This window comes from Somniosus microcephalus, chromosome 11 (assembly GCF_052327205.1).
Source record: "Somniosus microcephalus isolate GS21.2 chromosome 11, FLI_Smic_1.0, whole genome shotgun sequence".
Taxonomy (NCBI): Eukaryota; Metazoa; Chordata; class Chondrichthyes; order Squaliformes; family Somniosidae; genus Somniosus; species Somniosus microcephalus.
The window spans coordinates 48,940,800-49,012,888 of NC_140997.1; positions in this window are offsets into that span (position 1 = coordinate 48,940,800).

The window sequence follows — 72,089 nt, forward strand, 5'->3', positions numbered from 1 at the left end:
GGGCAGGAGGTGGTCCTCTCGTAAGTGCCAGTGGGCGGGAAGTGGTCATCTCGTTAGTGCCAGTGGGTGGGAGGTGGTCCTCTCGTTAATGTCAGTAGGCAGGAGGTGATCCTCTCGTTCATGCCAGTGGGCAGGAGGTGGCCCTCTCCTCAGCGCCACCTCCCACTGGCACTACCGAGAGGCACACCTCCTGCCCACTGGCACTAACGAGAGGACAACCACCTGCCCACTGCCCAAGGAGAGGACATATTAATTGGCCAGATATGCAGTAATCCTGAGGATTGGGAGCAGTTTAGGATTCTACAAAGGGGGACAAAGGGATTAATAAAGAAAGGGAATATAGAGTATGAGAGTAAGCTTGCCGGGAACATATAAACTGACTGTAAAAGGTTTTACAGATATGTGAAGAGAAAAAGATTGGTGAAGTCAAGCATCGGTCCCTTGCAGTCAGAATCAGGGGAATTTATAATGGGGAACAAAGAAATGGCAGGCCAATTAAATACATATTTTGGTTCTGTCTTCACAAAGGATTACACAAATAACCTTCCAGAGATGTTGGGGAACATAGGGTCTGATGAAAGGGAGGAACTGAAAGAAATCAGTATTTGTAGGGAAATGGTGTTAGGGAAATTGATGGGATTGAAGGCCGATAAATCCCCAGGGCCTGATAATCTACATCCAAGGGTATTTAAGGAAGTGGCCCTAGAAATAGTAGATGCATTGCTGATCATCTTCCAACATTCGATGGAATCTGGAACAGTATCCATGGATTGGAGGGTAGCTAATGTTACCCCTGTAATGTATGTACCTTTGAGGGGGGGAACTACTTTTTACAGCTCATGTATACTGTAGTACCGGCACTGACCACACCTGTATATAACGTTGAGTAGTAATCTGTACAGATCAGTTGCAGTCTGAGCCACGTTGAGTAAACACCATTTGTACCGTTCTCCGCAGTCTGTGTCTGATTATACACGGACGTAACATTGGCGACGAGGCAGGTTCGAACCTACCTGCAACTCTGCATCACCTCCCGGGGATTCGTTCCTGGAGATCAGTGGATTGGAGGTCAAGGCCAGAGACTCGGGCGTCAACCACGGGCAACCGCCCAGTCATCCAGCAGAGACTCGAGAATTGCGGGGGAGGCTGTCGAGAGCCAGGCTTGGCTTTCCAGTCGAGGTGGTCCAGCGAAACGGGCTGGCAACAGGTAGTGCGCAGGCCCTTCCCGGACAGCGGCGGGCTAGAGCCCGACCGAGCGGCACAGCAAAGGGCCGAGCAGCGTCGACGGGGGAGAGAGAGAGAGGGCAGAGCGCACAGGGTGCAGCCGGTGTTCAGGGGCCGAGCAGCGTTGGAGAGAGGGAGAGAGAAGCACGCGAAACCTACAGGGCGCCGCCATTGCCACGAGGACCGCCGAGAGCGGCATTGGCAGCAGCACAGGAGAAGCGCGCGAAACCTACAAGGCGCCGCCATTGCCATGAGAACCGGCAGCAGCGGCGAGGAAGGAAAGCACAGGAGACGCCATTTTGAGCCATTGGGAGACGCCATTTTAAACCACACCCAAAATGCCGAAGAGTGGCAGTATCACCGCATTTGACAATGAAGTCGAAGATTGGACTACATATGTCGAACGAATAGAGGTGTACTGCAAGGCAAATGGGGTGTCAGATGACAAGAAAGCGTCGGTATTGTTGAATTTAATGGGTGCAAAGACATATGGGTTATTGCGAAATCTAGTAACCCCAATGAAGCCAATGGAAAAGAGTTTTGAAGACATAGTAACGATACTAAAGGAACATTTAAACCCCACACCGCTGCTGATAGCAGAAAGATTCAAGTTTCACAAATGGAACCAGCATAAGGATGAAAGCAATGCTGATAATTTAACAGAACTGCGCAAACTATCGAAACACTGCCAGTTTGGAGCGGGACTGGCAGATACCTTAAGGGACAAGTTTGTGTGTGGGCTTCAAAGTGAAGGAACCCAGAAATGGCTTTTATCTGAAAAGGACCTTACGCTGGAAAAGGCTTTCAGCATTGCGGTATCATATGAAGCAGCAGCACGGGGCGCTGCAGAGATACAACAGAGACCGCAAGAATATGGCACAAACGAAATGTCATATGGAACAGAGAAGTGCTATCACTGCGACAGAACAACACACGACCAGAATGATTGCTGGTTCAAAGACAAAGTGTGCAGACAGTGTGGAAAAGTAGGACACATAGCACGAGTCTGCAGGTCGGGAAAGAAAACCAGCAATAAAGAAATGACCAAAGGAAAGTACAAGAAGGTACATAAGATAACGGAGAATAGTTCAGACGAACAAAAGAGTGATAACGACTCCGAAAGCAGGGAACTGAGTTGTCTGAAACTACATAATGTGATCACAACAGAGGATCACCGAACCATTTGGGTCACTCTCAAGATAGCAGAAGTCCAGGTAAAGATGGAATTGGACACAGGATCAGCCCTAACAGTCATAAACTGATGGGACTACGAGTGGCTATTCTCACACATACCCTTGAGAGACACAAAAATTATTTTGAAGACGTACACGGGGCAAAAAGTCTACCCCAAAGGAAAAATAAGGGTGACCGTTATATATAACGGTAAGGAAACACCAAAACTAGACCTGTATGTATTGCAAGATGGAGGACCACCATTACTGGGACGTGAATGGATCCGGAAAATACAACTGGATTGGCATTCCATACAGGCACTGACTGTGGCTGACAAAAAGGATGACGACGTCACACCTGGGTGACTGTCAAAGATCCTAACTGACGTGAAAGAAGTGTTCCAACAAGGACTCGGAACACTAAAAGGCATGACAGCGATGATTAAAATTGAAGAAAACGCAAGTCCAAAATTTTTTAAGGCCAGACCGGTACCTTATGCGATCCGCCCAGCCGTCGAAGCAGAGCTGGAGAGTCTGGAATGTTCAGTTGTACTGTCCAAGGTAGACTGGAGCGAGTGGGCTACACCCATCGTCCCTGTGATGAAAAAGTCATTGAGCAGCACGCCTGGGGAACCAAGGAAGGTTCGCATCTGTGGGGACTTTAAGGTAACAGTGAACACGGTCCTTCACACCGTACAATATCCACTTCCGCGGATTGAAGATATTTTAGCCTCGCTATCTGGAGGGAAACGCTTCACTAAGATTGATCTGGCCCAGGCGTATCTGCAAATGGAGGTAGAAGAAGCATCAAAAAAATACCTCACAATCAACACCCATAAAGGTCTCTACCAATAAAACCGGCTGGTATTCGGGGTAGCATCAGCTCCGGCTATTTGGCAGAGGGCAATGGAACAAGTCCTGCAAGGTATCCCAGGGACCCAGTGTTATTTGGACGACATCCTGGTCACGGGCGAAAATGACAGTGATCACCTTGCCAACCTGGAGCAGGTGCTCACTAGATTGCAGGAATATGGGCTCCGAGCTAACCGCACCAAATGCAAGTTTTTTAGAAAACAGATCTCGTATTGTGGCCACGTTATCGATAAAGAGGGGTTACATAAGTCCCCAGAGAAGATTGAGGCAGTAGTCAAGGCTCCAGCACCGGAAAATGTGTCACAACTGAGGTCGTTCCTCGGGCTGGTAAACTACTACCATAAGTTCTTGCCAAATTTGTCTACAATACTACACCCACTGAACACCCTATTGCAAACTGGGGTGCCATGGAAGTGGAGTGACGAATGTAGATGAGCTTTTAAGAAGAGCGAAACACTAATCACATCGAAAGAGGTATTGGCCCATTACAACCCAGCATTACCAATTCGGTTGGCATTGGAGCGGTGCTGTCGCACAAATTCTCGGATGGCTCAGAGAGGCCAATAGCCTTTGCGTCACGATCACTAACCTCAGCCGAGCGTAACTATGCCCAGATTGACAGGGAGGCCCTCAGCCTAGTGTGGTGAGTGAAAGTGTTCAATCACTATCTGCATGGGCAGAAATTCACCTTGCTGACTGATCACCAGCCTCTTGTCTCCATTTTTAATCCAAAGAAGGGCGTTCCGGTGATGACTGCGCAACGACTACAAAGATGGTCACTTTTTCTAGGGGCGCACCACTATGAGATTGAATATAAGGGCACAAAACAGCATGGAAATGCTGATGGGCTATCACGCCTGCCACTGCCTACTGCGGAGGAAGCACCAGCAGTGGATCCTGTCGAAATATTCCATTCGACTATAGTTGAATACCTACCGGTAACTAACGCTTGTATCGAAAAGGAAACCCAAAATGACCCGACACTGTCTCGGGTGTATGATTTGACGGTAAAGGGATGGCCAGCACATGGCGACTCACTGTTGCCAGCATTCTCGCCAAGGAGAGAACAGCTGTCAGTGTGCCGGGGGACCTTGATGTGTGGATCCCGAGTGGCAATTCCACCCGAGTTAAGGCATAGAGTGCTCAATGAGCTTCATGAAGCTCATCTGGGAGGGGCAAAAATGAAAAGCCTAGCCAGGGCTTATGTGTGATGGCTGGGAATCGATAAACAAATCGAGGACCTGACCAAGAGTTGCTCAGGATGCCAGAAAGTCCAAAATGCACCACCACAGGCCCCTCTACACCCATGGGAGTGGCCCTCATCTCCATGGCAATGGGTGCATATTGATTTTGCTGGTCCATTCATGGACTCAATGTTTTTAATAGCCGTGGATGCGCACTCGAAATGGCCTGAGGTCATCAAAATGTCCTCCACCACCACGGAGAAAACTATTGCAGTTCTATGGACCATTTTTGCCAGGAATGGCTTGCCAGAACAGATTTGCTCCGACAACGGACCACAGTTTGTGTCCGAAGAGTTCCGGAGGTTCTTGAAAAAGAATGGGGTAAGGCATTACACATCTGCCCCGTATCATCCAGCCACAAATGGATTGGCTGAGAAGTTTGTACAAACCTTTAAGAAGGCAATAAAGGCTATGTACAATGACAACATTCTGCTGCAGCACAAGGTGGACAATTTCCTGTTCGCCTACCGGAATGCGACACATGCAGTCACCAACCAGGCCCCAGCCATGATGTTCTTTAACCAAAGGTTAAGATCTCGGCTGGATTTGCTCAGACCAAACGTACGAAGAGATGTTGAGAGTAAGCAATTCCAGCACATCCATGAGAAGCCAACAAGGAGCTTCAATGTAGGGCAACCAGTCTTGGCCCGCGACTACCGAACAGAAAAATGGCAGCCAGGAACGATATGCACACGGCAGGGCCCACTAATGTACACAGTGGACGTTGGGGAGAGCATCATGAGACGCCATGCTGACCAGATCCTAGAGTCACAGGAACAAGCCAACCCCATGCCTCGCCCATACATACCTGGTGATGAACCCGACGTACAGGTAGCATCTACCCCAGAAGCAGTAGCTTCGGAAGCTGATGAACCAACCGATGACAGGGGGCCAGAATCGCCTCCGCACCAAGAGCAAGACACTCGGGAAAGGTGCTATCCAGAAAGGATCAGGAAGCCTCCCCAAAGACTGAATTTATAAATAGACTATTTTCAGCTAATGTTGCATGTTAAAAGTGTTAATTGTAATTAGTTTGATATTTAATTGTTAAATGAGTGTTATGGTACTGTTAATCTAAAAGGGGAGGAATTGTAATGTATGTATCTTTAAGGGGGGGAACTACTTTTTACAGCTCATGTATACTGTAGTACCGGCAGTGACCACACCTGTATATAACATTGAGTAGTAATCTGTACAGATCAGTTGCAGTCTGAGCCACGTTGAGTAAACACCGTTTGTACTGTTCTCCGCAGTCTGTGTCTGATTACACACGGATGTAACAACCCCACTATTCAAAAAAGGTGGCTGAGAGAAAACGGGGAATTACAGACCAGTAAGCCTGACACCGGTAGTGGGGAAAATGCTAGAGTCCATTATAAAAATGTAATAGCAGAGCACTTGGAAAACAGTGACAGGATTGGAAAAAGTCAACATGGATTTACAAAAGGTAAATCGTGCTTGCCTAATCTACTGTAATTTTTGAGGATGTAACTGGTAAAATAGATAAGGGAGAACCAGTGGATGTGGTGTATTTGGACTTTCAGAAGGCTTTCGATAAGGTCCCGCATAAGAGATTAGCATGTAACGTTAAGGCACATGGGATTGGGGGCAAGGCATTGACTTGGATAGAGAACTGGTTGGCAGACAGAAAGCAAAAAGTTGCAATAAATGGGTCTTTTTCAGAGTGGCAGGCAGTGACTAGTGGGGTACCGCAGGGATCGGTCCTTGGACCCCAGCTATTCACAATATATATTAATGATCTAGACAAGGGAACTAGATGTAATATCTCCAAATTTGCAGACGACACAAAGCATGTGTGCTGTGAGGAGGATGCCTAGAAACTCCAGGATGATTTGGACAGGTTGGGTGATTGGGCAAAAGCATGGCAGATGCAATATAACATGGATAAATGTGAGGTTATCCACTTTGGTGGCAAAAACAGGAAGGCAGATTATTATCTGAATGGCAATAGATTGGGAGATGGGGAAGCGCAATGAGACCTGGGTGTCCTTGCACCAGTCGCTGAAGGTAAGCATGCAGGTGCCGCAGGCGGTTAAGAAGGCAAATGGTATGTTGGCCTTCGTAGCGAGAGGGTTTGAGTACAGGAATAAGGATGTCTTGCTGCAGTTGTACAGGGCCTTGGTGAGACCACATCTTGAGTATTGTGTGCAGTTTTGGTCGCCTTATCTGAGGAAGGATGTTCTTGCCATGGAAGGAGTTCAGCGAAGATTCACCAGGCTGATACCTGGGATGGCAGGAATGACGTATGAGGAGAGATTGGGTCGATTGGGCTTCTACTCACTGGAGCTTAGAAGAATGAGAGGGGATCTCATTGAAACTTATAAAATTCTGACAGGACTGGACAGACTAGATGCAGGAAGGATGTTCCCGATGGTCGGGGAGTCCAGAACCAGAGGTTACAGTCTAAGGATAAGGGGTAGGCCATTTAGGACAGAAATTAGGAGGAATTTCTTTACTCAGAGAGTGGTGAACCTGTGGAATTCTCCTCCACAGAAGGCAGTAGAGGCCAATACATTAAATATATTCAAGAAGGAGTTGGATATATTTCTTAAGGCTAAAGGGATCAAGGGATATGGGGAGAAAGCAGGGACCAGGTACTGAATTTGGTTGATCAGCCATGATCGCATTAAATGGTGGAACAGGCTCGAGGGGCCGAATGGCCCACTCCTGCTCCTATGTTTCTATGTACCGTGGCTGCAGTGTGTACCATCTACAAGATGCACTGCAGCAACTCGCCAAGGCTTCTTCGGCTGCACCTCCCAAACCCGCGACCTCTTCCACCTAAAAGGACAAGAGCAGCAGGCACATGGGAACACCACCACCTCCAAGTTCCCCTCCAAGTCACACACCATCCTGACTTCGAAGTATATCGCCAATCGTTCATCGTCGCTGGGACAAAATCCTGGAACTCCCTACCTAACAGCACTGTGGGAGTACCTTCACCACACGGACTGCAGCGGTTCAAGAAGGCGGCTCACCACCAGCTTCTCAAGGGCAACTAGGGATGGGCAATAAATGCTGGCATTGCCAGCGACGCCCTGATCCCATAAACAAATTTTTTTTTAAAATTCCCACCAAACTGCTGACCACCCAACTTCCTTTCCTGGCTCCCATGTTTGCTGACATTGTTAACGGTTCTCTCTCCTCAGGTACTGTCCCTCTCTCCCTCAAATCTGCCGTCATCACCCCCTCCTCAAAAACCAACCCTTGACCCCTCCGTCCTTGCAAACTACCTCCCCATCTCCAACCCCTCTTTCCTATCCAAAGTCCTTGAACGTGTTTTCACCTCCCAAATCCGTGCCCATTCTTTCCCGCAATTCCATGTTTGATTCCCTCCAATCAGGTTTCTGCCCCACCACAGTACCAAAACGGCTCTCATCAAAGTCACAAATGACATCCTTTGTGACTGTGAGAAAGGTAAATTATCTCTCCTCGACCTTCTTGACTTGTCTGTAGCCTTTGACACAGTTGACCACTCCATCCTTCTCCAACGCCTCTCCACTGTCGTCCAGCTGGGTGGCACTGCACTCGCCTGGTTCCATTCTTATCTATCTAATTGTAGCCAGAGAATCACCTGCAACGGTTTCTCTTCCCACTCCCGCATCGTTACCTCTGGTGTCCCCCAAGGATCTATCCTTGGGCCTCTCCTATTTCTCATCTACATGTTGCCCCATGGCGACATCATCCGAAAACACAACATCAGTTTCCACATGTACGTTGATGACACCCAGCTCTACCTCCCTATCACTTCTCTCAACCCCTCCACGGTCTATAAATTGTCTGACTGCTTGTCCGACATCCAGTTCTGGATGAGCAGAAATTTTCTCCAATTAAATATTGGGAAGACCGAAGCCATTGTTTTTGGTCCCCGCCACAAACTCCATTCCCTAGCCATTGACTCCATCCCTCTCCCTAACATCTGTCTGAGGCTGAACCACACTTTTTGCAACCTTGGTGTCATATTTGACCCTGAAATGAGCTTCCGAGCACAATTCCGTCTATTTCCACCTCCGTTACATTGCCCATCTTCGTCCTTGCCTCAGCTCATCCACTGCTGAAACCCTCATCCATGCCTTTGTTACCTCTAGACTTGGCTATTCCAACGCACACCTGCATGGCCTCCCACATTCTACCCTACGTAAACTTGAGGTCCTCCAAAACTCAGCTGCCTATGTCCCATTCACCCATCACCCCTGTGCTCGCTGACCTACATTGACTTCCGTTTAAGCAACGTCTCAATTTCAAAATTCTCATCCTTGTTTTCAAATCCATTCATGGCCTCGCCCCTCCCTAGCTCTGTAATCTCCTTCAGCCCCACGACCCCCTGAGATACCTGTGCTCCTCTAATTCTGCCCTCTTGAGCATCCCTGATTATAATCGCTCAACCATTGGTGGCCGTGCCTTCTGTTGCCTAGGCCCTAAGCTCTGGAGTTCCCTGCCTAAACCTCTCTGCCTCGCTACCACTCTTTCATCCTTTAAGCCGCTCCTTAAAACCTACCTCTTTGACCAAGCATTTGGTTACCTGCCCTAATTTCTCCTTATGTGGCTTGGTGTCAACTTTTTTGTCTTTTAATACTCCTGTGAAGAGCCTTGGGATGTTTTACTACGTTAAAGGCGCTATATAAATACAAGTTGTTGTTGTTGTTGTTTCAGCGCATGTCTCAACTCGCCTACTCAAAAGAGCAGGTTTTTCTAGAAGAGATTCATCGGCTCCGGGGCTTCAGTTACAGACATCACATATCACAGTTGAATCCCCATGGTGGAAAATGAATGAGCCTTTGCTCCGTGCTTCTACCACAATGTGAGGGCACTGAGTGACTGCGAGTAGTGATAGTCATTTTTCTAACGTGTCACCTTCAACCATGCATGTCAGTACAGACAGCACATACCATTTAGTTCATTAATTCCTCAAGTCAGCTCTCTTGATTACATCATAAGCCCTCACTGTTCAACAGAAATTCATGTTAATTATAATTATACTTTATTTTAACAAATGGCAAGAGTCAAGACAATGGTAAGATTTTGCTTTTGATTAATTTCACTGATAACACATTTCGAATCTCTGGGGGAGGTGAGATTCGATTCCTGCAGTCGCACAGAACGGGCAGAAAAGAGAATCGGGCAGGGTGGAAAACAGGGCTGCCGATTTGTTATCACCCATTTTGTGCTGGCGTTGAAGTCAAATTTCCTCCTCGCCCCATGATCTTTATGGCGGATTAGTTTATTTTGTACTTTGCTTGAAATGAAACAGACATATGTTTCTGTTCACCTAAAGGTGCATATTATTCAGAACACAGCACATTAGGAAGAGTTACAGTATTAATAGAATATATAGATATCAGTTTTAAATCTTTTAAAGTCCACCATTTTACCTACAAGTGTTGATTAAATCAGCGGAATTCGGTTGTGATCCTGGTTCTATGGTAATGCTATGACAAACAGGGAATTTGGGGCAATGGTATTCAAGGATACCATAGCAGACTTTCAACAAAGTTTGGCAAATACAGGAAACTCTTTTTTATCTGGCACCGATGAGACCGGCGTGGTGCCGGTTTATCAAAAAGTCCAGATTACAGAGAGGTATACTTACAAGCTACGAGAGCCCCGTACACAGCCATAGGTGCAGGAGCCCCGGTTACACGGCACTTGTGCAGGAGTCCCGGTTACACGGCACTTGTGCAGGAGTCCCGGTTACACGGCCACAGGTGCAGGAACCCCGGTTACACGGCCACAGATCCAGGAACCCTGGTTACACGGCAACTAATACATAGTAAAACTTACCTGAACCTACTCCTGAATTTTGCTGGTTAAGAGAGATTTCTGGATATTTAGGTGCCAGTTAAAAGAGAGTTTCCTGTATCTTGCTGCACATTACACATTACGCTAAAGTGTGCCGTTTTGGGTTAAAATTGAATCTACAGCACAAAAGTGCCAACATATGTAATACTTAGCCTTAATTATCCTATTTTCTTTAATAGGACAGACGTAGAGTGCTTGGAGACAATGGAGCAATTTTAACCTAACCCGTCCATTGGGAATCTGATGGGATCAGGTGCAACGCTGATTTTACACCTCACTCGATTTTACTCTCCATTCAAGTCAACTGAGAGTGATATTGGGTGAGGAGTAAAACCGGTGTTCTACCCGATCCCATGAGTTTCCCAATGGACGGGTTCAGTTAAAATTACCCACAAAGTGTCACCCCTACAGAGCACTGTGTGTCCTAGGTTTGGAATGATTTTCAGTGACCAGGAATATTGATGGCATCACATTTCGTATGTGGTGATCCTTGTAAAGAAGGTTTTACTAGCAACAGAGAATGCTTCTAAGCAGAATGCTGTGTCTGGATTACAATGACAGTTGCCAACGAATGCCAAGTCTTAGGGGGGAGGAAGTTTTTAATCACATGAATGAATTTCCCCTTTGTGACAAGTTGCACTGAGCTGGTGACAGCTGGCAACAATGGAGAAGTTATGCTTAGCAGAGAAAGTTTCAACCACAGCTAAGACGTGTAAGAAAGTTGAAGGAATCTGGCAGATATTGGTTCATTGAAATAAAGTTGATCACAGGCAACATAAATTGTGGAAGCCTTGTAGAAGCTAGTGTAAGAAATGGAAATTAAGTAGAAACAGGGCAGCCAATAAAAGAACATAACACATCTGGAAGATTATTTTTTCCAAAACAACATATTACAGTAGATCCATCTTTACCCCTAAGACAGTATATGACCTGTAGAAAAGTACCCTGCTCTGAAATTATACTGAGCAAGTTTAGTAATGTATGTGTTTGCATGAAATTCTTCTTTTAGCTACTTTAACAAAGGGATTGGCCCATTTATAATAACAGACTCTGTTAAGAACAGTGGCCAAAAAAATGTCATGTTAACATGTTAATGCATTTGTTGCAGCGCAATTCCATCCAATCGCAGTGTAAAGGATGCCCACTGCAAAGGGTATTGGACATCTAATTTAAACAGTTATTCAAAAAAATAGTTAGCCCCAGGAACCTAGTGACTAACTGAAAACAATTAGTAAAATTCAATGAGGTATTACTTCTGAGGTACACTTGAAACTAGCAATGGATGAGGAATCCCTATGGAGCTCAATTGGTCATTTTCTTGCAGCTGATTTGTGCAAATCACAAAGCACCATTAGCAGGTCCCACTTACGATGGACTAATTGCTTGCTTGTCATCAAGTTCTTAGCAGCACTTAGAATGCATTGTATAATCCCATTGGCTATATAAGACAGCACAGCCAATTATCTGTTACAAGCAGAAGACTGAGTGGCAGAAACAATTTAAGACAAACCTGCAAATCTCCTATGGGACGAGGTAGATATTAGTTGTAGCCTGAGCAGTTATTCAGGAAGGCTAACAGCATAGCTTAAAGACAGGTATGAGGATGCTCACAAAAGTTTGCATCAGATCTCCATACCAATATAATTTAATTTGGGTGGTAGTTGGTTGAGATCCTCTTTCATTGGGTTTGTATGTGAAATATTAGCCTTTTTTCCCAAGACTACTCTAAATACTTTCCATCGAAACCAGCAAGGGCATGAGTGTTCTGGTCAAATCTCATTCTGTCTCCTTGTTTCGCTCAATGTTTTTATATCTTGACCTAGCTTTTTCTTGCTACTTTCTCCCCATTGTCAAAACTTAGTTTTGTTCTGCTCATTTCTTGCAGTCTTTTTTCTGGTCCATCTGCAGGTGAGTTAGAATTATATGGTGAGAAGCAAAATCATGCTCCTTAACACTTGTGAAACAGAAGATACCACATGTGTCATGGTGGGACACACCATGGTGTGTTGAAAGTTGCACGGGCAGGGATATGGTGAAGGGACGCACATAGCTCGTGAAAGAATTTGGAAGAAAGATCTCCCCAGCAACAGTGAAGTGTTTTCTTATTGGTTCCTGTAGTGTCCGAGTATAAATAATACACGGACTGCAGGAGAACAATAATAACAGGTATTTACTGAACAGAGGGTAACTTAAGACTGACGTACAGAAGCCTGCTATGGCTTTATATACAGGGGTGGTCACTGCCGGTACTGCAGTATAGAATCAGTTCTTCTCTTAAAGGTACATACACAACAATTCCTCCCCTTTTAGCTAAACAGTACATAACATTCATTTAACAACTAAATAATAACTAATTACAATTACAATTTTCTCTGTACTATATACATCAACTGAAATAATCATTTATAACTTCAGTCTTTGAGGAGGCTTCCTGATCCTGACTGGATAGCGCCTTTCTCGAGTATCCTGTTCTTGCGGCGGAGTTGATTCTGGCTCAATGTCATTGGTTGGTTCGTCAGCTTCCAATACCACTGCTTCTGAGGTAGACGCAATCTGTACTTCGGGTTGATTACCAGGTGCAGCTGCTCGTGGTATGGGTTTGGCTTGTTCCTGTGACTCTAGAATCTGGTCAGCATGGCGTCTCACGATGCTCTCTCCAACATCCACTGTGTACATTAGTGGTCCCTGCTGTGTGCATATCGTTCCTGGCTGCCATTTTTCTGTTCGGTAGTCGCGGGCCAAGACTAGTTGCCCTATCTTGAAGCTCCTGGTTGGCTTCTCATTTATGTGCTGGAATTGCTTATCCTCAACATCTCGTCTTATGTTTGGTTTGAGCAAATCCAGGCGACAACTTAGCCTTCGGTTGAAGAACATTACGGCTGGAGCTTGGTTGGTGACTGCATGTGTCGCATTCCAGTAAGCAAACAAGAAATTATCCACCTTGTGTTGTAGTGGTATGTCGTCATTATACATTGCCTTTATGGCCTTTTTAAAGGTCTGAACAAACCTCTCAGCCAATCCATTTGTGGCTGGATGATATGAGGCAGATGTGAAATGTTTCACCCCATTATTCCTCAGAAACCTCCGGAAATACTCGGACACAAACTGTGGCCCATTGTCGGAGCAAATCTGTTCTGGCAAGCCATTCCTGGCGAAGATGGTCCGTAGGACTGCAATAGTTTTCTCCGTGGTGGTGGAGGACATTTTGATGACCTCTGGCCATTTTGAATGGGCGTCCACAGCGATTAGAAACATTGAGTCCATAAATGGACCAACAAAATCAATGTGTACCCGTTGCCATGGAGATGAGGGCCACTCCCAAAGATGTAGCGGGGCCTGTGGTGGAGCGTTTTGGACCTTCTGGCATCCTGTGCATCTCTTGGTCATATCTTCGATTTCTTGATCGATTCCCGGCCACCACACAAACGCCCTGGCTAGGCTCTTCATTTTTACCCCTCCCAGATGACCCTCATGAAGCTCATTGAGCATTCTATCTCTCAACTTGGGTGGAATTACCACTCGGGATCCACACATCAAGGTCCCCCGGCACACTGACAGCTGTTCTCTCCTTGGCGAGAATGCTGGCAACAGTGAGTTGCCATGTGCTGGCCATCCCTTCACCGTCAAATCATAGACCTGAGAGAGTGTCGGGTCATTTTGGGTTTCCTTCTCTATACTTGAGTTTGGAACAGGTAGATATTCGACGATGGTTGCATGGAATATCTCAACAGGGTCCACTGCAGGTGCTTCCTCTACCGTAGGCGCGACAGCCCATCAGCGTTTCCATGCTGTTTCGTACCCTTGTACTCTATGTTGTACTGATGTGCCCCTAGAAAAAGTGACCATCTTTGCAGCCGTTGCGCCATCATCACCGGAATGCCCTTCTTTGGGTTAAAAATGGAGACCAGGGGCTGATGATCAGTCAGTAGGGTGAATTTCTGCCCATGCAGATAGTGATTGAACTTCTTCACCCCCCACACCAGGCTGAGGGCCTCCCTGTCAATCTGGGCGTAGTTACGCTCGGCTGAGGTTAACGAGCGCAACGCAAAGGCTATTGGCCTCTCTGAACCGTCAAGGAATTTGTGTGACAGCACCGCTCTGATGCCATAGGGAGATGCATCACATGCTAACCGAATCGGTAGTGTTGGATTGTAGTGGGCCAATACTTCTTTTGAAGTGATTAGGCATTTACATTTCTGAAAGGCACGCTTACACTCATCACTCCATTTCCATGTTACTCCAGTTTGCAGTAGGGCGTTCAGTGGGTGCAGAATTGTAGATAAATTTGGCAAGAACTTATGGTAGTAGTTCACCAACCCGAGGAATGACCTCAGTTGCGACACATTTTCCGGTGCTGGAGCCTTGACTACAGCCTCAATCTTGTCCGGCGACTTATGCAACCCTTCCTCATCAATCATGTGGCCACAATACGAGATTTGTCTCCTGAAGAACTCGCATTTGGGGCGGTTGGCTCATAGCCCATATTCCTGTAATCTCGTGAGCACCTGCTCCAGGTTGGCAAGGTGTTCACTGTCATTTTCGCCCGTAACCAGGATGTCGTCCAAATAACACTGGGTCCCCGGGATCCCTTGCAGGACTTGTTCCATCGCCCTCTGCCAAATAGCCGGGGCTGATGCTACCCCGAATACCAGTCGATTGTACTGGTAAAGACCTTTGTGAGTGTTTATCGTGAGGTATTTCCTAGATGCTTCTTCCACCTCCATTTGTAGATACGCTTGGGCCAGATCAATCTTTGTAAAGCGTTTCCCTCCAGATAGTGAGGCGAAAATATCTTCTATCCGTGGAAGGGGATATTGTATTGTGTACAGGACTGGGTTCACAGTTACCTTGAAGTCCCCACAGATGCCAACCTTCTTCGGCTCCCCAGGCGTGCTGCTCAATGATTTCTTCATTACAGGAACGATGCGTGTGGCCCACTCACTCCAGTCCACCTTGGACAGCACACCCGAACACTCCAGACTCTCCAGCTCTGCTTCAACGGCTGGGCGGATCGCGTAAGGTACCGGACTGGACTTAAAAAATTTTGGGTTTGCGTTATCTTTGATTTTTATCGTTGCCGTTACTCCTTTTAGAGTCCCAAGACCTTGTTGGAACACCTCTTTCGCGTCAGTTAGAATCTTTGACAGTCGTCCAGGTGTGATGTCATCATCCTTTTTATCAGTCACAGTTAGCGCCTGAATGGAATGCCAATCCAATTGTATTTTTCAGATCCATTCATGTCCCAATAATGGTGGTCCTCCATCTGGTAGTATATATAGATACAGTTTCTGTGTTTCCTTGCCGTTGTATTCAACTGGCACCCTTATTTTTCCTCTGGGGTAGACTTTTTGCCCCGTGTATGCCTTCAATACAATGGACGTCTCCTTCAAGGGTATGTGTGAGAATAGCCGTTCATAGTCTCGTCGATTCATGACAGTTAGGGCCGATCCTGTGTCCAATTCCATCTTTACTGGGGACCCTGCTATCATGAGGGTGACCCAAATGGTTCGGTGATCCTCCTTTGCGATCACATTGTGTAACTTTGGACAACTTAGTCTCCTGCTCCCGGAGTCCTTATCACTCTCCTGATCTTCCGAACTACTGTCTGTCAATTTCTTTACTTTCTTGTACTTTTCCTTAGTAGTTCTTGTAGTGTTGGTTTTCTTTCCCGACCTGCAGACTCTTGCTATGTGTCCCATTTTCCCACATTGCCTGCATACTTTGTCCTTAAACCAGCAGTCCTTCTGATCATGGGTTGTTCTGCAGCAGCGATAGCACTTTTCTGCTCCATACGCCATTTCATTAGCGCTGTATTCCTGTGGTTTCTGTTGTATTTCCGCAGCTCCCCGTGCTGCTGCTTCGTAGGATACTGCCACGCTGAAAGCCTGTTCTAGCGTCAGGTCCTTTTCCGAAAGTAGTCGTTTCTGGGTTCCTTCACTCTGGAGCCCACAGACAAACTTATCCCGTAAGGTGTCTGCCAGTCCTGCTCCGAACTGGCAGTGCTTCGATAACTTGCGTAGTTCCATAAGATAGTCAGCATTGCTCTCATCTTTGTGCTGGTTTCTTTTATGGAACTTGAATCTTTCTGCTATCAGCAGCGGTGTAGGGTTTAGGTGTTCCTGTAAGATATTAACAATCTCCTCAAAACTTTTCTCCATTGGTTTAGCTGGGGTAATTAAATTCCGCAATAGGCCGTACGTTCTCGCGCCCATCAAATTTAATAATACCGACGCCTTCTTTCCATCGGCCACCTCATTTGCCTTGCAGTACACTTCAATTCTTTCCACATACGTGGTCCAGTCTTCTACCTCGTTGTCGAAAGCAGTGATACTGCCACTTTTCAGCATCTTGTGTGATTTAAAATGGCGCCTCCCACGCTTTTTCTTCTTCACTAATGGATTAAAATGGCGCCTCCCGCGCTTTTCCTTCTTCCCCAATGGAATAAAATGGCGCCTCCCGCGCTTTTCCTTCTTCCCCTTGCTGCCATGCTGCTCCTAACATTCTGAAGGGTAATGGCAGCGACCCGTGGCTTCGGCGCATCTCACTTTTCCTTCCCCTTGTTTTATTTTCGCTACGCTTCCCGGCTCTTGAGCACCGACCGCGCCCTGTGCGCTCCACCCTCTCTCTCTCTCTTTTCCTCCCAACGACGCTGCATGGCCCCTTTGCAGAGCCGCTCAATCGAGCTCGAGCCCGCCGCAGTCCGGAAGTGTCAGCGCGCTACCTGCTACCTGCACGATTTGCTGGAACACCTTCACTGGGGAGCCAAGCCCAGCTTTCCACAGCCTCTCCTGCAACTCTCCGAACTCCGATGGATCCTTGGGCGGTTGCCCGCAGTCGACGCCTGTTGTTCTGACTTCGACCTCCAAAAGCTTCTTCTCAGGGAAAGATCCCCGTGAGGTGATGCAGTACTGCAGGTGAGTTCGAACCTGTTCGTCGCCAATGTAGTGTCCGAGTATAAATAATACATGGACTGCAGGAGAACAACAATAACAGGTATTTACTGAACAGAGGGTAACTTAAGACTGACGTACAGAAGCCTGCTATGGCTTTATAAACAGGGGTGGTCACTGCCGGTACTGCAGAATAGAATCAGTTCTTCTCTTAAAGGTACATACACAACAGTTCCTAAAAAATAAACAAATAGTATTTGGCTCACCATCTACATGTATATAGGAAAGGACCACTGCAGTCCATCTGGCTAGTCTCAGTCTCAGATAAATAAAAGTTGTTCCCTCACATACTGAACTTACGTAAATAAATATAGCTCTCATGTAATATGGGAGAGCAGCTTTTAACTTTTAATGTCCATCTGTTTAGGATGTGGCTTTTTATGGCAAAAGCAAAGCAATATGTAAACTTTCAGTTTAATCATTTCTTATTTACATTTCTCCTTTACCAGATATCTCTGCAACAGCATTTATTGTATTGAAGCAGAATATATTACATTCAGCATTTTTATTCCGAACCTCCCTCCAAATTTTTAGCACTTGCTGCTCCGAAACGGCCGTGGTTAATATAAACATAAATGAGAGATACAGCTTCTGAAATGATTTAGAATATATTACAAAATATAAAAAACCTGCTCTAAGTTATTCCCATTTGTTGGTTTTCTGCTTAGTTCTATCTGTGCTCAGCTTTTTTGCTGTGCTTGCTAATGGTAGTTGTGGACATCAGTTAATATATAGGGTGGCATTTTCTGAAGACGCTGTACCTTTGGGATGTTTATTGGAAGATCATGGGTCCACTGCTGGATTTTCCGGCCAAACGTTGGCTGGAGTGGTGCGAAAAGCCTGGGCTCCACCCATTTTTTATATAGACTAACAGATCTCCAGTGGCATTACTTATGCATTCTGCATTCAATAAGGTAACTTCCGATTGTCAGTTAATTTTTCTTAAAATTTGCAGTAAGGTGAGAAAGGAGAGATTCAAAATAAGATGGAAACTGAGCCATAATAGCAACAACAACAGCTTGAATTTGTAAAGGGCCTTTAAAATAGAACAAAATTGCCCTAAGGTGCTAGACAGAGGTGTACTTGATCAAAAATCAACAAGGAACTGTAGTGTATGTAACCTGTACCACCTTAAGAGGATACCTTAAGGTGATGGACTACTTTTTGATGGCTCCTGTACATTGTAGTACCGGTGGTGACCACACCGGTATATAAACCCTGCGGAGCAAAGTGTATCCCAGTTCAGCCCTGACCCTCAATCACTAAAGACCTGTTTAATTATTTCTGTAGTCTGTGTCCTGTTATTCAGCATAACTACATTTGAAAACACAGACTCAACAGTGGCGACGAGTCTGTTGCATCAAAGGAAGCTTCGTCCTCTGAAATGGGCGTCGAACAAGGACATCCACCCTCAACATCCTGCTGGGCACTGCATCGCACGGGAGGCCATCGGGAACCCGGGTTGGTTTCTGGCCACGAAGTCAAACATCAGTGAACATCCCTTCGACGACAGCGGCGGGTAAGCCCGATCGAGCAGCACGGGGGGGAAGTCGGCCGAGTTGTCAGTAAGAGAAGGGGAGGGAAACGACGAAAAGGGCGGAGAACACGACCGCAGCCGGTGTCAGGGGCCCGACTGCAATCGGGGCAGAGACGCGCAGCAGCCAGAAAAGCGTTTATGACCGCAAGGACCGCGGGAGCGGCGGGGAACAAGAGCAGCAGCATAGGGGAAAATAAAGGACCACTGGGAGGCGTGAATGGCAACAGCGTGGGAATCACCATTTTGAGTCGGCGGGGGAAGAAGACAAGCGCGGGAAAAGCAGCCAAGCATGGGAAGCCGCCATTTTGAAAAAAAATTAAAAAAAATAAAATAAAATAATAACCATATCCGAAGGAAAGGAAACTCAACAAGGATGCCAAAAATGGGTAACATCACTGCTTTTGATAACGATGTGGAAGATTGGGCCACTTATATGGAACGCATCGAAGTTTACTGTACAACGAATGAGGTACCGGAGGATAAGAAAGCACTAACCCTATTAAACTCGATGGGTGCGAAGACGTACGGGTTATTAAGGAACCTTGTAACACCAGATAAACCGGTAGGGAAGAGTTTCGCGGATATTGTTACTAACCTGCAAGAGCATTTAAACCCCACGCCGCTGCTGATAGCGGAACGATTTAAATTCTACAAAAGAATTCAACTTAAAGAAGAAAGCAACGCTGAATTCCTAACCGAACTGCACAAGTTATCAAAGTACTGTCAGTTCGGTACAGGGCTAGCAGACGCACTGTGAGATAAGTTTGTGTGTGGGCTCCTAAGGGAAGGAACCCAGAAGTGACTGCTAGAGGAAAAGGACCTTACGCTGGACAAAGCTTTCAGCATTGCAGCATCGCACGAGGTAGCAGCACGAGGCGCTGCAGAGGTACAGCAAAGGCCATTGGAATTCAGCACCAATGAAATGGCATTGGGCGCAGTAAAGTGCTATCGTTGCGGAAGGACAACGCATGACCAGAACCAGTGCTGGTTCAAAGATAAAGAATGCAGGCAATGTGGCAAACTTGGTCACATAGCGAGAGTATGCCGGTCAAGAAAGAAGACCAGCAGCAAAAAGTCGCCGCAGGAGAAGTACAAAAAAGTACACAAGGTGACAGAGAACAGTTCGGATGAACAGAAGATGGATTCAGACTCCAGCAGTAAGGAACTGGGTTGTCTAAAAATACATAATGTGGGTAACACAGCAGACCACCAAACTATCTGGGTTATGCTTCGGATAGCAGGAGTCCAAGTGAAGATGGAATTGGACACTGGATCGGCATTAACGGTCATGAATAAGCAAGATTACAAAAGGTTATTCTCGCACATTCCCCTGAGGGATACGGAGATTGTATTGAAAACATACACGGGGCAAATAGTATACCCCAAAGGAAAGATAAAAGTAAATGTGGTCTACAATGGTAAAGAAAGTCAGAAAATGGACTTGTATGTTACCTGATGGAGGTCTGCCACTACAGGGACTGGGAACACTGAAAGGAATTACGGCAAACATCAAAGTTGAAGAACATGCAAACCCAAAATTTTTCAAAGCCAGACCGGTACCTTATGCGATACGACCTGCTGTGGAAGCAGAGCTGGAAGGGCTAGAACGTTCAGGGGTACTGTCCAAGGTGGACTGGAGCGAGTGGGCCACACCCATTGTTCCTGTCATGAAGCGTTTGTTGAGCAACAAGCCGGGGGAACCTGGGAAGGTTCGCATCTGTGGCGATTTCAAGATCACTGTTAATCCAGTTCTTCACATGGTGCAATATCCGCTTCCGCGGATTGAAGATATCTTCGCTTCGCTGTCTGGCGGGAAACACTTCACCAAGATAGACCTGGCACAGGTGTACCTACAGATGGAAGTTGATGAAGCGTCACGCCAGTATCTCACGATCAACACACATAAGGGCTTATATCGGTATAATAGACTGGTTTTTGGAGTGGCATCGGCTCCAGTGATTTGGCAAAGGGCCATGGAGCAGGTATTGCAGGGAATCCCAGGCACACAATGCTACCTGGATGACATCCTGATTACAGGAGATGACGATAAGGATCACCTCGCGAATTTGGAGCAGGTGCTCATCAGATTGAAAGAATATGGGCTCAGAGTTAATCGCCAGAAATGTGAGTTCTTTCAAAAGCGAATCTCGTACTGCGGCCACGTCATTGACCAGGAGGGGCTCCATAAGTCACCTGACAAGATCGAAGCTGTTGTGAAAGTGCCTGCACCGGAAAATGTATCCCAGTTGAGGTCGTTCCTTGGGTTGGTTAACTATTACCACAAGTTTCTTCCAAATTTATCCACAGTGTTACACCCGCTAAACATTCTTTTGCAAATGGGAATACCATGGAAGTGGAGCGATGATTGTAAGCGGGCTTTTCAAAAGAGCAAGGCACTGATCGCCTCTAAGGAAGTGTTGGCTCACTTTAACCCAACGCTGCCTATTCGCTTAGCTTGTGATGCTTCTCCATATGGTATCGGGGCAGTGCTCTCACATAAGTTTCCAAATGGCTCGGAAAGGCCAGTCGCGTTCGCATCCAGATCATTGACCTCCGCTGAGCGCAACTATGCTCAGATAGATAGGGAGGCTCTCAGCCTCGTGTGGGGAGTTAAGAAATTTAACCATTACCTGCAAGGCCAAAAGTTTACGCTGCTGACAGATCTCCAGCCGTTGGTTTCCATCTTCAACCCTAAGAAGGGTGTTCCGGTAATGACGGCGCAGAGGCTTCAGAGATGGTCCCTTTTCCTAGGGGCACATTAATATGATATTGAATTCAAAGGTACAAAGCAACATGGTAATGCTGATGGGCTGTCGCACCTGCCACTACCTACAGCGGAAGAGGCACCGGCAGTTGACCCTGTTGAGATATTTCACTCGACCATCATCGAATGCTTACCAGTCACCAATGCGGGTATTGAGAGAGAGACCCGAAACGACCCGACACTGTCTCGGGTCTACGACTTGACAGTGAAGGGATGGCCAGCACATGGCGAACCACTGTTACCAGCATTCTCAGCCAGACGAGAACAGCTGTCCGTATGTCAAGGAACATTGATGTATGGAACAAGGGTGATTATTCCTCCTAAATTAAGGGAGAGAGTTCTGAAAGAATTGCATGAAGGTCATCTGGGGGGAGTCAAGATGAAAAGCCTTGCTAGAGCTTATGTGTGGTGGCCAGGTATCGACAAACAAATAGAGGATCTGACTAAAAGCTGCTCAGGGTGCCAGAAATTTCAAAATGCACCTCCAATTGCACCGCTGCATCCGTGGGAATGGCCTTCAACCCCATGGCAACGTGTGCATATCGACTTTGCAGGTCCATTCATGGATTCCATGTTTTTGATAGCAGTAGACGCACATTCTAAATGGCCAGAAGTGATTAAGATGTCGACCACTACCTCTGAGAAGACGATCGCAGTTCTAAGAACCATATTTGCAAGGAATGGGTTGCCGGAACAAATATGTTCAGACAACGGACCACAGTTCGTGTCAGAAGAATTCCAGAAATTCATGAAAAAGAATGGGGTGAAACACTATACATCTGCCCCATATCATCCGGCTACAAATGGGTTGGCCGAGAGATTTGTACAAACGTTCAAAAAGGCGATAAAGGCCATGAGTGAAGACCATATTCCACTACAACACAAGGTGGACAATTTCCTGATGGCGTATCGAAACGCCACGCATGCAGTGACAAATCAAAGCCCTGCCATAATGTTCTATAACAGGAGGTTGCGGTCCCGGTTGGATTTGTTAAAACCCAATGTGCGAAGGGAAGTCGAAAACAAGCAATTCCAGCATGTAAATAACAAGGCCACTCGTAGTTTCGAAATAGGACAACCAGTGTTGGCCAGGGACTATAAGGATGGTAAATGGCAATCCGGAACAATTCATGCCCAACAAGGACCCTTGATGTACACGGTAGACGTTGGAGAGAACGTAATACGACGTCATGCTGACCAACTTGTGGAATCGAGAACAAGGGTCGACCCCATGTCTACGGCAGAGACACCAGTTGAAGAATTTATTGAGCCTGTAGCATCTACCTCAGACTCGAACGTACATGATGATGTTCAATCCATAGGAGATCAAATGGATGAGTCATCCCAGCAACGAGAACCAGAGACCCCTGAAAGGCGTTATCCGGCCCGGATCAGGAGGCCTCCTCAGAGACAGTGGCCTAGAAATTCAGTTCGGACGCTATTGCGGCGCTAAAGTCGGGCGCTCGGCAAATTTAGCGGCCGCCGGAAAGTGCAGGCGAGCTCGCCGAAATTCAGTAGATTTGGCCAACTTTTTGGCCGAGTGCTGCAAAAGGCGTTGGAACCCTGTGTTCAGGCGCTAATCCGGCGATGCAGCCTGATAACGCCGATTCCGGGCACAGCGCAAGTGCGATCATGTGGTGAGTGTCAGCAGACACCCTGACGCCGGCCAGCTCTTAAAGGGGTAAGGGTCAACTTTGACTGCAGCCACGCCCTGCATGCTGTAGCCCTGCAACTAGGCCTCAGGACTGGTTGTGTACCAAATCAACGCCTGGAGGTCATGGAGAGGGCCCGTGAAAGAGCCCAGCGGTTCTCTGAGCATGCGCTGGGTGTGCTCCTTCATGGGGTACGCAAGAGAAGACGGGTCGTGTGCCCGGCTAGTGGCAGGAAGGCTCCCAGGAGCCAGTTCAGGGAGGCGTGGACCAAAATTGCCCGGAGGGTCTCCTCCAACTCCGATGTTCCCAGGAGTGCGGACCAGTGCCGCAAGAAATACAATGACCTATGTCGGCTGGTCAAGGTGAGTACCCTTTCCAGTGTCCCCCTCATCCTTGCATGTGCACCTCCCATTAGGGCCAAAGGGACATCAAAGGTCTAATGCCCAGCCCTCCTGCCGCTGCAATGGCACTTGCATGTTAATCAATAGCTCTATCTGCACTTATCACACTGTGCAAGCTATTCCACCATGGGAGGCCTCACACACAGCAACAGGGCACCACACTGTGCAAGCTATTCCACCATGGGAGGACTCACACACAACAACGGGGCACCACACTCTACTTAGACGCCCTCCTTTCTCTTGCAGGCCAAGCTGGCGAGGAACGCCAGGAGCCTGCGTGTCACTGGTGGAGGCCCTCGCGATTACCAGGAGCTAACGGTTCTGGAAGAGAGGGTGGCCCGACTCCTGCGTCACCCGGTGATTGGGCCTGTGGCGCTCGGCGACGCCGACCCTATACTGGAACCCACTGGTAAGGACAGGACCGGGTGCACCTCTCTCCTTGCCCTCGCGCATCAGATCTACATCCTTCCCCACTGGCCGAAAAATGCGCATAATGCACCAGTGCGGCCTCCCTCGCTGTCGGCCTGTCCTCACTCTAAAGCTACACTTGTGCCTTCCTGCTTTCAGCTGGTGAGGAGGAGGTGCTCCCTGAAGCCCAGACAGCCAGGCCCTCGGAGGAGGAGGACGTCGAGGAGCAGCAGGAAGGCGCCACCTCGGGGGAACCCTCCTCCGCTCCAGGAGATGGCAATGAAGGGGAGACGTCTGGCGTGCCGGAGAGCCAGGGGGAGGCGGGGGAGGGGAGCCCCGAACCTGGTCCCAGTGGCATGGACGCACGCGGCAAGGCTCCGGCGGCACGCCAGCCTTCTGCCCAGAGGGGGGAGGCGGTGGAGGGGAGGGCAGAACCTGGTCCCAGTGGCGTGGCCGCACGCGGCAAGGCTCCGGCGGCACGCCAGCCTTCTGGCCAGAGGGTGGAGGCGCCCTCCAGTCCAGACTCGGACGTCGCCCAGGAGGTGCGCCTCCTGGACGAGATGTCGGTGGCGTCGGAGCGGCGGCACGTCGAATTCATGGAGGTGGTGGCACAGATGCCTCACGCCATCGAAAGCCTCGCACAAAGTGTGGTGGCTTTCGGCCAATCCCAGGCCAGGGGCCTGGAGCAATTCGCAGCAGCGCACGCCAGGGGGGTGGAGCTCCTTGTGGCAGCGCATGAGAGGGGGGTGCAACAACTCGAGGCAGCGCAGCACGCCAGTCGCCAGCTGAGAGGTGCTGGGCAGACAATGGCACTGCAGATGCGGGCACATGCCGGCGCAGTTGGGGCACTGACTTCTGCCACCCTCGCACTGGCGCGGAGGCATCACCAGGCCAGCCGCCGCCCTGCTGCCGCACACCGGTCTGGCGACCAACAGTTTGGCGCGCTTGCTCCCCGGCCAGGCCGCCCGAGTGCACGTGTGTCTGGCGACCAGCGCGCGCCTGGCATCACCCACCTTGTCCCCATTGGTGCAGGCGAGCCTGCCACTCCCCCAGCCAGGGTGCAAGGAGCTGCTGCAGGCAGTGAAGAGGGCCACCCACAGCTGCAGCAGCCACCAGCCGGCCCCTCCCGGGCCCGCCCTCGTGTAGGCCGACCCCCCAAGGGCATCTGGCGAGACGCCTTGTCGCCCTGAAGATCCTTCCCCCAGCCTCGCCACAGCCTCACGGCCCAGCTTGAGGCGCAGCAGCAGGACGGGCCGGGGCAAAAGACGGCTGTCGACAGACTCGCCCTCTCGCCACACCGAATAGAGTGTGTTGAGCAAGGGTTTGGGTGATGCGGGGGCTTCTGTTCTGGGGGGCATTATGTTGTTTGGTTTTATGGGGGTGTTTGTGTTGTGGGGGGGGCTTGTTTTTGTTAGGCCAGTGAGGAAGGCCATTTGGATGGTGATGTTTTGTTAGTCCTCCCCAGGTTTTGGGAGTGACAGAAGTTTGTGACTGTTTTTTGGGGGTCTTCTCTGTTTTGCTCTTCCATGTGGGAAGGGCCCTGAGTTTTTGAAATAAAGATGTTTATTTATTCACCATGTGCAGGTGTCATGTTTCAAGTGGTTGTTGGGTTAACCGGCTGAGGGCTTGCGGAGCGGCTGCCTTCAGCTGCGTTCAGTGGCCCAGGCCATTCCCTGACAGGGGGCCTAGAAGTGTCGAGCAATAAGCCCCCGGCGGACAGCCCTTGGACCTTGTCGCTCCCTCCTGGCCTGGTGCTCCTCCTCCTCAGGGTCCTCCTGCTCATTCTCCTGAGGTGGTGGGGCAATGTCAGGTGGCAGTGCCTGAGTCCTGCGGATAGCCAGGTTGTGGAGCATGCAGCACACCACGACGAACTGGGAGACTCTATCCGGCGAATACTGAAGAGACCCGCCCGAACGATCCAGGCAACGGAACCATTGCTTGAGGACGCCTATCGTTTGCTCTATTAGGTTCCTTGTGGCTTGATGGCTTTCGTTGTATGCCAGCTCCGCTGGGGTCCTGGGCGCGCGGAGCGGGGTCATGAGCCATCTGCACAAAGGGTAGCCCTTGTCCCCGATAAGCCATCCCCTTGGTGGAGGCTGTGCCTGGAACATGTCAGCCACAGTAGTCTGGCGCAGGATAAAGGCATCGTGGCTGCTTCCTGGGAAGCGGGCATTGACAGCTAGGATGCGCTGCCTGTGGTCACACACCAGCTGCACATTTAGGGAATGGTAGCCCTTCCGGTTGCGGTATTGCTCGGCATTGTGGATAGGTGCCCGCATAGCCACATGCGTGCAGTCAATGGCGCCCTGCACCATGGGGAAGCCCGCGATCCTGGCAAATCCGACTGCACGCTGCTCCTGCTTGTGTTGGGTCATGGGGAAGGAGATGAATTGGTGCCTCCTCGCGAAAAGTGCTTCGGTGACCTGTCGGATGCAGCGATGCGTGGCGAACTGGGAGATGTTCGCAATGTCCCCAGCAGCGGCTTGGAAGGAGCCGCTTGCATAAAAGCTGAGAGCCACCGTGACCTTCACTTCCACCGAGAGAGACGCCCTGGACATGAGCTGTGGCTGCAAATCTGCATGAAGCAGCTGGCAGATCTCTCCAACCACCTCCCTTCTGAAGCGCAGCCTCTTAACACAATGCGCCGCAGTCATGGTGAGATATGAGACCTGCTCCCGGTATTGCCTGACTGGGTAAGGCCTACGTTGGCGACGCCTAATGGCCCCTCTGCGTCTAGGCATGCCTGGCCCTCTCTCAAAGCGTCTGCGAGCCCTTCGCACAAAATGTAGCAACTGAGGGTTGGCCCCCCATGCAGCCCCCATTACAAAGTTCCAAACAGCAAAATCACAAGGATGCAAATGTCAAAGCACTGGCTAGAAGCCAAAAATACCTCTCCTATGGTGTCCGAAATCAGTAATCTCTGTGCCTTGCTCTCTGTGCAGAAATCCAAACCAGTCAAGCCATTGCAGCGAAATGGCTGGCTTTTATGGGTGAGTGGATGTGCCCTTTAATTAGCGCTCCCCGAATCCCACAGGGCCTCTGTTGAGTTCCATTTCACAGTTCTTAGCAGCGCCACGCCCACATCGGCCGGGCGCCACTGAATTTCCGGTTTGGGGCGCACAAACGGCGTTGCACGACGGAATGACGTCATAAGATGCGCGCGCAGCTGAGCGGGCGCTAACACTTTGCGCCGGCGCTAAAGCCCAGCTGAATTTCGGCGTAGGCGCAGATCCGGCGGTGCCCGGGCACTAAGTGGATAGCGCCAGAAATCTGGCGCTAACGGCTGGCGCAAACAGCTAAATTTCTAGGCCTGAATCTTTGAACAGTTTTGTGTGAAAATTGTATATATATGTTATCCATGTAATGTTTAATTTGGGGTGTACACTGTTAAGCTAAAAGGGGAGGAATTGTAGTGTATGTAACCTGTACCACCTTAAGAGGATACCTTAAGGTGATGGACTACGTTTTGATGGCTCCTGTACATTGTAGTACCGGTGGTGACCACACCGGTATATAAACCCTGCGGAGCAAAGTGTATCCCAGTTCAGCCCTGACCCTCAATCACTAAAGACCTGTTTAATTATTTCTGTAGTCTGTGTCCTGTTATTCAGCATAACTACATTTGAAAACACAGACTCAACAGGAACTGAATACAGCAATCCTGTCCTTCCTGCAGACTGCAGTTAAACAAATGGTCAATCAGCTCTGAAGTACCACAGTCACTTTCATGCCCAGAGAACTACACAAAAGCTATTTTCCATCGGCTTTAAACACTAGTATTCTGAAACTGCAAAAAAAAGGTTAATTTGTGCAAGTAAAAACAGAAAATGCTGGAAATACTCAGCAGGTAGAGAAGTTATGCTGAACTTTTATAAAGTGCTGGTTAGGCCACAACTGGAGTATTGTGTCCAGTTCTGGTCACCACACTTTAGGAAGGATGTGAAGGCCCTTGAGAGGGTGCAGAGGAGATTTACCAGAATGGTTCTGGGGATGGGGGATCTTAGCTACAGGGACAGGTTGGAGAAGCTGGATTTGTTTTCATTAGAGCAAAGGAGGTTGAGGGGTGATTTGATAGAGGTGTACAAGATTATGACGGGTTTGGATAGGCTAGGCGGGGAAAGGCTGTTCCCACTAGTTGATGGTACAAGGACTAGGGGACACAGATTTAAGATTTTGGGCAAGAGATACAGGGGGGATGTGAGGAAAAACTTATTTACACAGCGAATGGTAATGACCTGGAATTCACTGCCAACGGAAGTGGTGGAAGCAGACACACTCAATGAGGGGAGACTGGATAGGCACTTGAGGAAAATAAACTTGCAGGGCTATGGGGATAAAGTGGGGGAATGGGACTGACTGGATTGCTCTACAGAGAGCCGGCATGGACTCAATGGGCCAAATGGCCTCCTTCTTAGCTGTTATGACTCTATGGGCTCGATTTTGCCATTGGGGCAGGCTGGGGGCGTGTCAGCCGCTTTTCATGTTAGCCACTGACTCCAATTTGATGTGGGAAAAAAATGCGATTTTCACCTAATAGGGCAATTGATTTCCAGCGTGTGGGAACCCCTGGCCCACTTAGTCTTTCCATCCTGAAAGTCGCCTCCTATGACGGCATCAGTGCTGGTGGATTTAAGGCCTGCAAGCAGCCTTGCTTCTTCTGCAGACTGCAAACCTTATGCGCTTTGGTGTGATAGATTCCTCCAGCCAATATGTCCAGCAGTAGGCCAAAGTCTGCACCAAGATTCGAAGACATTGCCCTGCAAGCTCTGGTGGAAGGAGCAAGAGGAAATAAGGAGGTGCTCTTCCCTTCCTCAGGGGGGAAGAAGCCTCCCCAGCAGATGAAAGCTGTGTGGATGCAAGTGGCCCAAGAGGTCAACTCTTTGTCTATGTGCCGCAGAACCTGGCTGCAGTGCAGGAAGAGGTTTCATGACCTTCTGCACACAGGAAAAGTGAGTATGACTTTCCCATCACCCTCAATCTGATCCCTATCGCCTCTCCTCACCAGCACTGAGATCGGCATCTCAACCCCTGCACAGCCGCAGGAGCAGCAGACTGTTGAGGAGCCCTCACAGGTTCACAAACCCAGAGGACGCCTGCCAAAGGTGTTGAGACAGGAGCAGCAGGAAAGTGAGCAAGGGGCCTCCACATCTGCTGAAGCCACAGGGGAAGCAGCACGTAGGAGCACGCGTAAGAGGAAGATAATACACAAATAGTCACAAGGGTAGTCACTTGGGTGTAATGTTGTGTTTATTTTTTAAATGCCATCACTTGCTTATTGTCATAAAAAATTCTGATGGCAAACTTTTGCAGTTGTGGCGTGTGTCATTTCGCAAATGGGATTTCTACATTGAGGGCTTAGTGCAACTTGCAATTGTCAGTATGGTGGTCAGAGTGATAGGAATCCGCAGGTTCTTGGCCGTTGTCGATGGTCTGATAAGAATGTGCGAGGCAAAAGTGTTTGATTGTGCAGGCTAAGCAAATCTGGCCAAGATGAGTGCATCCCTTGCATCCCGGGCAGCAATGTGGTCACACGCTGGTGCCTTCTGGCCTGTGCAGCTTCAAGTGGGTGAGCAGCAGCTTGGAGCTCCTGCTGTTGCTCCTGCAGTTAGTGCTGCTGTTGTTCATGGTTCTGCTGCTGCCACGGCTGGTCTTCGTCTGAATCTGATGTCCAGGAGGAAAGGAAATAAATGGTTCCCATTCTTCTGGTATATACCTCAGTTGAGGAAGTGCTCATTCAAGGTGGGGAGAGGGGTTTCCCAGGAGGTCATACTGGAGATGGGTGTCAGGCTCCAAACTTCCACAATAATGAGTAGGCCTGTTAAAAGTTCCCCCAGACCTGAGACAACAAAGTTCTGCCACCTGCAAATGAAGATTGCTGAAAACTCCTTTTTAATGGTGGAGCTGCAGCTGTTAGTAAGCAATCCACTTGTGCTGCCACCAGGTTTCACTGCCGTGTTTCAGAGGAGGCGTGCAGCATGTGGGAAAACTGTTAAAATCAGAAAGGCCTCTCAAAATGGGATTATAGAGGCACTTAACTGGTTATTAAGGGCCTTAAGTGCCTATCCCGCCTCTTGGAGGCGGAATGGAGGCGGGGTCAGAAAACTCACATGTGGGAAAATTGCTCGGAGGTGGGATGGAGGCGGGATTGAGCCCGCCCACCAGATTTAGTGATTTTAACACCTCACACGCCTCCAATCCCGCCTCCTCGGGCCTGGCAAAATCGAGCCCTATGACTCTTTGACACTTGTTGTGTATGTACCTTTAAGAGAAGAACTGATTTATACTGCAGTACCGGCAGTGACCACCCCTGTATAAAAGGCTCTAGCAGGCTTCTGTACTTCAGTCTGACGTTACCCTCTGTTCAGTAAAATACCTGTTTAATTGTTCTCCCGAAGTCCGTGTATTATTGAGGCGCGGACTTTACAGTGGCGACGAGCAGGTTCGAACTCACCTGTGGTACTGCATCACTTCACCCTGAGAAGAACTTTCTTGGAGGTCGAAGTCTGAGCAACGGGAGTCGACCGCGGGCAACCGCCCAAGGATCCATCGGTGTTCGGAGAATTGCGGGAGAGGCTGTAGAGAGCTGAGCTTGGCTCCCCAGTCAAGGTGTTCCAGCAAATCGTGCTGGTAGCAGGTAGTGCGCTGACCCTTCCGGACTACGGCGGGCTCGAGCTCGATCGAGCGGCTCTGCAAAAGGGGCCGCGCAGCGTCGCCGGGAGGAAAGAGAGAGAGAGAGGGTGGAGCGCACAGGGCGCGGTCGGTGCTCAAGAACCGGGCAGCGGAGAGAAAATAAACGAGGGGAAGGAAAAGTGAGACGCGCCGAAGCCGCGGGTCGCCGCCCTTACCCTGTAGAACGCTAGGAGCAGCATGGCGGCAAGGGGAAGAAGGAAAAGCGCGGGAGGCGCCATTTTATTCCACTGGGGAAGAAGAAAAAGCGCGGGAGGCGCCATTTTAAATCACCCAAGATGCCGAAGAGTGGCAGTATCACTGCTTTTGACAACGAGGTAGAAGACTGGACCACGTATGTGGAAAGAATTGAAGTGTACTGCAAGGCAAATGAGGTGGCCGATGGAAAGAAGGCGGCGGTATTATTAAATTTGATGGGTGCGAGAACGTAAGGCCTATTGCGGAATTTAACTACCCCAGCTAAACCAATGGAGAAAAGTTTTGAGGAGATTGTTAATATCTTACAGGAACACCTAAACCCTACACCGCTGCTGATAGCAGAAAGATTCAAGTTCCATAAAAGAAACCAGCACTAAGATGACAGCAATGCTGACTATCTTACGGAACTACGCAAGTTATCGAAGCACTGCCAGTTTGGAGCAGGACTGACAGACACATTACGGGATAAGTTTGTCTGCGGGCTCCAGAGTGAAGGAACCCAGAAACGACTACTTTCGAAAAAGGACCTGAAGCTAGAACAGGCTTTCAGCGTGGCAGTATCCTACGAAGCAGCAGCACGGGGAGCTGCAGAAATACAACAGAAACCACAAGAATACAGCGCTAACGAAATGGCGTATGGAGTAGAAAAGTGCTAGCGCTGCGGCAGAACAACCCATGATCAGAAGGACTGCTGGTTTAAGGACAAAGTATGCAGGCATTGCGGGAAAATGGGACATATAGCAAGAGTCTGCAGGTCGGGAAAGAAAACCAACACTACAAGAACTACTAAGGAAAAGTACAAGAAATTTAAAAAAATGACAGACAGTAGTTCGGAAGATCAGGAGAGTGATAACGACTCCGGGAGCAGGAGACTAAGTTGTCTAAAGTTACACAACGTGATCGCAAAGGAGGATCACCGAACCATTTGGGTCACCCTCATGATAGCAGGGTCCCAAGTAAAGATGGAATTGGATACAGGATCAGCCCTAACTATCATGAATCGACGAGACTATGAGCGGCTATTCTCACACATACCCTTAAAGGACACGTCCATTGTATTGAAGACATACATGGGGCAAAAAGTCTACCCCAGAGGAAAAATAAGGGTGCCAGTTAAATATAACGGCAAGGAAACACAGAAACTGTATCTATATATACTACAAGGTGGAGGACCACCATTATTGGGACGTGAATGGATCCGAAAAATACAATTGGATTGGCATTCCATTCAGGCGCTAACTGTGACTGATAAAAAGGATGATGACGTCGCACCTGGACGTCTGTCACAAATTCTAACTGACGCGAAAGAGGTGTTCCAACAAGGACTTGGGACTCTAAAAGGAGTAAAGGCAACGATAAAAATCGAAGATAACGCAAACCCAAAATTTTTAAAGGCCAGACCGGTGCCGTACGCGATCCGCCCAGCCATTGAAGCAGAACTGGAGAGTCTGGAGCGTTCGGGTGTGCTGTCCAAGGTGGACTGGAGCGAGTTGGCCACACCCATCGTTCCTGTAATGAAGAAATCATTGAGCAGCACGCCTGGGGAGCCGAAGAAGGTTCGCATCTTTGGGGACTTCAAGGTAACTGTGAACCCAGTCCTGCACACAGTACAATATCCACTTCCACGGATGGAAGATATTTTCGCCTCACTATCTGGAGGGGAATGTTTTACGAAGATTGATCTGGCCCAAGCGTATCTACAAATGGAGGTGGAAGAAGCATCTAGGAAATACCTCACGATAAACACTCACAAAGGCCTTTACCAGTACAATCGACTGGTATTCGGCGTAGCATCAGCCCCGGCTATTTGGCAGTGGGCAATGGAACAAGTCCTGCAGGGGATCCCAGGGACCCAGTGTTATTTGGATGACATCCTGGTCACGGGCGAAAATGACAGTGAACACCTTGCCAACCTGGAACAGGTGCTCACTAGATTGCAGGAATATGGGCTACGAGCCAACCGCCCCAAATGCGAGTTCTTCAGGAGACAAATCTCGTATTGTGGCCACATGATTGATGAGGAAGGGTTGCATAAGTCGCCAGACAAGATTGAGGCTGTAGTCAAGGCTCCAGCACCGGAAAATGTGTTGCAACTGAGGTCGTTTCTCGGGCTGGTGAACTACTACCATAAATTCTTGCCGAATTTATCTACAATTCTGCACCCACTGAATGCCCTGTTGCAAACTGGAGTAACATGGAAATGGAGTGATGAGTGTAAGCGTGCCTTTCAAAAATGTAAATGCCTAATCACTTCAAAAGAAGTATTGGCCCACTACAACCCAACACTACCGATTCGGTTGGCATGTGATGCATCTCCCTACGGCATTGGAGCGGTGCTGTCACACAAATTCCTTGACGGTTCAGAGAGGCCAATAGCCTTTGCATTGCGCTCGTTAACCTTAGCCGAGCGTAATTACGCCCAGATTGACAGGGAGGCCCTCAGCCTGGTGTGGGGGGTGAAGAAGTTCAATCACTATCTGCACGGGCAGAAATTCACCCTACTGACTGATCATCAGCCCCTGGTCTCCATTTTTAACCCAAAGAAGGGCATTCCGGTGATGACGGCGCAACGGCTGCAAAGATGGTCACGTTTTCTAGGGGCACATCAGTACGACATAGAATACAAGGGTACGAAGCAGCATGGAAATGCTGATGGGCTGTCGCGCCTACCGTTGCCTATGGTAGAGGAAGCACCTGCAGTGGATCCTGTTCAGATATTCCATGCGACCATAGTCGAATGTCTGCCTGTTACAAACTCAAGTATAGAGAAGGAAACCCGAAATGACCCGACACTCTCTCGGGTCTATGATTTGACGGTGAAGGGATGGCCAGCACATGGTGACTCACTGTTGCCAGCATTCTCGCCAAGGAGAGAACAGCTGTCAGTGTGCCGGGGGACCTTGATGTGTGGATCCCGAGTGGTAATTCCACCCAAGTTGAGAGACAGAGTGCTCAATGAGCTTCATGAAGGTCATCTGGGAGGGGTAAAAATTAAAAGCCTTGCCAGGGCTTATGTGTGGTGGCCGAGAATCGATAAACAAATCAAGGACTTGACCAAGAGCTGCTCAGGATGCCAGAAAGTCCAAAATGCACCACCACAGGCCCCTCTACACCCATGGGAGTGGCCCTCATCTCCATGGCAATGGGTACACATTGATTTTGCTGGTCCATTTATGGACTCAATGTTTCTCATCACCGTGGACGCCCATTCGAAATGGCCAGAGGTCATCAAAATGTCCTCCACCACCACAGAGAAAACTATTGCAGTCCTACGGACCATCTTCGCCAGGAATGGCTTGCCAGAACAGATTTGCTCCGACAATGGGCCACAGTTTGTGTCCGAGGATTTCCGGAGGTTTCTGAGGAATAATGGGGTGAAACATTACACATCTGCCCCATATCATCCAGCCACAAATGGATTGGCTGAAAGGTTTGTTCAGACCTTTAAAAAGACAATAAAGGCGATGTATAATGACGACATACCACTACAACACAAGGTAGATAATTTCTTGTTTGCTTACCGGAATGCGACACATGCAGTCACCAACCAAGCTCCAGCCATAATGTTCTTCAACCGAAGGCTAAGATGTCGCCTGGATTTGCTCAAACCAAACATAAGACGAGATGTTGAGGATAAGCAATTCCAGCACACCAACGAGAAGCCAACCAGGAACTTCAAGATAGGACAACCAGTCTTGGCCCGCGACTACCGAACAGAAAAATGGCAGCCAGGAACGATATGCACACAGCAGGGGCCACTAATGTACACAGTGGACGTTGGAGAGAGCATCGTGAGATGCCATGCTGACCAGATTCTAGAGTCACAGGAACAAGCCAAACCTATACCATGAGCATGTGCACCTGGTAATGAGCCCGAAGTACAGATTGCGTCTACCTCAGAAGCAGTGGTATTGGAAGCTGACGAACCAACCAATGACAATGAGCCAGAATCGACTCCACCGCAAGAACAGGATACTCAAGAAAGGCGCTATCCAGTCAGGATTAGGAAACCTCCTCAAAGACTGAACTTATAAATGATTATTTCAGTTGATGTATATAGTACCGAGAAAATTGTAATTGTAATTAGTTATTATTTAGTTGTTAAATGAATGTTATGTACTTTTTATCTAAAAAGGGAGGAATTGTTGTGTATGTACCTTTAAGAGAAGAACTGATTTACACTGCAGTACCGGTAGTGACCACCCCTGTATAAAAGGCCCTAGCAGGCTTCTGTACTTCAGTCTGACGTTACCCTCTGTTCAGTAAAATACCTGTTTAATTGTTCTCCCGAAGTCCGTGTATTATTGAGGCGCGGACTTTACAACACTAGGTCAGGCAGCATCTGTGGAGAGAGAAACAGAGTTCACGTTTCAGGTCGTCAGAACTGGAAAGGGTTAGACATATAACAGGTTTTAAGCAAGTGCAGGGGCAGGGAATGGGGGAAAGGGAGGAAAGAACAAAAGGGAAGTTCTGTGATAGGGTGGAAGGCAGAAGTGATTAAGCGACAAAAGGGATGCTGGTGCAAGGCGAAAGGAGATGGTAATGGGACAAGTAAAGAAACAAAAGATGGGCCTAGAGGGGGTGTAAATGGTAATAGCAGAATCATCATCAACAACTGCCATCTGAAAAAAATGGGGGCAGAGGTTGTGGTCTGAAATTGTTGAACTCAATGTTGAGTCCGGAAGGCTGTAAAGTACCTAATAGAAAGATGAGGTGCTGTTCCTTGAGCTTGCGTTGAGCATCCTTAGAACAGTGTATGAGGCCGAGGACAGAGATGTCTGAGAGGGAGTGGTCCGGAGAATTAAAATGACTAGTGACCGAAAACTCGGGGTCACGCTTGTGGACTGAATGGAGGTGTTCTGCAAAGCGGTCACCCAGCCTGCGTTTGGTCTCCCCAATGTAGAGGAGACTGCATCATGAGCAGTGAATACAGTATACTAAATTGCAACACTACAACTAAATTGCTGTTTCACCTGGAAGGAGTGTTTGGGGCCCTGGACAGTGGGAAGGGAGGAGGTAAAAGGGCAGGTGTTGCATCTCCTGCACTTGCACGTGAAAGTCCCGTGGGAAGGGAAGTGGGTATTGGGGGTGATGGAGGAATGGACCAGGGTATCGCGGAGGAAATAGACCCTTCAGAATGCTGAAAGGGGAGCGGAGGGGAAGATGTGTTTGGTGGTGGGATCACACTAGAGGTGACGTAAATGGCAGGGGATGATCCGTTGAATGTGGTGGCTGGTGGAGTGGAAGGTGAGGACAAGAACCCTATCGTGGTACTGGGAGGGAGGGGAAGGGATGAGAGCAGAAGTGCGGGAAATGGAGATGGTCGGGGGCCTTGTCAACCACGGTGGAGGGAAATCCTCGGTTGAGGAAAAAGGGAAGACATATTGGAAGCACTGGTATGGAAGGTGGCATCGTTGGAACAGATGCGACAGAGACAGAGATGGACAATGGAATTGAGTTCTTGCAGGAAGCGGGGTAGCTGTGGGAGTCAGTGGCCTTATAGTGGATAATAGTCGATAGCCTATTGATATACCTATCAATTCCTCCAATAAAAGGCGAAGAGTTACGAAGGTGACTAAAGGTTTTTATTGACTAAATAACAGAGCCCACTCTCGTGGGTGATCCGATCCAAGCAGGAGGAATACCAGCCAGTCGCTCACCTTTATACCTGGCCTGGTGGGTGGAGCCAAGGCGGAGTCGGCAGTGGTCATCCCAGGTATAGCAGTGTGGCAAGAGGCGACCTCGTACCGTGATACAATAGTGGTCAGTGATACAGTTATAACGAACAGTGGTGAACAGTGCTAACTACTAACAGTGATACGATAGTGAACGTGGTTTACCACATTCACCCCTTGTTTAGAATTAAGTCCGGCGGGGTGAAGTGTACTACCAATTCTGGTAGGTCAGTCTGTCCGGAGGCTTCGTAAGCCTCTCCGATCGCCGCAGCGGTGGTGTTGCCTTATCCGGTGCTGGTGCCTTATCCGGTGTTGATGCTGGTGTTTGCGTGGTCGGCGAGGGCTCGTGGGGTTCCGGCATGCCGTCTACCTGGGCTGGGGTTGGGGGGGGTGGTGGCGGTGTTTCCGGATCGGCTGAGGGTGCGAGGTCTCGTAGGGAGACAGTGTCCTCCCGCCCGTCTGGGTACGCCACGTAGGCGTACTGGGGGTTGGCGTGCAGGAGGTTCACCCTCTCGACCAGGGGGCCTGTTTTATGGGCCCTCACGTGTTTCCGCAGCCAGACCGGCCCCGGGGCGGTCAGCCAGGTTGGTAGAGTGGTTCCCGTAGTCGACTTCCTGGGGAAAACGAACATTCGTTCATGGGGGGTGGTGTTAGTGGCCGTGCAAAGTAATGACCGGATGGAGTGCAGCGCTGTCGGGAGGACTTCTTGCCAGCGGGAGGTTGGGAGGCCCTTAGACTTTAAGGCTAAGAGGACGGCCTTCCATACCGTCGCGTTCTCTCTTTCCACCTGACCGTTACCTCTGGGGTTGTAGCTGGTGGTCCTGCTTGCTGCAATACCTCTCTCTAGGAGGTATTGCCGGAGTTCCTCGCTCATGAAGGAGGAGCCCCGGTCGCTGTGTATATAGTTCGGGAACCCGAACAAGGCGAAGAGGGCATTCAGGCACTTAATGACCGTGCTACTGGTCATGTCGGGGCAGGGGAAGGCAAAGGGGAAACGGGAGTACTCATCAACGATGTTGAGGAAGTACACATTACGGTCAGAGGACGGGAGGGGCCCCTTAAAGTCGATGCTCAGGCGCTCGAAGGGGCGGGTGGCCTTGATCAGGCTTGCTCGGTCCGGCCTATAGAAGTGCGGTTTGCACTCCGCACAGGTCTGGCAGTTCCTGGTCATGGTCCTGACCTCCTCGATGGAGTAGGTCAGGTTGCGGGCCTTAATGAAATGGTAGAGTCTGGTGACTCCGGGGTGGCAGAGCTGGTCGTGGAGGGTCTGAAGCCTATCGATATGCGCGCTGGCGCATGTCATTCATGAAAGGGCATCAGGGGATTCGTTCAGCTTGCCTGGCCGGTACAAGATCTCATAATCGTAGGTGGAGAGCTCGATTCTCCATCTCAAAATCTTGTCATTCTTGATTTTGCCCTTCAGCTTGTTATTAAACATGAAAGCCACCGAACGCTGGTCGGTGTGGAGGGTAAATCGTTTGCCTGCCAGGTAGTGCCTCCAGCGCCGTACTGCCTCCACGATCGCCTGGGCCTCTTTCTCGACCGACGAATGTCGGATCTCGGGGCCCTGTAGGGTCCTTGAGAAGAAGGCCACTGGCCTCCCCTCCTGGTTTAGGGTGGCGGCTAAGGCGAAGTCGGATGCGTCGCTCTCCACCTGGAAGGGGATGGACTCGTCCACTGCGTGCATCGTGGCCTTGGCTATGTCTCCCTTAATGAGGGAGAAGGCCGCGCACGCCTCCTCCGTGAGGGGGAAGGAAGTGGCTTTCAGGAGGGGTCTGGCTTTGTCCGCGTAATTGGGTACCCATTGGGCATAGTAGGCGAAAAGCCCCAGGGTTCTCCTAAGTGCTTTAGGGCAGTGGGGGAGGGGTAGCTCCATGAGGGGGCGCATTCTTTCTGGGTCGGGGCCGATGATTCCGTTCTCCACTACGCAGCCGAGGATGGCAAGGCGCGTGGTGTTAAACACGCATTTCTCCTTATTGTAGGTGAGGTTCAGCCGTTGGGCCGTACAGAGGAATTTCTCCAGATTCGCGTCATGTTCCTGCCGGTCGCGGCCGCAGATAGTGACGTTATCTAGGTAGGGGAATGTAGCCTGCAGTTCGTTCTGGTCAACCATCTGGTCCATCTCCCTTTGGAAGACCGAGACCCCATTAGTGACACCGAAGGGGACCCTAAGGAAGTGGTATAGGCGCCCATTCGCCTCGAAGGCGGTATACTGGCGGTCCTCAGGGTGGATAGGGAGTTGGTGGTAGGCCGACTTCAGGTCGATGGTCGAGAATACTTTATACTGTGCAATCTGATTGACCATGTCAGATATGCGGGGGAGGGGGTATGTGTCCAGCTGGGTATATCTGTTTATGGTCTGGCTGTAGTCGATGACCAGGCGGTTTTTATCGCCGGTCTTTACGACTACGACCTGGGCACGCCAGGGGCTGCTGCTCCCCTCGATAATGCCCTCTTTCAGGAGGCGCCGCACCTCAGAGCTAATGAAGGCTCTGTCCCCGGCGCTATACCGCCTGCTCTTGGTAGCGACGGGTTTGCAGTCAGGGGTAAGGTTAGCAAACAGAGAGGGTGGCGGGACCTTGAGGGTGGAGAGGCTGCAGGTGTTACGCGGTGGGCGGTTTAACGTTTGCTGGTTGTTGACTGTGAGTGGGGGGAGGGGTCCACCGTATGCTAGGGTTACGCTTTGGAGGTGGGATTGGAAGTCCAGCCCTAGTAGAACGGCAGCGCAGAGATGGGGGAGGACGAGGAGTTTAAAGTTTTTATACTCCGTGCCCTTAACCGACAGGGTCACGACACAGTAGCCGCTGATGTCCGTGGCGTGGGACCTCGATGCCATCGAGATTCGGCTGCGCATTGGTAGGACAGAGAGGGAGTAGTGGCTCACCGTGTCTGGGTGGATGAAGCTCTCCATGCTTCCGCTGTCGAACAGGCAGGTCGTGGCGTGGCCGTTCACTTTGATGTCCATCATTGACTTGGACAGATGGTGCGGGCGGGCTTGGTCCAGGGTGACGGAAGCTAGTGTGTAGCTGAGCGAGTCGTTGTCATCTGCGGGCGAGGCGGTCGGGCGTGGTGAGTAAAATGGCGTCTCCCACGAGGTAGGGCAAAATGACGGGGAAGATGGCTGCCCCCGTAGCTCACATGAGGCACTATTGGGGTCGGTTGCCTTAATCAAAGATGGCCGCCCCATGACTCATGTGTGGGGATGCTGGCCTCAGTTGCCCTAAACAAAGATGGCCGCCCCCATGACTCATGTGTGGGGATGCTGGCCTCAGTTGCCCTAAACGAAGATGGCCGCCCCCATAGTTCGCATGCGGCACTGCTGGCCTCTGAGGATCCGCTCCTGCAGGCCTTGGAGAAGTGGCCTTTCTTCAGGCAGGTTTTGCATATGGAGTTCTTGGCTGGGCAGCGCGACCTCGGGTGCTTCTCCTGGCCACAAAAAAAACAGCCGGCGGCCCGATCGCGGATGCCCGATGTCGGGGCCGGTGCCGGGGGTGGCGGGGCCGGTCGGGTCCGGGACGCCGACGCAGAGGTAGGTCCCGGGGGCGGCGCTGGGAAGGGTGCTGTGGTAGGGGTCGGGCCCAAGTCCCAGGGTCGCGAGCAGTACCTGGTGAATGCTTCCTGATCTTGGTGGGCCACTTCCAGGGAGATAGCGAGGGCTTCAGCTTTTTCCATGCTGAGGTCTTTAGCTTCCAGCAGTCTTTGCCGTGAGTACTCGGACCGTAGGCCTTTCAGGAATGCGTCGCGGATATTATCTTCAGTATTTTCGGCTGCCGACACCGATTTAAAGTCACAGTTCCTGGCGAGTGCATATAGCGCCTGTGAGAATTCGGCTACTGATTCTCCTGGCTGTTGCGGCCGTGATCTTAGGAGGTGCCTAGCGTACATGTAGTTTACCGGGGTCCGGTACTTCTGTTTCAGCAGGTTGATGGCGGTCTCGTAGGTAGTCATGTCCTCGATGAGAGTGTATACTCTCGGGCTCAGTTGTGCCTGCAGGACACTTAGTTTGGATGCCTGAGGGACGCTGGATTCTCTCAGGTATGATTCGAAGCAGACCAGCCAGTGTTTAAAGTCTGCGGCTGAGTTTGCTGCTCGTGGGTTCAGGTCCAGGTACAGCGGTCTGAGGGCTCGCAGCCAAGCTGGCTGGTGTGGCTGTGCTCCTGGGAGCTGCGCTGGTGGCTCCTCCGCCGGTTGTGACTCGTTGTCGGACATCATTAAATTTAGTCAATAAAATTGATATACCTATCAATTCCTCCAATAAAAGGCGAAGAGTTACGAAGGTGACTAAAGGTTTTTATTGACTAAATAACAGAGCCCACTCTCGTGGGTGATCCGATCCAAGCAGGAGGAATACCAGCCAGTCGCTCACCTTTATACCTGGCCTGGTGGGTGGAGCCAAGGCGGAGTCGGCAGTGGTCATCCCAGGTATAGCAGTGTGGCAAGAGGCGACCTCGTACCGTGATACAATAGTGGTCAGTGATACAGTTATAACGAACAGTGGTGAACAGTGCTAACTACTAACAGTGATACGATAGTGAACGTGGTTTACCACACCTATCCCCAGAAATGGAGACAGAGAAGTCGAGGAAGAGAAGGGTAGAGTCAGAGATGGACCATGTGAAGGCGAGGAAAGGGTGGAAATTGAAAGCAAAGTAGATGGAATTTTCCAGTTCGGAGCAAGAGCAGGAAACGGTATTAATACAGCCATCGATGTACTGGAAAAATAGGTGAGGGAGGAGACCTGAGGAGGACTGGAACAAAGAATGTTCCACGTATCCCACAAAAATACTAACATAGCTAGGACCCATATGGGTTTCCATAGCAGCACCTTTTATTTGGAGGAAGTGAGTGGAGTCAAAGGAGAAGTTGTTCAATGTGTGAACAGGTTCAGCCAGGCGGAGGAGGTTGGTGGTGGATGGGGATTGGTTTGGCCTCCATTCAAGGAAGAAGCAGAGAGTCATCAGGCCGTCCAGGTTGGGGATGGAGGTGTAGAGGGATTGGACGTCCATGGTGAAAAGGAGACGGTTATGGCCAATAAACTGGAAACTGTTAAAGTGGCGAAGGGTGTTGGTAGGACGAGACTGGACAAGGGGAGAAAAAATAGAGTTGAGATAGGAAGAAATCAGTTCCGTGGGGCAAGAACAGGTTGAAATGATGGGTCTAACAGGGCAGCCCTGTTTGTAGATCTTAGGATGGAGGTAGAAGTTGGGTGGGGGACTATGAGGTTGAAGTCCGTGGAGGGAAGATCTCCATTGGAGATGAGGTCAGTGACCGTCTTGGAAACGATGGCTTGATATTCAGTAGTGGGGTCATGGTCCAGGGGGAGGTAGGAGGAAATGTCAGAGAGTTGGCCTTCAACTTCCACAAGGTAGAGGTCAGTTCGCCCTTGTCAGCAGGTGTAATGACAAGGTTAGGGTTGGATCTGAGAGAACGGAGTGAACATTTAAGGTGGTGGATGGGGTGCCGATCAAGCGGGCTACTTTGTCCTGGATTGTATCGAGCTTCTTGAGTGTTGTTGGAGCTGCACTCATCCAGGCAAGTGGAGAGTATTCCATCACACTCTTTACTTGTGCCTTGTAGATGGTGGAAAGGCTTTGGGGAGTCAGGCGGTGAGTCACTGGCTAAGACTAGAACCTTTTACTAAATGGAGTCTGCACAAACCAGAGTCTGACAATTGGATCCTGAATATCAGACTACTAGAAACAGAATTCATTTAGTTCCCCATCAGTACTAAAGATAAATAAACCGGCCAAGGGATGCCATACAGTATAGTTAGGGCCCCTATGATGAAGACTCCGAGCTCTCTGCCAAGGGACAGCTGGTGGGAGGAGATATAATGCAGAGATTTGTTGCGATTCAAATGCCAGCATCACTCTTTTGTTCAGCCTTGCAGCAGTGATCAGACCATCTAATTGGTAGAGCGATGCTCACTCTTTTTAAAGCATTTTCTCTCATCCTTTACGGCTTTGTGTTGTTCCTGAGAGGATGGAAACGTGATCTTCTCCCAGTGCAATGGAGCACTTAAGGCAGCCACTAAAGGAGTATTTCTATTAAGTTAGTGGCACCAGCCCCCAATGCACAGATCTAGCTCACTCTGCAGGACTATCCAAGATAAACCTGCCTGGTTTTGTGAGTCCCATGAAAAAGACAGATTGTGCTGAATCACCACTTTGAATTCTTTCATGGGTTATGACTGATTAGCAGAAATATACACCGAACTAATGCCAACATGTCATACCGACACAATGGCCTCGATTTTCATTGGGCCGTGAGGCGGGCTTTTAGGCGTGCGGGGGGTTAAAATTGCAAAACCTAGGGGTCACGACCCCCCCGCCTGGTTCCCGCCTCCATGCCATTTTAACCTAGGTGTGTCTGATTGACCCGAATCAATCCCGCCTGCAACAGGTGGGACTGGTCTTTCGGGCCCTTAAACAGCACTGATTGGCCTTTATAATCCCATTTTAACAGGCCCTTGCCTATTTAACCCTTTTCCCACATAAAACGCGCCTGGTGGGAATGACGCCTGTGAAACCTGGCATGAACACTATTGGCTTGCTGACTATCAGCTGCAGGTCCAACATTAAAGAGGATATTTGATCAGTCATCATTTGCAGGTGGCAGGACTTTGTTGTCTCAGGTCTGGGGGAACTTTTAGAAGGCATAACCACAGCTGTGGAAGTTTGGAGCCTGACACCCATCTCCAGTGTGACCTCCTGCGAGACCCCTCACGCCACCCTCACTCAGCGCTTCCTCAACTGAGGCACCTACCAGAAGCATGGGAGGCCTTTTTTTCCTTCCCCTCTTGGCATTAGAGGACCTCCAGCCCCATTCGCGAAATGACACATGCCACAACTGCAGAAGTTGCCATCAGAATTTTTATGAAAAACACACAACTGATGGCATTTACACAAAATACACAGCATTTCACCCAAGTGACTACCCTTGTGACTATTTGTGCTTTATTTGCCTCTTACGCATGCTCCTACGTAATGGTTCCCCTGTGGCTTCAGCAGGTGTGGAGGCCCCTTGCTCACTTTCCTGCTGCTCCTGTCTCGACACCTTTGGCAGGCGTCCTCTGGGATGGCGAGCCTGTGAGGGCTCGCCAGTAGTCTGCTGCTCCTGCGGCTGTGCAGGGGTTGAGACCGCTATCTCCGTTGGGTGTGGACTCCGGCGGGATCTGACCGAGGGCTCTGCAGTGGCATGGAAGTGTGAGCGCTTGGAGAGGAGCCCCCACTTACTTGAGGTCTGCCACCAACCTCGCTCTCATGGGTCAGGTCCCCCTCAGTGCCTGCAAGTGGTGCACATCAGGGGGGCCATGGGGACCCGTATCTGCAATGGCAGTCCTACTCAGAAGGACTTCCATGAAGGTCTGGTTTCTCTGTTCAATAGATGCCCATCACTCCTCAAGAGATGTCATTCTATTCTGAACACTCACCATGTTTTCCATACCCTGGCGACTAACCTCCTCCATGGCCGTAGCTGTGGTGTATGTAACCTGTTCCACCTTAAGAGAACTTAAGCCTGTTCCACCTTAAGAGATGTACTACTTTCTCTGGCTGCTGTATACATAATACCGGTGGTGACCACCGGTATATAAGTACTGTGTAGTGATATTGTATTTAGTATAGTCCTGACCTCCAACTAGTAAAGACCTTTTGAACTTTATTCTTGTAGTCTGTGTCAGTAATTAATCTTAATACAACTGGAACACACAGACTTAACAGTAGCGACGAGTCCGATTCTTACCCTGCGGCAGTTTATATCCACGGCGGCGTTGTCCACAGAACGGGCGTCGAAGAGAGGCATCCACCCTCATCACCCTGCTGGAAGACACATCGCGCGGCAGGCATCGAGAACCCGGAGTGCAGAAGACATCCTGAACTCGAAGCCTCCATCAGCGGCAGTCAGCTATCTTCTTTCTACCTCGGTGGTGGGTAAGCCGGTCAGCGACGCGAGCAGAAAGTCGGCCGCGTTGGCTGTACAGACGGGGGGAGGAAGACGGAGGAATAAGGGTGGTGAGATCGATCGCGACCGGAGATAAGGGCCGGGCCGCATTCGGGCCGAAAGGCGCAGCGCGGGGACATCGATCGCGGCTGGTGATAAGGGCCGGGCCGCTTTCGGGCCAAAAAGGCGCAGCGTCTAGGGCGACTGAAGGCGCGAGAGCCACGGTGAAGGCGAACGCAGCCGGTACTAATAACCGGGCTGCAAGAAGGGCTGCGAGGCGCGACATCGGGGAAGCGCGAATGCCCGAGGGAGCCGCGGTGAAGCGGAGACAGCGTCGGGGGAGTTACTAACCGCTGGGAAAGGGGAGCAGCAGCGGCACGCCAAACGCCATTGCAGCCAGTGGGTGAAGACCGCCAAGCGCGGGAAAACTGCCATTTTGTAGGCGGAGGACGAAGACAAGAGCGGGAAGCCGCCATCTTGGGATAAAATAAATCGCAACGATGCCTAAACATGGGAACATTAATACCTTTGATAGCGACATCGAAGATTGGGCCATGTATGTAGAACGCATACAAAATTATTGTAAAGCAAATAAAATCCCAGATGCAGAGAAAGCACTAACTTTATTAAACTTAATGGGTGCGAAGACATACGGGCAATTGAAACACCTTTTATCACCAGATGAACCGGCGGATAAGGCGTTCGAGGAGATTGTTACTGTCCTGAAAAATCATCTAAACCCCACGCCGCTGATGCTAGTGGAATGATTTAAATTTTACGGCAGAAGGCAGCTGAAGGATGAAAGCAATGCTGAATATTTAATGAAATTGCGTAAGCTAGCAAAGTACTGTCAGTTTGGAATGGGACTAACAGACGCGCTAAGAGATAAATTTGTGTGTGGATTATTAAAAGAAGATACACAAAAGCGACTGCTCGAGGAGAATGAGCTGACGCTTGAGAAAGCGGTCACTATGGCAGCAGCACACGAAGCCGCAGCGAGAGGCACGGCAGTAATGCAGCTACGGTCACCGGAACTCAGTACAAATAAATTGGGTTTGAGTACTGTAAAATGTTATCGTTGTGGAAAGACAACACACGATCAGAACCAGTGTTAGTTTAAAAACCAAGAATGCAGAACGTGTGGCAGGCTTGGCCACATAGCTAAAGTATGCCGGTCAGGAAAGAAGACCAGCAACAAAAAGTCACCGCAAGGAAAATACATAAAGGTGCACAAGGTGACAAAGACCAGTTCGAACGAACAGAAGTCAGATTCAGACGCTAGCAGTAATGAACTGGGTAGCTTAAGAGTACACAACGTTGGTAAGGATGCAGATCTCCAGACAATTTGGGTCACTCTTCAGATAGCAGGAGCCCAAGTAAAGATGGAATTGGACACTGGATCGGCATTGACGGTCATGAATAAGAAAGATTACAAAAGGTTATTCCAACATATTCCCCTACGGGATACGGAGATTATATTGAAAACATACACGGGGCAAAGAGTATACCCCATCGGAAAGATAGAGGTAAAAGTGGTCCACAAGGGCGAAGAAAGCCAAGTAATGGACTTATATGTGCTACCTGAAGGAGGTCCACCACTACTGGGACGGGAGTGGATTAGGAAAATGAATATGGACTGGCACTCCTTAAAAGCACTAACGGTAGATTCCGGGGAAACAGATGTCAAACCTAAACGATTGTCCAAAATATTGGATGATGCTAAAGAGGTGTTCCAGCAAGGACTGGGAACACTGAAAGGAATTACGGCAAACATCAAGATTGATGAACATGCACAACCAAAATTTTTCAAAGCCAGACCGGTACCCTATGCAATACGACCTACTGTAGAAGCGGAACTGGAAGCGCTAGAACGTTCAGGTGTACTGTCTAAGGTAGATTGGAGTGAGTGGGCTACGCCCATTGTTCCCGTTATGAAACGTCCTTCGAGCAACAAGCCAGGAGAACCAGGGAAGGTTCGCATCTGTGGAGATTTCAAGATCACCGTTAATCCGGTGCTTCACACGGTGCAGTATCCGCTTCCGCGGATTGAGGATATTTTTGCTTCGTTGTCTGGCGGGAGACACTTCACCAAGATAGACCTGGCGCAGGCGTACTTGCAGATGGAGGTTGAAGAAGAGTCACGCCAGTACGTCACGATCAACACGCATAGAGGTTTGTACCGGTATAATAGGCTGGTTTTTGGAGTGGCATCGGCTCCGGCAATTTGGCAGAGGGCCATGGAGCAGGTATTATAGGGAATTCCAGGCACACAATGTTACCTGGATGATATTCTGATTACAGGTGATGGTGATGAAGAACACCTCGCAAACTTGGAACTGGTGCTCAACAGACTGAAAGAGTATGGACTTAGAGTTAATCGGCAGAAATGTGAGTTCTTTCAGAAGCGGATCTCGTACTGTGGTCATGTCATTGACCGGGAGGGGCTTCATAAGTCTCCTGACAAGATAGAGGCAGTTGTAAAGGCTCCCGCTCCGGATAATGTCTCTCAGTTGAGGTCGTTTCTGGGATTGATTAACTATTACCATAAGTTTCTACCGAATCTATCCACGGTACTGCACCCGCTGAATGCTCTTTTACAGAAGGGGGTACCATGGGAATGGAGCGAAAACTGTAAGAAGGCATTTCGCAAAAGCAAAGAATTGATCACCTCAGAGGAAGTGTTGGCTCACTTCAACCCGACACTGCCTATTCGGTTGGCTTGTGATGCTTCTCCATATGGTATTGGGGCAGTACTCTCACACAAGTTGCCAAATGGCACGGAAAGGCCAGTCGCATTTGCATCCAGATCATTGACCTCCGCTGAGCGCAACTATGCGCAGATCGATAGGGAGGCTCTCAGCCTTGTATGGGGAGTGAAGAAGTTTAATCATTACCTGCAGGGCCAGAAATTCACACTTCTGACAGCCCATCAGCCGTTGGTATCCATTTTTAACCCTAAGAAGGGTGTTTCGGTGATGACAGCACAGCGACTCCAGAGATGGTCTCTTTTCCTAGGGGCTCATCAATATCAAATAGAATTCAAAGGTACAAAGCAGCATGGCAATGCTGATGGGCTGTCGCGCCTGCCACTACCTGAAACAGAAGAGACAACGAAAGTTGACCCTGTTGAGTTATTTCATTCGACCATCATCGAGTGTTTACCAGTCACCAATGCAAGTATTGAAAGAGAAACCAGGAACGACCCGACACTGTCCCGAGTTTACGAGATGACAGTGAAGGGATGGCCAACACATGGTGATCCTTTGTTACCGGCATTCTCGGCAAGGCGAGACCAGCTGTCCATCTGCCACGGTACTTTGATGTACGGGACAAGAGTGATTATTCCTCCCAAGTTACGGGAAAGAGTTCTAAAGGAACTGCATGAAGGTCATCTGGGGGGAGTTAAGATGAAAAGTCTTGCTCGGACTTATGTATGGTGGCCGGACATTGACCAACAGATAGAGGAGTTGACAAAAAGCTGCGCTGGGTGCCAAAAAGTGCAAAATGCACCTCCGATCGCACCGCTACACCCATGGGAATGGCCTTCAGCCCCATGGCAACGCATACATATTGACTTTGCCGGTCCATTCATGGACTCCATATTCCTAATTGCGGTGGACGCACACTCCAAATGGCCAGAAGTGATCAAGATGAATACCACTACTTCAGAAAAGACAATTGCGGTGTTAAGAACGATATTCGCAAGGAACGGATTGCCAGAACAGATATGTTCGGACAACGGACCACAGTTCGTGTCGGAAGAATTCCAAAATTTCTTAAAGAAGAATGGGGTGAAACATTATACCTCTGCCCCATATCATCCGGCGACAAACGGGTTGGCCGAGAGATTTGTCCAAACATTCAAAAAGGCAATAAAGGCCATGAACAATGATCAGATTCCGTTACAACACAAGGTGGACAATTTCCTAATGGCATATTGAAACGCCGCTCATGCAGTGACTAACCAAAGTCCTGCCATGATGTTTTATAACAGGAGGTTGTGGTCCAGGTTGGACTTGTTAAAACCAAATGTGCGGAGGGAAGTGGAAAACAAACAGTTCCGGCATATTAATAACAAGTCCACTCGAAGTTTCGACGTAGGACAACCAATGTTGGCAAGGGGCTATGGAAACGAAAAATGGCAGTCCGGAACAATTCGGGCCAGACAAGGACCTCTGATGTACACAGTAGATATTGGTAACAATGTGATAAGGCGTCATGCGGATCAACTGGTAGAATCAAGAGCAAGGGTCGAACCCATGGTTGCGACAGAGACAACTGTGGAAGACGTTAATGAACCTGAAGCATCTACCTCGGCAGGGACTGTACCTGATGATGACGTCCAATACATAGGAAGCCAACAAGAAGAGTCACCTCAGCAACAAGAATCAGAGACCACTGAAAGGCGTTATCCAAACCGAATCAGAAGGCCTCCTGAGAGACTGAACCTTTGAACTGTTTATACCTGAAGTTATATATGTATATATGTTATTATGTTATGTTAAATGGGGATATGACTGTTAAGCTAAAAAGGGAGGATTGTGGTGTATGTAACCTGTTCCACCTTAAGAGAACTTAAGCCTGTTCCACCTTAAGAGATGTACTACTTTCTCTGGCTGCTGTATACGTAATACCGGTGGTGACCACCGGTATATAAGTACTGTGTAGTGATATTGTATTTAGTATAGTCCTGACCTCCAACTAGTAAAGACCTGTTGAACTTTATTCTTGTAGTCTGTGTCAGTAATTAATCTTAATACAACTGGAACACACAGACTTAACAGTAGCCCTCCTCTCCTCTACCGTAGCCTGCCTTACCACGGAGGCAGCAATCATTTCCACTTAGGTAGCCATCCTTTCCGTGTTGATGCGTTCATGCGCCAATGACTCCACAAAGGCTCTGCTCATGTTCGCAATGGACTCCTTCATTCGCTCCACACTCACAGCGACCCTAGAGACAAAACCTGTCAGAGACTCCTGCGTCTGTGCCTGTAGTTACATCACCTCTGATCTTACGGATGGACCCAGAGGCAGAGGGTCGACATGCAGCTGAGCCGAGCTGGCAGAGTCCTGCGCCCTCCGACGAGGACTCTCCACTGCTGTCCCTGTCTCCACAATCTGCTGATGCTCATTTGTGAGCTGTGATACACCAGGTGACAACTCTACTCTATGTCCCAAAGGTCCCACTGAGGTGTGAGTGTCTGCGCTGGTGCTGGATGCGCTTATTTCTGATGACGCTGCGCCCTCAGAGGTTGCAGCTTCCTCTGAGGAGTCCGGCTGCTCAGGCTCTTCCTCCTGCACCGTGGGGACGGGGGCTCTCGATGGTCCTGTGGGGGAGTCAAGGAAAAAGTTAGAGATGTGATGCCAAGGTTACAGGCACATTGCATTTTGCAGATGATCATAAGTCCATATGATATAGCTTCAGAATAATTATCAGCGACTCATGCAATGCCAATGAGAGAGATGGAAAACTATTCTGTCACCAGCTTGCGGGGATGCTCCTGCCTGTCCTTCCCCAATGTCCACATCTCGGTCAGCCCCGGCAATCTCCAGGATGCCTTCCTCCCAGGGGGTGAGCTGTGCTAATGAGGGCGGCCCTCCTCCTGTCCTGGCTCGCTCTATCCTGTTGTGAGCTCTCTTTTCCTGCAATGAAGGAGACAAGTGGAGGTTGAGTGAGAATGAAGGAGTGAGTGCAGAGATTGCATTGCATAGATACTTAGAAGGAGACAAAGATGGAGTGAGGTTGCAATACCAAGGGCCCTCCCAGTGTGTTATCAGTTGTGTTCAAAGCATCAGAGTGATAGGGAGTGTGAGGGCTGCATGGTGGCATAGTTCTGTGAATGTGAGCATAGAGAGAGAGGGAATGGGTAAGGGTGCATGGGTGTGACTGTCTAGTGGGATGTGCAGGAAGAGATTGCTAAAGCTGAGTGTTGGTGAGGAAAGGCAATGGGGATCAGATTAAGGGTGATGGAAACATCATACAGTACTTACTTTTCCAGTGCGAAGGAGGTCATGGAATCTTTTCCTGCACTGCAACCACGTTCACCGTGTGAGTCCCAAGCAGTTGACTTGACCTGCCACCTCTAGCCACACAGCCTTGGTCTGGCTGGGAGGCCTCTTCCTCCCTGAAGAAGGGAAGAGGACCTCCCTGTGGGCCCTAGCACTATCCAATAATGCCTGTCATGAAGCCTCATCAAATTTGGGCACAGATCTGGCCCCCCCGCTGGCCGTTCCTCCTGCAGGCTCCTGTGCCATCTTAATGTTGAAGGTTGGAAGCCTGCAGAGGAAGCAAGGCTTGCTGTGCACCTTAAAAGCAGCAGCAATGATGACGTCATATTCTGCGACTTTCTGACTGGAAATACTCAATTGCCAAGGCTTCCCACATGCTGGAAATCAATTGGCCAATTGTGTTAAATTTGCATCAATCTCACAGACCCATTTACAATCGTGTCGGAATCACTAAATTCGGGGAACCTGCCAATTCCCCGCACCTGAACTAAAATCGACCCCTATCTATCCACCCAAATGTTTAATAACTGGAAGCATTTATATTGCCAAGTGGAGTGATAGCAATGCAAAGCCTACTAAGCCTACCTATCACATGGAGTAGTTGAGGCGAATCGCATAGATGCATTTAAGGGGAAGCTAGATAAGCACATGAGGGAGAAAGGGATAGAAGGATATGTTGATAAGGTTAGAGGAAGAGGGGTTGGAGGAGCATTAACGCCAGCACAGACCATTTGGACCGAATGGCCTGTTTCTGTGCTGTACATCCTGTGTAATTCTAAGTACGATTCTATGTAAAATGGGCTGCATATAATATGTAAACAAATGTTGGTCATGTACTGTGACAGGTTTGTGTTGCCTCATAAAATGCTAAGGAGCCCAAAGTATTTATTTACTTTTGATATTTCAAACAACCCCTTTCAAAGATGTCTTTACTGCTGTGAAACAAGCTATAAATTTCAGATAATTACAATAATTCATGCGCTGTTCAAAGAGGATCATAAAATTACATAATTCATATGGAATACTAAACACTCCAATTAAATCTTATTTTTTTCTGCTCATGTTGAATAATTTATAGGTTGATTTACCTTTCATTACACGATAATTACTGGTCCACCCTATGACATGACATGGCATTCACCATCACAGTGCCATAACTGTTTTACCATAGTCTACAATATTGATTTGCTTTTTAATTAATAGAAAAAGAAAGAGAAAGACTTGCATTTCTGTAGCGCCTTTCATGACCTCAGGAGGTCCCAAAATGCTTTACAGTCAATGAAGTACTTTTGAAGTGTAGTCACTGTGGTAATGTAGGAAACACATCTGACTTCATAGTTTAACGGGTATCATGTACCCCCACAAGGGTGGACAGCTTTAAGTTCCTCGGAGTCCACATCACGGAAGACCTCTCCTGGTCCCTCAATACCTCCTCTCTGGTGAAGAAGGCCCAGCAGCGCCTATATTTCCTAAGGAGGCTGAAGGGATGTAACCTGTCACCCCTGATCCTCTCTAACTTTTACCGCTGCACAATAGAGAGCATCCTGACGAACTGTATCACAGTATGGTATGGCAGCTGTAGCTACTATGACCGGAAAGCCCTGCAGCGGGTAGTCAAAACTGCCCAACGCATTACCGGCACCTGGCTACCGACCATAGAGCACATATACCAGAAACGCTGTTTACGGAGGTCACGGACCATCATCAAAGACCCTACCCACCCCAGCCACAGTCTGTTCGCCCCCCTGCCATCTGGGAGACGCTACAGATGCATTTGCACCCGTACGACCAGGTTTAGGAACAGCTTCTTTCCCAGGGCTGTCATCCTACTGAACTCCACAAATAAACTCTAAAGCCTGCACATCTGCCAATGCACTTTATTATGTTTATGTTAATGTATTACAAGCCAAATGAATGTTGAATGTTTAAATGTCTTAATCTAGCAGTGAAGGTGAAGATGTGTCCCTATGTGTCTTGTGGATCTGTCTTCTTTGCATTATATAACAGTGATGTCCATGGGAGATATTTTTTGGACATATGCTAATGTGAAGTAGGTACAAACCTGAAATAGTGACTGCTCTCTCCACAAATTGTTGTGTGTTTCCAGCATTTTTCTGTTTCTCCCCTTCATTTTCTTGTCTGTTTCTCCCATCTACCTTCCATTTTATCCTCCTCCATTTGTTTGTGTGTATCGTTCCCAAGGCTTTTCACTGCACTGTTTGTCCTTTAATGACCTTTCACTGCCTCACTGAGATGATCTGTATCTGTATCAGCTTTTACCTTTTAAAAAAAACCTCTTTGCAGGCTCTTCAATCCATTACTGTCTCTTTGTCGCATCCCTGACTCTTCACTTCTGCCTCTTGTTCTTCTCCTCAGCCTCCTTTATCACAGACCTATCAAGGGTCTTACTTAGCTTCAAGTTTCCAGCTCTGATAAAATGTCTAAACCTGACCTAATCCATCTTTTCTCTTTTTCTAGGTACTGGATTGCTGTATATTTTCAGTGTTGGCGGTTTTTTGTCTTTTTGTGAAAAGACTTATTTTGCTCCATTGGCTGTGATTGTAGCATTTGTAACGTGAACTTCTTACATAAACTTAGCAATATTTACGTTTAAAATAGGGTACACTTTAGGAATGGCTGAGGGAGAAGTGACAATAAGGAGAGACAAAAATCATGAACTTAAAAAGTCCAGTCCTCTTTCCAAAGCCCTCCATGAATTGTTTGGAAAGTTGTTAGGTTCACATTCAAAGTATCCCACAATAATACTTTGAAAATGGTAAAGTGAGATGGACACAGGGACTATGATGAACATTTATTTTTTGGTGAGGGTATGAGTTGCTCTATTTTTCTTCCAGGCTGTGACACCCAAGACGTGCCTGTTGTTAGGCCTCTCCCAGTGCTGCTCATCAGTCATCAACTAGGAGATATGATAGAGATCTGGATGAAACTGTTCCTTAGATTTCCCTCCACTATATCCCATAGCCCCAACTCCCAGGCCTTTGCCTTGCCACAGCAACACAGGCGTGTACTCCCTTGAGTATAGAAGATTAAGGGTGATGGGCGTTTAAGATGAGTAAAGGAGTTGATAGGGTTGATAGAGAGAAACTATTCCCGCTGGTGGAGAATTCCAGAACAAGAGGGCATAACCTTAAAATTAGAGCCAGGCCGTTCAGGGGTGATGTCAGGAAGCACTTCTTCACACAAAGGGTAGTGGAAATCTGAAACTCTCTCCCCCAAATAGCTGTCAAGGCTGGGAGGTCAATTGAAATTTCAAAACTGAGATTGATCATTTTTGTTAGGCAAGGGTATTAAGTGTTACGAAACCAAGGCGGGTAGGTGGAGTTAAGGTAAAGATCAGCTGTGATCTAATTGAATGGTGGGACAGGCTCGATGGGCTGAATGGCCTACTCCTGTTCCTAGGTTCCTATAAGAAGAGACGCTGGTGATGAACAGGCGAAGTGGAAAAGTGGTTCATGAAAACAAAACAGACGGATTATCAGAGAGCTTGGAAAAAGTAAAGAAAAGAATTAGCAGAAAAATGCACTTAATTACCTAAATGCAGAAAGCAGTTAAGGAAAGTGGTTAATGGCAGCAGTACCTATCACTATGATTAAATTGAGAAAGTGAGCAAGACAGAAGAGCAATATTTACTGAGCTCGCACTACCCTTATTATGATGCAGCTCACAGAAACCAGGGGGGAATTTTAACCGCAATAAATGGGTGGGTTGGGATCAGGTGGGAGGTTAAAGTATTAAAAATCTGAATCCTAACCCCAACCTGCCCACTTCTGGTTTTATGGAGGCAGGATGGGGGCGGGCAGCCAACCCGCTCACAGGAGGCAGGTTTACACTTTAAGAATTGTAACGAGGCTCTGTGCCTCATTTTGAAGCTCCATTTAAAATTTAACTGTGTGCGGCCAAGTTTCCCAGCCTTTCCATCTGGCTGGCTGCGGGTGGGAAACAGATGAAAACATTTTTAATCAGACCTGTTGAATCCGTGAATCTTAAGGTATGGTGTTCTTCAATAAATAGACGGAGACTACAGATCAACAATCAACAGGTGTTTACTGGATGAGGGTAGCCTAAAAACTAACAGTACAGATGCCTGCTCAAGGCTTATATACAGGTGTGGTCACTGCCAGTACTACAGTATACAGGAGCTGTAAAAGTAGTTCTCTCTTAAAGGTACATACACTACAATTCCTCCCCATTTAGATTAACAGTACCATAACATTCAAATAACAGTTAACACTTTAACATGCACATTAACTGAAATAGTCCGTTTGTAGATTCAGTCTTTGGGGCGGCTTCCTGATCCTTTCTGAATAGCGCCTTTCCTGAGTGTCTTGTTCTTGGTGCGGAGGCGATTCTGGCCCCCTGTCGTCGGTTAGTTCATCAGTTTCCGCTGCTACTGTTTCTGGGGTAGATGCTACCGGTATGTCGGGTTCATCCCCAGGTACGCGAGACATGGGGTTGACTCGTTCCTGTGACGCTAGGATCTGGTCGACATGGCGTCTCACAATGTTCTCCCCAACATCCACTGTGTACATTAGTGGCCCCTGCCGTGTGCATATCGTTCCGGGTTGCCATTTCTCTGTTCGGTAGTAGCGGGCCAAAACTGGTTGTCCTACATTGAAGCTCCTTGTCGGCTTCTCATTGATGTGCTGGAATTGCTTATCCTCAACATTTCTTCGCACATTTGGTCTGAGCAAATCCAGATGAGATCTCAACCTTCGGTTAAAGAACATCATGGCCGGGGTCTGGTTGGTAACTGCATGTGTCGCATTTCTGTAGGCTAACAGGAAATTGTCCACCTTATGCTGTAGTGGAATGTCTTCATCGCACATGGCCCTTACTGCCTTTTTAAAGGTTTGTACGAACCTCTCAGCCAATCCATTTGTGGCTGGATGATACGGGGCGGATGTGTAATGCCTTACCCCATTCCTTCTCATAAATTTCTGAAACTCTTCAGACACAAACTGTGGTCCGTTATCAGAGCAAATCTGCTCTGGCAAGCCGTTCCTGGCAAATATGGTCCGTAGGACTGCAATCGTTTTCTCCGTAGTGGTGAAGGACATTTTTATCACCTCAGGCCATTTCGAGTGCGCATCCACTGCTATTAAGAACATTGAGTCCATGAATGGACCAGCAAAATCAATATGCACCCGTTGACATGGAGAGGAGAGCCACTCCCATGGGTGTAGAGGGGCATGTGGTGGTGCATTTTGGACCTTCTGGCATCCTGAGCAGCTCTTTGTTAGGTCCTCGATTTGTTGATCGATCCCCGGCCACCACACATAAGCCCTAGCAAGGCTTTTCATTTTCACCCCTCCCAGATGGCCTTCGTGAAGCTCATTGAACACTCTCTCCCTTAACTTGGGTGGAATTACCACTCGGGATCCACACATCACTGTCCCCTGGCATACTGACAGCTGTTCTCTTCTGGATGAGAATGCTGGCAACAGTGAGTCGCCATGTGTTGGCCATCCCTTCACCGTCAAATCATATACCCGAGACAGTGTCGGATCATTTCAGATCTCCTCTATATCCGCGTTAGTTACCGGCAAGCGTTCAATTATCGACGAATAAAATATTTCGACAGGGTCCACTGCTGGTGCTTCCTCCACAGTAGAGAGTGGCAGGCGTGATAGCCCATCAGCGTTTCCATGCTGTTTCGTGCCCTTATACTCGATTTCATATTGGTTCGCCCCTAGAAAAAGGGACCATGTTTGTAGCCGTTGTGCAGTCATCACCGGAACGCCCTTCTTTGGATTAAAGATGGAGACAAGTGGTTGGTGGTCAGTCAGCAAGGTGAACTTCTGCGCATGCAGATAGTGGTTGAATTTTTTTACTCCCCATACTAGGCTGAGGGCCTCCCTGTCAATCTGGGTGTAGTTGCGCTCAGCTGAGGTTAGTGACCGAGACGCAAAGGCTACTGGCCTCTCCAACCCGTCTGGGAATTTGTGCGACAGCACCGCTCCAATACCATAGGGTGATGCATCACACGCCAACCGAATTGGTAGTGCTGGGTTGAAATGGGCCAACACCTCTTTTGATGTCATCAATTCTTTGCACTTCTGGAAGGCTCGTTTACATTCGTCATTCCACTTCCATGGTACCCCCGTTTGCAGTAGGGTGTTCAGTGGGTGTAATACTGTCGACAAATTTGGTAAGAACTTATGGTAGTAGTTCACCAGCCCGAGGAACGACCTCAGTTGTGACACATTTTCCGGTACTGGAGCCTTGATTACTGCCTCAATCTTTTCAGGGGACTTATGTAACCCCTCTTCATCAATAACGAGATCTGCTTCTGGAAAAACTCGCACTTGTGGCGATTAGCTCGTAGCCATATTCCTTCAATCTAGTGAGCACCTTCTCCAGGTTGGCGAGGTGATCACTGTCATTTTCGCCCGTGACCAGGATGTCGTCCAAATAACACTGGGTCCCTGGAATCCCTTGCAGGACTTGATCCATTGCCCTTTGCCAAATAGCCGGAGCCGATGCTACTCCGAACATCAGCCGGTTGTATTGGTAGAGACCTTTGTGAGTGATGATCGTGAGGTATTGTTTCGAGGCTTCTTCTACCTCCATTTGCAGGTACGCCTGGGCCAGATCAATCTTAGTGAAGTATTTTCCTCCAGATAGCGAGGCGAAAATATCTTCAATCCGCGGAAGCGGATATTGTACCGTGTGAAGGACTGGGTTCACTGTCACCTTAAAGTCCCCACAGATGCGAACCTTCTTTGGTTCCCCAGGCGTATTACTCAACGACCTATTCATTACAGGAATGATGGGTGTAGCCCACTCGCTCCAGTCCACTTTGGACAGTACCCCTGAACGTTCCAACCCTTCCAGCTCTGCTTCGACGGCTGGGCAGATCGCATAAGGCACCGGTCTGGCCTTAAAAAACTTTGGGCTTGCATTTTCCTCTGTTTTAATCGTCGCTGTTATGCCTTTTAGTGTTCCATGTCCCTCCTGGAACACTTCTTGTGCATCAGTTAGCATTTTTGACAGTCGTCCAGGTGTGACGTCGTCATCCTTTTTGGCCTCAACCTTCAGTGCCTGTATGGAATGCCAATATAATTGTATCTTCCGGATCCATTCACGTCCTAGTAGTGGTAGTCCTCCATCTGGCAATACATATAGGTCCATTTTTGGTATTTCCTGGCCGTTGTATGTCACGTTCACCCTTATTTTTCCTTTGGGGTAGACTTTTTGCCCGTGTACGTCTTCAAGACAATCTCTGTAGCTTTCAAGGGTATATGTGAGAATAGCCGCTTGTAGTCCCTTCGGTTTATGACTGTTGGGGCTGATCCTGTGTCCAATTCCATTTTCACTTGGACTCCGTCTATCTTGAGCATGACCCAGATAGTCTGGTGATCCTTCATTTTGATTACATTATGTAGTTTCAGACAACCCAGCTCCTTGCTTCCGAAGTCTGTATCACTTTTCTGTTCGTCTGAACTACTGTCCATCACCTTATGTACCTTTTTGTATTTCTCCTGTGGAGATTTCTTGCTGCTGGTTTTCTTCCCTGACCTGCAGACTCTTGCTATGTGTCCTGCTTTTCCACTCTGTCTGCACTCTTGGGCCTAGAAATTCAGTATAGCCACTTTTGGGGCGGTAAAGTCGGGCGGCCGCTAAAGTTTGCGCCCGCCGGAAAGTGGAGGCCACTTCGCCGATATTCAGTAGCTTTGGCCAAGGAGTTTGCTCGAGCGCTAAAACTGGCGATGCACGGCTATCTTTAGGCGCTAAGCCGGTGGTGCAGACTGATACCGCTGAGGCCGGGCGCAGCGCAGGTGCGGTCATGTCTTGATTGACAGCAGACACCCTGGCGCCGGCCAGCTCTTAAAGGGGGAAGGGTCGGCTTGGTCTGCTGCCACGCCCTGGATACTGCAGCCCTCCAGCAAGGCCTAAACATTGCTGCTGGTGAGAAATAGCGCCAGGAAGGATGCAGAGGGCCCGTGAGCGAGCGCAGCGCTTCTCTGCCCATGATTTAAAGCTGCTGGTTAGGGCTTTGGAGAGGAGACGCCATATCTTGTTCCCGGACAGTGGCAAGAAGCCTGCCACCAGGGTGTACAGGAGAGCCTGGAGGGATATCGCCCAGAGGGTCACAGCCACCTGCGATGTCCCCAGGACTGGTGTCTAATGCCGGAAAAAAGTTTAATGACCTCACTCGGATTGTCAGGGTGAGTACCCTTTCCAGTGTCCTCCTCATCCTTGCATGTGCACCTCACATTATGGGCAAAGGGACCTCAAAGCCCTAATGGCCAGCCCTCATCCAGCAGCTATGGCACTGGCATGAACATCAATTGCACTTTCTGCACTTTACACACTGGCCAAGCTATTCCACCATGGGAGGCAGTGCACACAACAACAGGGCACCACACTGGCCAAGCTATTCGACCATGGGAGGCAGTGCACACAACAACAGGGCACCACAATGGCCAAGCTATTCGACCATGGGAGGCAGTGCACACAACAACAGGGCACCACACTGTACTTAGAGGCCGTCCTTTCTCTTGCAGGCCAAGCTGGCCCAGAATCTGAGGAGCCGGACTGTCACCGGGGGAGGCCGTCCCCAGTTCCAGCAGCTCAGTGACCTGGAGGAGCGCGTGGGTCGACTCATGGGTGGCCGGCTGATTGGCCCCGTTGCATGTGGAGATGCCGACCCTGTGCTGGGCCCCAATGGTAAGGACATGACCTTTTGGACCTCTCTCGTTCCCCTTGCGCTTCAGATCTACATCCTTTGCCACTGTCCGACCAATGCGCTGAATGCCACCACTCATGCCTCCCTCACTGACACCCTGTCCTCACTCTAAAGCTACTCTTGTGCCTTCCTGCTTTCAGCTGGTGAGGAGGAGGTCTCTGAAGCTGCCAGTGACAGTCCCTCGGAAGAGGAGGACGAGGAGGAGCAAGAGGAAGGCGGCCCCTCGGGGGAACCCACATCCGCGCCAGGGGATGGCAATGGAGGGGACACGTCTTCCCTGGAGGAGAGGCAGGGGGAAGTGTTGCAGGGGGGTGTAGCTCCTGTGCCCAGTGGCGTCGAGCCACGCAGGAAGGGTCGGGCAGCTCGGCGGCCTTCTCCCCAGAGGGGGGAAGTGTTGCAGGGGGGTGTAGCTCCTGTGCCCAGTGGCGTCGAGCCACGCGGGAAGGGTCGGGCAGCTCAGCGGCCTTCTCCCCAGAGGGGGGAAGTGTTGCAGGGGAGTGTAGCTCCTGTGCCCAGTGGCGTCCAGCCACGCGGGAAGGGTCGGGCGGCTCAGCTGCCTTCTCCCCAGAGGGGGGAAGTGTTGAAGGGGAGTGTAGTTGCTGGGCCCAGTGGCGTCCAGCCACGCGGGAAGGGTCGGGCAGCTCAGCTGCCTTCTCCCCAGAGGGGGGAAGTGTTGCAGGGGAGTGTAGTTGCTGGGCCCAGTGGCGTCCAGCCACGTGGGAAGGGTCGGCCAGCTCGGCGGCCTTCTCCCCAGAGGGAGAGTCCGGCCTCCAGTCCGGAGACGGTCCTCGCCCAGGAGGTGCGCCTCCTCGATCAAATGTCCGCGGACTCGGTTCGCCGGCACACCGAGTTCATGGGGGTTGTGGCACGGTTGCCTGAGGCCATCGAGTCCCTGGCTCATAGTGTGTCCGATTTCGGGGCCTCACAGGCCAGGGGTTTCGAACAACTCGGGGCAGCACAGGCCAGGGGTCTCGAACAATTCGGGGCAGCACAGGATGCGAGTCGGGCCGAATTGAGGGCAGCACAGGACGCGAGTTGGGCCGAATTCAGGGCAGCACAGGACGCGAGTCGGGCCGAATTCAGGGCAGCACAGGACGCGAGTCGGGACGACTTCAGGGCAGCACAGGCAGCGAGTGGCCAGTTGATCAGTGGTGCCGTGCAGTCACTGGCTGGTCTGATGCGGGCGCAGACCAGGGCAGTACGGGCACTCACTGCTGCCACACTCGCTGTGTCAGGCAGGCATCGCCAGGGCACCCGTCGCGCTGCAGCAGCACAGCGGTCTGGCCTTCAGCAGATTGCTGCACTTGCTGCAGTGCCAGCCCGGCCGAGTGCCAGTGTCTCAGGCGAGCAGCGAGCGCCTGGCATCAGCCAGCTTGCCCCCATTGCTGCAGCCGCCACTGCCACTCCCCCAGCGAAGCTGCCACGAGCTGCTGGAGAGACTGATGCTGCCCAGCCACAGCTGCAGCAGTCAGCAGCCGGCCCCTCGAGGGCCAGAGCTCGTCTAGGCCGACCCCCAAGGGCATCTGCCGTCACACAATGTGCCCCTCAGGAGCCTTCCCCCAGCCTTGCAGCACCCACAGGGCCCAGGTTGAGGCGGAGCAGCAGGTCGGCCAGGGGCCGGAAAAGGCTGGACAAGGACTCGCCCTCTCGGCACACAAAGTAGAGTGTGTTGCCAAATTTTTTTTATATGGGGGTGGTTGTGTTGTCTTTGGGGGGGGTTGTTTTGGTAAGGCCGAGGATGAAGGCCATTTGGATGGAAAAGTTTTGTTATTCCTCCCCAGGTTGTGGGAGTGAGTCATGTGTTTGTTTTTTGGGGGTGTTGTCTTTTTTTGGGTTTCATGTGGGAAGGGCCCTGAGTTTGTTCAATAAAGCTTTTTCTTTATTCAGCTTGTCCATGTGTGATGTTTGAAGTGGTTGTTGCGTTAACCGGCTGAGGGCTTGCGGAGAGGCTGCATTCATGTCCCTTCATTGCCACAAGCCATTCCCTGACAGGGGGCCTAGAAGTGCCGTTCAATAAGCCGCCGACGGACGGCCCTTGGACCTTGTGGCTCCCTCCTGGGCTGGTACTCCTCCTCCTCCTCCTCCTCCTCCTCATGGTCCTCCTGCTCCTCCTCCTGAGGTGGTGGTCCAACGTGAGGTGGCAGTGCCTGAGTCCTGCGGATAGCCAGGTTGTGCAGCATGCAGCAAACGACGACGAACTGGGAGACTCTATCCGGCGAATACTGCAGAGATCCACCAGAGTGATCCAGGCAGCGGAACCATTGCTTGAGGACGCCAATCGTTTGCTCTATGATGTTCCTTGTGGCTTGATGGCTTTCGTTGTATGCCTCCTCAGCAGGGGTCCTGGGCGCGCGGAGCGGGGTCATGAGCCATGTACACAAAGGATAGCCTTTGTCCCCGATAAGCCATCCTCTTGGGGGAGGCTGTGCCTGGAACATGTCAGCCACAGTAGTCTGGCGCAGGATAAATGCATCGTGGCTGCTGCCTGGAAAGCGGGCATTGACAGCTAGGATGCGCTGCCTGTTGTCACACAACAGCTGTACATTGAGGGAATGGTAGCCCTTCCGGTTGCGGTAATCCTCAGCATTGTCGATAGGTGCCCGCAAAGCCACATGCGTGCAGTCAATGGCGCCCTGCACCATGGGGAAGTCCGCGATCCTCGCAAATCCGACTGCACGCTGCTCCTGCCTCTCCAGGGTCATGGGGAAGGAGATGAATTGGTGTCTCCTTGTGAAAAGGGCATCGGTGACCTGCCGGATGCAGCGATGCACGGCGAACTGGGATATGTTAGCTATGTCCCCAGCAGCGGCTTGGAAGGAGCCGCTTGCATAAAAGTTCAGAGCCACCGTGACCTTCACTTCCACCGACAGAGACGTCCTGCACATCAGCTGTGGACGCAGATCTCTGTGAAGCAGCTGGCAGATCTCTGCAACCACCTCCCTTCTGAAGCGCAGCCTCTTAACACACTGCGCGGCAGTCATGGTGAGATAGGACACCTGCTGGCGGTATTCCCTGAGTGGGTAAGGCCTACGTTGCCGACGCCTGATGCCCCCTCTGCGTCTAGGCATGGCTGCCCCTCTCACACAGCGTCTGCGAGCCCTTCGCACATAATGCTGGAACTGAGGGTTGGAACCCCATGCAGCCCCCATAATATACTTGCAAACAATGAAATCACAATGAGGCAAATTTCCAAGCTCTGGCCAGAAGCCAAAAATACCTCTCCTATGTTGGGCCAAATCAGTAAGGTCTCTTCCTTGGTCTCTGTCCAGAAATCCGTTGCACAAAAGTCATTGCAGCAAAATGGCTGGCCTTTATAGTTCAGTGTAAGTGCCCTTTAATTAGCGCTCCCCGAGGCCCGCAGGGCCTCTGCTGCGTTCCACTTCACAGTTCTTAGCACCGCCACGCCCACATTGGGCGGGCGCGACTGAAGTTCCGGTTTGGGGCGCACAAAGGGCGTTGCACGACAAAATGACGTCATAAGCTGCGCGCGCAGCTGAGCGCGCGCAAACACTTTGCGCCGGCGCTAAATGTCTACTGAAGTTGGGCGTAGGCGCAGATCGCCCTGCGCCCGGCCGCTAAGTGCCTAGCGCTCGAGATCTACTCCTCCTAAGGCGCTAACGGCTGGCGCACGCAACTGAATTTCTAGGCCTTGGTCCTTGAACCAACAATCCTTCTGGTCATGTGTTGTTCTGCCGCAGCGATAACACTTCCCTGCTCCATATGACATTTCATTGGTGCCATATTCTTGCGGTCTCCGTTGTATCTCTGCAGCGCCCCGTACGGCTGCTTCGTGTGATACTGCCATGCTGAAAGCCTTGTCCAGCGTAAGATCCTTTTCTGATAGAAGCCGTTTCTGGGTTCCTTCACTTTGAAGCCCACACACAAACTTGTCCCTTAACATATCTGCTAGACCCATTCCAAACTGGCAGTGTTTCGATAGCTTGCGCAGTTCCATTAAATACTCAGCATTACTTTCGTCTTTACGCTGGTTCCTTTTGTGGAACTTAAATCTTTCTGCTATCAGCAGCGGTGTGGGGTTTAAGTGGTCCTGTAGGATTTCCACTATGCTTTCGAAATCCTTATCCACTGGCTTCTCTGGGGTTATTAGGTTTCGCAGTAAGCCATACATTTTTGCACCCATGGAATTCAACAAAACCACTGCTTTCCTGGCATCTGGCACTTCATTCGCCTTGCAGTACACCTCAATGCGTTCCACATATGTTGCCCAGTCTTCGACTTCATTGTCGAATGCTGTGACACTGCCACTCTTCGGCATCCCTGGGTGTGGTTAGACTGGCTAAAATGGCGTCTCCCGCGCTCTCCCTTCTTCTCCGCTGGCTCAAAATGGCGTCTCCCGCGCTTTCCTTTCTTCCCGCGCTCACCCTTCTTCTCCGCTGCGGCTTCAAAAATGGCATCTCCCGTGCTCTCCCTTCTTCTCCGCGGCTCAAATGGTGTCTCCCGCGCTTCCTTTCTTTCCCCGCGGATGCTGCTCAACCCTTGAGCCCTGGCTGCGCTCTGCGCGTTCTCCTGTGCGCCTCTCTCGTTGCTGCCGCTCGGTCCTGAACCCCGGCTGTGCTTTACCCTCTCTCTCTTTTGTTTTCCGTCGACGCCGCTCGGTCTTCAACCCCCGGCTGTGCCCTGTGCCCTTTACCCTCTCTCTTACCCCGTCGACGCTGCTCGGCCTTTTCTGTGCCGTCGGTCGGCTCCAGCCGCCGCTGTCCGGGAAGGGTCTGCGCTGTACCTGTTGCCAGTCTGTTGCTGGATCGTCGTGGCTGGAGAACCAAGCCCAGCTCTCAACAGCCTCCCCTGCGATGTTCACTCTCTGCCGGATGACTGGGCGGTTGCTCGTGGTCGACGCCCGTGCTTCTGGCCTCGACTTTCTTCCACTGTCCTCCCGGAGCGAATCCTTGGGAGGAAATGCAGAGTTGCAGGTAGATTCGAATCGACCTCGTCGCCACTGTTGAATCCGTGAATCTTAAGGTATGGTGTTCTTCAATAAATAGACGGAGACTGCAGATCAACAATCAACAGGTGTTTACTGGATGAGGGTAGTCTAAAAACTAACAGTTTATAAGCTCAAGGCTTATATACAGGTGTGGTCACTGCCGGTACTACAGTATACAGGAGCTGTAAAAGTAGTTCTCTCTTAAAGGTACATACACTACAAGACCCTGCCGTTAAATTCAGCAGGGCCTGTGGGCAACCCATTCTTCCAGGTTTTCCGTCTGTATTCCAGCTCCATCACTCCCTACCCACCTCCAAGATAAAATTCCGGCTCATGTACTTGATGTGGACACTGAACTGTGTGCTACAGGAAAATGTTTACCTCAAAAAATGTTGGGAGAAAAGATTCAGTGACAGAGGGTTGAATTTTGCTGGCGCTCAGAGTGCGGGTTTGGAGGCGGATCCGCTGTCAAAATAGCAAAGTTTGACAGCGGGTAGGAGACCCACTGTCAACCTGCCTCCACGCGAGTCTCCCAGGTGTCTGGTCTGTGCAGAACTGACTCGACACCAAGCAGCGAGGGAGACAATTTAGATCATTAAATGGCTTGTTAACAGCCAATTTAATGCTATTTTGAGCCTACCGTGTAATTTTACAAGCTCCCCCACGGGCTACCCGTGGCTCAGGGACACGCCAGCTCACCTTGTCATGAGTTGAGTCTGCTTTGATTTATCTGATAACCTGACAGCTGCAGAAGTGGTGTAACGGATACCATGTTGTAGCTGTTCAGTTTCAGAGCTCAGAAACTGTTGATTACTGCATTTGTAAGACATATAGAGATTTCTTTAGCTTGCAAGTGTTTTGAGCCAGCTGTATGTCCAGTGGCCCCTCATTGGAACAACCTCTCTCACCATTGATAGATCGCTTCAGTCATCTCACCTGCAGCTGCCATCTATTCCAGCAACATCGGTGACCTTGAAAAATCACACCTTAGTCCTCTGAATCCTTCCACAATCTGCCCCAACACCAACATCACCAGGCACATCAACATCACCAACAGCCACACTCAACCTTATCCTGCTGTGCCACGCATCACATCCCCGTTACTCTGCCTTCCCTACCCTACTCCTACACATCTTTACTCACACCAACTTACCTTGCACCTCCACCCATCCCTCTCTATCTACATTATCACTTCATCTCACTAGCCCCCCCTCACACTCACCCTCATCCTAGTCCAATCATACTAACTAACAACGCACAAGGGTAGGCATTTGGGTGGTTTAGCCAATGCTCATGTGAAGTTTCTGGTAATGTGCTGTCAAACATTGAAATCTTTATTTTCAACACTTTGCGTTCTTGGACAGATTTGTGTGCACCTTTGGAAGTGGCTTAGTGAGTTGCAGTGAATGGTGAGACATAACGGTACCCCCTGCAATGCTGATGAGTGTGAAAGGAATTGTAGGGATGCTTTATGGTGCTGGTGTGGGGTGGTGCCAACCTGGTGCATCATGTGGCAGCCAGGGTGTGCAGTGTCAAGTGAAGTAAATCTGGCCATGGTGAGGCCATCCCTGGCCTCCCAGGCAGCAATGTGGTTGGGTGCTGATGCCCTGAGTCCTGTGCAGCATCAGTTGATTGCGGAGAGGGTTGGTGTGGATGTTGGTGCTGCTGGTGTGCCCGGTGATGCTGGTGTTGGGGCTGATCGTGGTGGGATTCAGAGGACCAAGGTGAGATTTTTTCAGGGGCACCGATGCTGATGGAATAGATGGCAGGTGAGGTTGAGATGACAGAAGCGATCTGTCAATGGTGAGAGAGGCTTTTCCAATGAGGTGACACTGGATAGAGAGTTTGCTCCAAACACTTGCTAGCTGCATAAACCTTAATCTGTCTTCCAAATGCAGTAAGAAACAGCTTCTAACCTTGGAAAATGAAGACCTATGAAATGGGGGCTTTTATAGGCCATTTGCAGCTGTCAGGTTAGTAAATCATCCCATGCTGACACAACACCCGACCTCCTTACCTGACATGATCCCGAGCACCGTGAACCTCGTGAAAAAGGCATAAAAATAATAAGTACCTGGTAAAATTGTGTTTAGCAGCCTTTTAAATAACTTTTAATGAGCTTAATTGCCTAACCCGCCGCTTGGTGTTGGGTCTGTTCAGCGCTGACAGACCCGACACTTAGGGGACTGGCATGGAGGCGGGCTGACAGCAGGCTCCTGACCCCCTGTCAATCTTTTCTATTTTGACAGCTGACCCACCTCTGATCCTGCCCTCTCAGCGCCAGCAAAATTCCGGCCACAGTAACAGGAGTAGGCCATTCAGCCCCTCAAGCCTGCTTTTTATTCATTCATTGGATGTGGGCGTCATTGGCAATGCCAGTATTTATTGCCCATCCCTAAAAGCTCTTGAGAAGGTGGTGGTGGTGAGCAGCCTTCTTAAACTGCTGCAGTCCATGTGGTGAAGGTACTCCCACAGTGACTTTGTCATAGCAGTTTGGTAGAACTGAGTGGCTTGCTAGGCCATTTGAGAGGGCAGTTAAGATTCAACCACATTGCTGTAGGTCTGGAGTCACTTATAGGCCAGACTGGGTGAGGACAGCAGATTTCCTTCCCTGAAGGACATTAGTGAATCCGATAGTTAAATGATCACCATTACTGATACTAGCATTTTATTCCAGATTTATTTAATTAATTATTTAATTAACTGAATTTAAATTCCCCAGCTGCCGTGGTGGGATTGAACTGGAATACTAGACCAGTAACATATCCACTATGCTACCGTTCCCACTCCACCATTCAATTAGACCGTGGCTGATCTGCACCTCAACTCTTTTTTCCGCTTTGGCTCTATATCCTTTGACACCATTATTTAACAAAAATCTATCTACAACAAAAGCAAAATACTGCAGCTGCTAGAAATCTGAAAGAAAATCAGAAAATGTGGAGGCACTCAGCAGGTCAGGCAGCATCTGTGGAGAGAGAAACAGAGTTAACGGCTGGAATTTTACCCTAAAAACCGGGTGGGTTTGGAGCGTGGGGGCTGTTAAAATGTTAAAATTGGGATTCCCGACCTGACCCCGCCTCCAACCCAGGCGGGGGGGCAGGTGACCAACCTGCTCCCAGGGGGAGGTACCTTAATTTAAATATTATAATGAGGCTGAAAACCCCTTTCTCACCCCTCCATTTTGTGTTTAACTGCCTGTGGACGGGTTTCACATAATTCATGAAACCCGACAGTTAAACCAAGGCGGGGACTGCTGCATCCAGGAGGCAAGTGGCTTTATACTTACCTCCTGGATCCAGGGTCCTGACCATACCCACCTCCCCCGATAGTAGACCCCACCACGATGCCTCCAATCACAATAATAATGATGAGTCTGGCCATGATCCTCCAGTGGCTGGCCCCTATCCTCTCTCCCCCACCCCCACCCATTCCAACCCCGGCCGACCCCACCCACCTCCCAGGATTCCAGGCCGACACAACCCACCCCCCCACAATCCCTGGCCCCTGCTGATGCTCTCTCCCCACTCCCGATCCCCAACCCCTGCCAATTGCCGGACCACCTCCCGCGATCCCTCCCCCGGACCGGCCCCTCGCTTCTGAGGCCTACCTGCCTGCAGCCAGTCAGACTCTCAAACTGGCTGGCTGCGGCCAGAAATCCGAGGCCTCACATTCAAATCAGGTCTTACGGTTAAAGCCGGCAGGGCCTGCGTGAGACATGGCCTCCCAGGATTCCCGCCTACCTGGGGAAAATTCCGGCCAATGTTTCAGGTCGATGATATTTCATCAGAACTGCAATCTGTCTATCTCAGTCTTGAAAGCTCCAATTGTCCCAGCATCCACAGCCTTTTGGGGAGACAGAGTTCTAAATCTCTACTACACCTTGTGTGGAAAAGGTGCTTCCTGATTTTGTTCCAGAACGGCCTTGCGCTAATTTTAAGATAATGTCCCCTTATTCTTGATTCCCCGGAATGGATTTAATAAAATGACATTGTTGCTGTACTTTTCTGAGAGTATTTATGGAAGAAAATCTGATCAGGATTGGGCAAAAATACAAAACCAAAATTCAGGTCAAAATGACTAGAAACTAGATGTAAATATGAAAAGCTGGGAAGGCATTGGAAAGTAGCAGCACAATCTAAGAGACTCAGATGGCTTGCTCAAGGATTATGACATTAACTGAAGCCAGTGTTTATGTACTGAGCTTGTAAATGACGTGCAGGCATTGGTGATTTCAACCAGCACATTCTGAGGTTTATCTGGAAATAGAGGGTGGGGGGAAACATATTTTAAGGGCTTAAAAATTAGGTTTTATTGAATTAGACGGTGTATTTCTGTAAATATTTATAACAGCATAAAACAACATATATCCTGCTAATGTATTACAAGAACTGCATTTCTTCGTAGGTGTGTTAGCTGTGGCTCCATGTGTAGCACTCTCGCTTCTGGGTCAGAATGGTTGTGGGTTCAAGTCCCACCCCAGAGACTTGAGCACAAAAATCTAGGTTCACACTCCAGTGCAGTGCTGAGGCGGTGCTGTCTTTTGGATGAGACGTTAAACCGAGGCCCTCTCAGGTGGATGTAAAAAAATCCCATTCCACTATTTCAAAGAAGAGCAGGGGAGTTCTCCCTCATCTCCTGACCAATATTTTACCCTCAACCAATGTCACTAAAACAGTTTATCTGGCCATTATCACCTTGCTGGGCGCAAAATTGGTTGTCGCGTTTCCCACATTACAACAGAGGCTACACTTCATTGGCTGTAAAGCTCTTTGGGACATCTTGAGGTCATGAAAGGCGCTATATAAATGCAAGTCTTTCTTTCTTTAGGTTTGTTTATGTAAAGTTTTATTGTGGATGTTTTCTTTTTGATCACAATCCCTGCATCAGCTTCCTCCCAGGCACTTTACCATAATCATACTTGAAGGATTTCACGGAAAAAGGTTGACTACACTGAACCATGAAAAATCAAATGGAATCGCACCTATCTTGTGAAACCACAATGGCTGGGAAGGCATTGGAAAGTAGCAGCACAATCTAAGAGACTCAGATGGCTTGCTCAAGGATTATGACGTTAACTGAAGCCAGTGTTTATGTACTGAGCTTGCAAATGACGTGCAGGCATTGGTGATTTCAACCAGCACATTCTGAGGTTTATCTGGAAATAGAGGGTGGGGGGGAAACATATTTTAAGGGCTTAAAAATTAGGTTTTATTGAATTAGACGGTGTATTTCTTAACTGGACAGTGTTCACGGTGCATTTTCAGAACCCGAGATTCTCTCACTGCGCAATTTTATAGAGCAACAATTTAAAGGAAGTCAGCGTTCCTGCTACCCTGATGTGTATGGCATTTTAGAAGGTGGGCTGACAGAGCTTACCCTAGCTGCATCTTCTCTCTAACCTCCAGCCTGACCTTACCCGCTCCCGCCCACCCTCCCCACCCCATCCAGGGACCTCCTACCGTCTTTGGTTCACTACCGTATCTAAAATGGAGAAATGTGGAAAGCCCCACAGAAACGCTTAACATTTTAAAGGTAATTACAAAATGTATTTTCCAGATGGATGAAGGTGACTCACACTAATGAATAAACTAAAATATGCCACTTTCAAATGAGCATTACTTAAATGAGATAGTGTTCTATAAAGTCTTTTTGTTTTGAAAAGGTGCAGTTCAAAAAGACCTTTTAGATAAACAGATAATGGGGGAAAAATTCAGTATCGCCCCGTTTGGGGCGCCATTATCGGCCGTGCGCAAAGTTTAGCGCCTGGCGCTAATTATCGCCTCCGACGACAAACTTAGCTTTTATCGCCCCTGGAGGTGATTGGAGCGCTAAATCAGGCACTTCACACCTGTCTTAAGGCGCAAAGGCCGAGGAGCGAGGCGCTACCTCAGAGCGCTGGCGAAGCTCATGTGATGTCAGTCAGCAATGGAACACAGACACACTGGCGCCGGCCAGTTCTTAAAGGGGAGTTCTGACGAAAGGTCATCGACCTGAAATGTTAACTCTGTTTCTCTCTTCACAGATGCTGCTTGACCTGCTGAGTTTCTCCAGCATTTTCTGTTTTTATCTTAAAGGGGAGGGTTGATTTTGCTCTCCATCCACATCCTGCTCATTGCAGCCTTGAATCTCGGCCTGGAGAGACCTGTACATCAAATCTGCTGGAAAGAACAATGGAGAGAACCAGGGAAAGAGCTCAGAGTGCAGCTCCCACAGTCTCTTCTAAATCGATACAAGGAAGGGCAAATCAAAATGAACCTGCAAAGTGCTGCTCAGTACCCAAAACTCCTTCACACAGCATTGAATCTCCCCAGAAGTCTCTCTCTCTCTCAGAATGCGTGGTGCAAAAATGTCACCAACAAAAAAAGGCAGGAAGTGGTCGCCTTTAAATAGCGCTCCCCCAGTCCCTTCCTGACTGCAAAACGCTCCCCTCAACCTGTCGTTGCCAGCGGCAGGTGGTAAGGCAGGGGGCGCCACTCAATATCCGGTCCGGGGCGCTACCGGGGCATTGCGCACTCGACTGATGTCACGATCTGCTGGCACAGGAGATCGTGGCGGTAGTGTTTAGCGCTGCTGCAAAATGTCTCGTTAATTTTGCGAGCGGCACAAACATCACCGCGCCCGGGCGCTAGTTGCTTTGCGCCCCATTAGCGCCCTCTTAAGGTGCTAATGGGAGGCACAAACAACTGAATTTTCCCCCCAATATGTTTCAGACTTGCTGTATGCTCTAGAACCAAGGGACACGGGTTCAAATGGAGGAGAAAATCGATGCATAGGCAAGTTAGATTCAACAACTTTATGAGGAGAATGGTTAACGTGTGGAATGGACTTTCCAGGGAAGCAGTGGAGGAAGATAGTGTGGAATCATTCAATGGAGAATTGGATGGCTATTTGAGGAGGCAAGCCATTGAGAGCTATTAGACTTTGGGAGCAGCTAGAAAATAAGAAGACAGAAAGACTTGCATTTCACGGCCTCAGGATGTCCCAAAGCGTTTTACAGCCAATGAAGTACTTTGAAGTGTAGTCACTGTTATAATGTAGGTAAACGTGGTAAACAATTGTCCACAGCAAGGTCCCACAAACAGCAATCAGATAATGACCAGATAATCTGTTTTAGTGATGTTGGTTGAGAGATAAATATTAACCAGTACACCAGGGAGAACTCCCCTGCTCTTCTTCAAAATAGTGCCAGGGGGTCCACCTAAGAGAGCAGACAGGGCCTCGGTTTAATGTTTAATCCAAAAGACATCCTTTCCTGGTCCTTTTTTTCCAATGTTCCTAAAATCAGTGTGTCATTTTACATCTGAAATTAATATTTCACCTTTAAGCTTCCATTTCCAATTGAGATTCGCTATGAAAAATGCTAGTTTGCTGCCATTCATATTGTTTGTAAGCAGGGTTTAATTGGCTTTATTTAAATCATAGACAGTAAGAATGTGTAGCAAAACAATGTGGACAATGCCAATTTATTTCAGTAGATACGAGATAGCAACTAATTAGGAACAAATTAAACCTGGATTTCTAACGTTTTAACAATTATATTTCATCTGAAAATACTGTGGGGTTATGTAATTAAGTTTCTTGGAGCTGTACCATGTTTTCCTACATTTCCATTGGGGAGAGCACATTGTTTCTCTTCAAACGGTAAATGGGTAGTGTTGGCACTTGTTCAGAATCCACATTCTTACCTTGCGTTACACAACAGCTGATGAATGCAATGATTTGATGTACACTTCACTTTGTCACTTTGGTTTCTGTCACTTAGCAATACCAGCTAGCCAAGACAATCCCAAAAAGAGCATCTACTGAACGTTAAACAGGAACATCAGGTTTAGGGAACGTATCTTATTACAAAATAGCCGATACATTTTTGATTTTA